Raw genomic sequence first — 72,089 nt, 5'->3', positions numbered from 1 at the left:
AGAGATATGGATACATTGGGGCTATACCGTGGAGGCAGAGCTAACAGTGATAGCCAGTGGACTGTACGTAGGCCATAAAGAAACCCGTCAAGATGGCACCTACAGAATGGCAAACAATGCTATGACTTCACCAAATTCTAGTTCCTCTTCTTCCTGGGCACCCAGCAAGACTACATTTCCCAGGCTCCCCTGCAGTTAAGTGGGGCCATGTGACCAAGACTGGGCTGATGAGATTTTGTCAGAAATAGCATCTGTTACTCCGAGGCCTCAGATCTCCCACACAACCCTCATGCCCCCGCTCCTCCTTTCTCTGCTGATCAGGGGCAGAGAGACCTAGGACTCTGAGGCTGAGGTGCTAAAAGAGTGCTTCCGAAACTATATGTAGTGAGGAGCTTTTCTTTTTAGTTCTAATCTATCATGGCCTGCTACTTTTATAAAATACAGTAAAAATAATCACTGAGAAAATTATATTTAAAAAAAGACAAAATATAAGCCCAATTCTATTTTTTATTATTAGATTCAATAGACCTAAAATTATTCTGTCAAACTGCTATAATTTCTGAACACTCTCAGTTCCATAATTATCTTGGCACAAAATGGTGACAAAGAGTTCATGAACCCGCACCGGCCTATGGACCACATTCTGAGTAGCACCTTGCTAGAAGACGGCAGAGCCAGGTAGAAGAAGCCTGGGTCCTGACTGGCCGCGTGGAGCGCAAGCATCCCCTCCCCCAACACTCCTTCCCCAGCCAACATACACTGGACTCTGACACGAGTAAGAAATAAACCTTTGTTGTCTCAGGCCACTGAGAGTTTGGAGTTGTTTGTTAAGACAGCTAGCACATCCCAACTAATACATAGGGTTTTGGTCTGAGCAGCTGGCCAGATGCTAATAATTGAGATGGGAAGACTGAAAAAAGTCTTTCTCTCTCTCTCTCTCTCCCTCTCCTTCCCTCCCTCCCTCCCTCTTCTTCCTTTTAAGCCAAACTGCCTGGAAGTATAATTTAACCTTACTAAATACTTTCTTAACTTCCTATAATTTGTTTTCCACCCTTATGGTACTCCTGAAATCGCTATGCTCAGGGTGATATACACTGAGCCCCAACCATGTACCAGTTCAAAAGTCACCTCCTCTGTAAACACTTTGCTGATTCCCTCAAGAAAGGTTAGTTGTGGGGCGCCTGGGTGGCGCAGTCGGTTAGGCGTCCGACTTCAGCCAGGTCACGATCTCGCGGTCTCTGGGTTCGAGCCCCGCGTCAGGCTCTGGGCTGATGGCTCGGAGCCTGGAGCCTGTTTCTGATTCTGTGTCTCCCTCTCTCTCTGCCCCTCCCCCGTTCATGCTCTGTCTCTCTCTGTCCCAAAAATAAATAAAAAACGTTGAAAAAAAAAATTAAAAAAAAAAAAAAAGAAAGGTTAGTTGTCATTTCTGTGTGAATCCTATCCACCTACACACCGCTGAGCCTTATGAGTCCTTGAGGATGTATTCCCTCTCTTTATACCACCCCAACCCCTAACACCTAACTGGGGCTTGTCCGGGATCCTTCCTAATAAGTGTTGCTAACAGACTCAGCCACTATGCACTTCCTTATGAAGCCCAGGTTTAACGCGTAGTAACCTCCAGGTAAAGTTCTCAATTTTAGCCAGAATCCTTCAAGCACTTCAGTGCTTTTCCTATGGAGAGCTATCAGGGGAAAGGTAGCAAAGAATATTTTGTCAGTTCCTTCTTTCGCTTGTTACACTATTGTTGTATTTAAAAAGATACCATCCTGGGGCACCTAGGTGGCTCAGTCAGTTAAGCAGCTGACTTCAGCTCAGGTCATGATCTCGTGGTTCGTGGGTTCGAGTGTCAGGCAGGCTCTCTGCTGTCAGCGCGGAGCCCTCTTGTGATCCTCTGTCCCCGTCTCTCTCTGCCCCTCTCCGCTTGCGCTCTCTCTCTCTCATTTCTCTCTCTCAAAATAAATAAATAAACTTAAAAAAAAGGTATCATCCTTCAAAGGAGTGTAAAACAAGATCATGTTAATTGACCTCAAGCACAGTCAGCAACCAGACTGAAATTCTTTTTTTAAAAAAGGCGAATCTTCAAGGCTGCTGTTTGTTCACTCAGCAAATCTTCATTAAGCATCTACTCTATGCTGGCACGGAGTTAGATGCTGAGGATACAGCAAGAAGCAAAATAGGTAACATCCCTGCTTCTGTTAGCTTCCTAGGGCTCTGTAACAAAGCACTGCACACATGGTGTGGCTTACAACAAACATTTTTTTCTCTCACAGTTCTAGAGCCTTTAAGTCTGAAATCACAGTGTTGGTAGGGCCACACGTGCTCAGAAACCATAGGGGAGAATCCTTCCTTGCCTTTTCCTAACTTCTGGTGCTATGCTGGCACTCAGCTTGCAGCTGGACCTCTGATCTCTGCCTCCATCCTTGCATGGCATTCTCCCTGTGTGCCTCTGTTTCTGTGTCTCTTCTTTTTATATAAAAAGACACCCGTCATGTTGGGGCAGTGACCCACCCTACTCCAGTATGGCCTCTTTTTAACTAATCATACCAATAACAACCCTATTTCCAAATAAGGTTATATTCTGAGGCACCAGAAGTTTACAACTTCAACATATCTTTTTGAGGGGACACAATTCAACCTACAACACTGTTTTTGTGTTTTGGGTTTTTCTTTTTTAGTTTGTTTATTTTGAGAGAGAGAGAGAGAGAGATCATGCACGCAAGCAGAGGAAGGGCAGGGAAAGAGGGAGAAAAAGAGTATCTGCACTAATAGTGGGGAGCCTGCGTGGGGCTTGAACTCTCGAACCGTGAGATCATGACCTGAGCCGAAACCAAGAGTTGGTTGCTTAACGGACTGAGCCACGTGGGTGCCCCTAAAACACTGCGTTTATAGAGTTTATAGCTTAGGAAGGAGCCATAACTCGACATGAAAATGCCATTTGTGGTAAATGCTCTAATGGTAACAAGAACCGGGAAGACATTATAACAAGAAAACCTAAGCTAAGGTAGTAGTCAGGAGGAGATAGTCAGGAAAGAAGGAGGGAGTCAGGAAAAGTTTCTCTGGGGAGGAGAAACTTGAAGTGAGGCCTGAAGAATTTTCAAGCTGGGAGCATTCCTGGGCATGGAATGACAAATAGGGAGCCCCAGGCTGAGGAGAAATTTGACGAGGGACACATAAAAGACCCTCCAAAAAGGACAGCTAGAGAAAACTTGAGACGAAATAAAATCTCTCTCGTTTCATTCACTTCAGTAATCTGAATGGCCCCAACAGGTTGTGTGCATAGGAAATTCAGTTACTACACTGAGTCTATGAAAGAAGGAAGATCTGTCCTATCATCAGGTTCCCCGACTATTTTAGTGATTGTTTTGCTTAGTCTTTTCAAGACCGTGTTGAGTGAGCCAAATTTCACTTACCGTCTTCTCCCTTTGGGAGCTGGCTGAGGCCGCCGGGCGTTTTGTCTGACCAGGCAAATGTGATAGAGTCACTTCCAGTTTGAAATGTTTGAGAGAAACATATCACATTTACAAGATTTCTGGATTAGCGAACATCGATTTGAGTGTACGATTTCAGTCAGTTGCTGCTGGAATCATTGTGAGTTTTCAGCCAAACACTGTTTAGTGAGCAAACCTCTGAAAGTATGCTTTTATACTTTCCACTCACCCCCCAGAAAGTCTCCAAAACCCAGCTATCCTAAAGGGAGTTAAGACTTCCTGAAGCAGTAGACAAAGAATTGAGTGTTAGCTTCTTGGCCAGGTTTGGATTACCTCCGAAGGCAACTGGGCCATCGTACGTGGCATATATTTTTAGAGTTAGATGGGGAGAAGGGGAGGGCCTGTTGTCCCGGGAAAGGCTGTGCTGTGGCTGGGTGTGGTAGGAAGTCACCCTCCCTCTTTGGGGACAAAGTGTCCCACCCTAAGCCGGATTGTGACATATCACAGCTCAGCCTCCCAATTTCACCCACTGGCCTCTTTCCCATATCATCCAAGGTCAGAGAGACCCAAACCAACAGAGGTGACTCCACAGCCCACAGGAAGCTGAAGCTGTGAGAATAAGGATGTGCCACCCCGTGCACGTCCCCAAGGAACTGTCTGTGCACCGGGCCAGGGCTGCTTCCGGGCCAGCGGCCAGGTCTACCACTGAGGGCCAGGTGGTGTTGGAGTTGACCCATTACCCCTCCTCCATCACATTTTCCAGGAAGGGGTGGGTAGGGACTGGTGGTAGGTGGGGACATTGTCGGCAATGAATGTTGGTGTTTTTTGAGTGGGAGCCAAAGCATTGTGTGTTTCTGGGGGTCTGGCAGACTGCCTCCATTGAGGGAGACACACATGACAAGATCGCCACCTCGGCCTCTAGCAGATTTGTTTGAACTTTGCAGGGTAAGACGGACACTGGGGTGAGTTCCATCATGAGGGTCAAGCCTTTCTCCCCCTTCAATCTTCAAGCAAATGAAGGAAAGGGGCTGAATGATGGGCTTGATGAAGTGGGAAGGTGCTGTTTACTACCAGCCCTGTCAATTATTTCCAGGGGTTAGATATTGACACCGAGTTCTTCTCCTTCTATTGCCCTGTACATGAGTCTAGATCTTAGCTGAAGCAAGTGGGCATTAACAGTGGTCCAGGGCCCCCTGAGTGTCTCAGTTGGTTAAGCGTCCAACTTCGGCTCAGGTCGTGATCTCGCAGTTCATGGGTTCAAGCCCCACGTCGGGCTCTCTGCTGACAGCTCAGAGGCTGGAGCCTGCTTCGGATTCTGTGTCTCCCTCTCTCTCTGCCCCTCCCCTGCACTCGCTTGCTCTCTCTCTCTCTCTCTCTCTCTCTCTCTCTCTCAAAATAAGTAAACATCAAAAAAAATATTTTTTAAATAATGGTCATCCAGCCCACAGCCAGGGTAGCATAATCAAGCTGTGTTGAGTTCCTAATTGTTTGTCAAACCACTTTCCCACTGTGATTAGTCTTCTTTCTCACATAGACTTCAGTAGCCTAAGAATAACTCAGGAGAACAAAAGCAGGAGAAGAATGTCAAAGTCCAGAATGGCCAGCTTCTAGCAACTCTCCAGGATCTTTTCTTTTTTATTTTTTTTTTAAGTTTATTTATTTATTTTGAGAGAGAGAGAGAGAGAGAGAGCATGCATGCACATGCACCCAGTGGAGGAGGGGCAGAGAGAAGGAGAGGCTAAATCCCAAGTGGGTTCCACGCTGTCAGTGCAGAGCCCGATGCAGGACGCAAACTCAGGGACAGTGAGATAATGACCTGAGCCAAGACTAAGAGTCAGACGCTTAACCCACTAAGCCACCCAGGCGCCCCTCTAGGAAATTTTCTACCAGAAGTGGGTCTTGCCAGCACAGAATGTTCTTCAGGAGCTAGGTTGCTGTGGGATTTGGTTGGCCCCTTCTACACTCTGCCTGATCACAGCTTGTTTGCATTTGGAAGCTTCAATGCTGCAGGCTGTTGCCCACCTGATGTACATCACAGGGGCTACTACTGCCACCAGGCCTGGCATTTGTTACAAATTTGAGGCTTGTGGTCTTTGAAGCCAGACAATCATTTGGGAGACTGAATATTCATGGAGTGGAGGTGGGGTTTGGTGAGGGAGGCTGATGATGTAGTACAAGCCCCAGAGGAGACCGTGCCTGCTCTGAACTCCCGGTCTGAGCATAGCCTACAACCCTATCAGTCAGAATTTCAGAGAGTCCTTCAGAGGTTGCCAGATGTAACAAGTAAAAATACAGGACATCCCAGTATATTTGAATTACAAACAGGCAATGAACACGTTTTCAATATAAGTATGGCCCAAATATCACATGGGATATACTTACGCTTAAAAAAGTATTTGTTCTTTATCTGAAATTCAAATTGAACAGGGCACCCTTATTTTCTCTGAAAACCCTAACCCAGGTGCAGGATGCCTCCAGAAGCCTCTACTAAAGGCAGAAGTGAAAGGAAACTCTGTGAATGCTGGCTTTTTAAAAATTTGATAATTAGCCTTTAGAGGCTAAAATTAACCAGTTTAGAGGCTGTTGTCAGACTCCAGCAGTGTTTGCTTATGGGATGAACAACTTCATGCAGAGAACCTGAATGGCCAGTTATCACCAACGCAGCCAAAGGGACTGTCACAGAAAAAGAAATGTTGGGGTGCCTGGGTGGCTCAGTCGGTTAAGCGTCCGACTTCAGCTCAGGTCACGATCTCATGGTCTGTGAGTCCGTGAGTTCGAGCCCCGTGTCGGGCTCTGGGCTGATGGCTTAGAGCCTGGAGCCTGCTTCCGATTCTGTGTCTCCCTCTCTCTCTGCCCCTCCCCTGTTCATGCTCTATCTCTCTCTGTCTCAAAAATAAATAAACGTTAAAAAAAAAAATTTTTTTTTAAATTAAAAAAAAGAAAAAAGAAAGAAAAAGAAATGTTGTTTCCCTTGTAGAAAAGTTAAACCTTCAGGTATTTTAGCTTTATCTCAATGGCTGGCTGAGGCCTTGGCAAGGAAGTGCCTCAGCCCACGCCCTGGGGCACCTGGGCTTGTCTTCTCTTTTTTCTTTGCCCTCTTGGCCTCTGGCTGTGAGGAAGGCAAGCCCTTGGGTGTCTCTCCTCATTCCTCCATGTACAGTATTTCCCTAACCCTGGTTACCCGAGAATCTGAACCATTACTTGGCAGGAAAAGTAATTTAAGTTTTGTACCGAGGTGAAATTCACATAACATTAACCACTTTAAAGTGTATGACTCCACAACATTTAGTACCTTCACAATATTGTGCAACCGCCCACCTCCATCCTGTCCCAAAACATTTTCATCGCCCCGAAAGAAAACCCCGTCCCCATTAAGGAATCTCCAGCGACTCACTTCTGGTTTCTTCGAAAAACAGAGTGCTTCCCGCTGCGAGGCTGGAATAAGGGAATGAGAGAAAAGGAGGCAGCACAGCACGGCTGTTAGGAGCCTAATCACACACCTTTAACTGGTTTGTAAAATGGAAGATCTCATGGTTAAAGGGCCCCAGAAAGACAGGTGTGAGAGCAAGTGAGGCTGTGGTTGACAGGAGAGGGTGTGGTGCAGGGCAGGGCTTCCCAGGGAGAGTTTGGAGAAGTTGCCAGCCTGTGAAACAATGGGAAGGGAGCCTTCCGGCAAGAAAGGGTGGGAAAGGTATAAATCTGCTCACGGACCACATTCTTGGGGGATAGAGTAAGGGAAGGGGCACCACAAAGGTGTAGAAATGGGCCTGACTTTCCGGGTTCCGCGGGAGTAAATGACTCACTTTGGGGAGGTGCCGGGCCTTCCCTTGGACTGTCAGTACTTCGACGTTTCCTGATTTTCAGAAGTTGGTTCCTTCTTGAAGGAACCCTTGACTGTCTCCTCTCCAGAGGGACCAGCCCTCCCTATTATATATAAAATCTGGTGCAATGGCATTTTTGGAGACAGCTGCTACTTCCTGCAGTGACTTGAGGCAGCTTTATTATCCAGATGCTTCCAGTTTCCTTTATTCTTTTGCTGCCAACAGGGGTCCCCAGCTTACTGCAAAGTCAGAAGCTTCCTCGCTTTGAACAGAGCTGCAAGGGGAGCTCTTTGTTCAAGATTTAGCTCAGGTATTGAGCAAATGCCCCTTTTGTTAAGGGAGGCAAGAAAAAGAACCAACCGATCTCCCAAAAGGGAGATCTTCTGAGACAGTTCAAGCCACCAGGGTGCACAGAGTTGAACGTCCATCCACTCAGCAAACACCTGTCGAGTTCATGTTTGCATAAGGCACTGGAGGAGAGGAACGAACGCAAGGGAACGGTGTTGCGTTCTTAGGTGTTCGGTGTTGCATTCTGTGTACGAGGCACCGTTCTGAGTGCCTCACTGATATTCACTCACTGAAGTACAACAATCCTGTGATTATTGACATGAAAATGAGCTCCTCTCAGGGTGGGGGTTGTCCTCAGTGTGGTTCACCCTATGTCCAGGCCTTAGCCACCACCCCAGCCACCAAAAGGAATTCAAACCCCCTCCTCTCCCATCTGAGGTAATTACAGGACCCAAAGAAGTTGCAATAATGACAGCAGAGAAGTGGAGGGACAGAATACTCCCACCCTTGTGTGCATAGTTTGCCCTACAAATATCTTTACCCCGTCCCCTTGCCCCTGTGTCCGTGGAGTTGAAACAGTTGCCCACTCTGTACAGCCTATGGACACTTTGCTCAGGTATCAGAGAAGTAACAATATTCAAATAGATGCCCTAGATAACTGACCCAGGAGAATCTCTGGCCCACTCTGCAAGGTAACCAATCATTCATCCTGGGTTTGGGGAATGAGAGATGTAATTATACTTTGAAATTAAGAACTAAAGGAGGATTTAGTAGTAAATTGAGAATAGAGAGCTCAATTGAATTGGGCCACTTATTTCTAATAATTTATTAAACGTATAACAAGTTGAGGGGTGCCTGGGTGGCTCGCTCGGCTAGCATCCAACTTCGACTCAGGTCATGATCTCACAGTTTAGTTCCTGAGCTCGAGCCCCACGTCGAGCTCTGTGCTGACAGCAAAGAGTCTGGAGCCTACTTTGGATTCTGTGTCTCCCTCTCTCTCTGTCCCTCCCTCACTCGTGCTCTCTCTCTCTCTCTCTCAAAAATAAATAAACATTCACAAAATTTTTAATGTATATAACAAGTTGATTTTACACCCTTATACAATTTCTTTCATACTAACATCCATAAATTAGGAAAAACTCTTTATTGTGCCCAGTAGTGCAGATCAGGAAATATAGTCCCTATGTTTTGCCTTCCACACTGTATTTAAGCAGAATTGTGACTTCTCTAAACTACATTCCAACTGAAATTAAGTCTCACTTTCAAATGTACTCTTGAATGCTGCATACTCTTACCTTGTTTTCCTACCTCGGATCAGGGTGTAGATGCTGTGTGTGTGTGTGTGTGTGTGTGTGTGTGTGTGTGTATGAGAGAGAGACAGACAGAGAGAGAGAGAGATTGAAGTCTTTCAAGGAAGGGTTAAAGAATCTGTGCAAATCAGCTTCTTTCTCATGGTGGACACTTAGAATCACAGTGCTTAGAAGAAGTGGGATAATGAGGGAGTTGCTGGTTGTGGAATTGCTTCCCTGGGAAGCTTCAGGAAGGGTGAAGAGACTAATTGGCTGGTCTGGCAAACAATTCAAGATGAGTCCAAAAGGAGGAGCCAGCTGCTGTTAGGAAGTGAATGGAAATTCATCTTCCCACTGGCCCTTCAGTGGTGGGTACGCAGATGTGAAAAGCAGAGCGCTTAGGGAGAGAGCAAAGACCCTTCTCTAAATCACCTGCCAAGAGGAAAGCAAAGAGGATTTGTCATTGCCTCCGGGGAACAGCCTTTGCTGTCATTTCAAGATCACCTAAGGAGTTTGCCTACATTGCAAGCCTGTTAGCATGAGCTTAATGGCTTCAAGGGAGTCTCCAGGCAGCATAACTAGGGAAGGGTTATGAGTGAGGCTTTAGTGGCAGCAAAATAGATGGATGTAATTAGTTTAAAATACTGGACATGGGGGACGCCTGGGTGGCTCAGTCAGCTAAGCATCCAACTCTTGATTTCAGCTCAGGTCATGATCTCACGGTCAGTGAGTTCGAGCCCCACGTTGGGCTCTGTGTTGACAGTGTGGAGCCTGCTTGGGATCTCTCTCCCTCTCTCCCTGCCCCTCCCCCGCCTGTGCTCTCCCAAAATAAATAAATAAAAACTTTTTTAAAAATTAAAAAAAATACTGGACATGGGCACCCTCTAATGTGGGATGACCTAGGGTAGTTACACAGGTCGTGCACTACAGAACACTAGGGGGCACCGTTGACATGGAACCGGCATTCCCTAAAACACCCCACCCCACCCCAATCCTCCCTGCTGCAGCTCACAGCCTACACAATTCCCTGTGGCAGTCCTGCTCTTGACTGCTTGGAAGCTGAGTCTCTTATCCAATTTCATTCTACCTGCTCAAAGTGGCTCTTCTAGTTTCCAACCAGGAAGCATTTTCAGGGGGCTATGCTCTCCGTATCCTCATTTCCTCAAGGGACTGGTAGTGTATGTTTTTCCAACATATTCACCTCCAGCAAAGAAATCTCACAGATTCAGATTAACTTGATAGCGGATAGAAAATAAGGAAGAAGGCAATATAAGTTAACCAAAAAACATCTGAGTACTTATAATGACATGTAAAATCTTTATGCTTGAGTACATAAAGGGAATTAATTAGGACAGGGCTATAATTTTTTTTTTAAGTTTAAATAGTTTAAATGATATTGAGAATTTACTATGTTGCTTAACAAGAAGTCTTGTGGTAGGGCAGAAGCAAAGTTAGTTAATTTAACGCTTCAACAATGTCTAGAAAGACGGGTTTTTTACAACCATCCCATACCATTCTCACTTGGAAGGTCAGCTTTGTCCCTCTGGCTACCTTACCTCATAGTAACAAGATGGCATTCATGGTTCCAGACATTCTGCACAAACCCCACATCGTCTTTCGGACAGAGTCATTTCCTGTGTGTGTGCAGGTGTGTGTGTGCGTGTGTGTAGGTACATGTGTGTCTTTTATCAGAGCGGAAAAGCTTAGTCAGAAGCACTCCATATTAGAATACAAGTCAAGCTGCTAAAACAGAAAGTCTCAAAAATATGATGGTTTGAATAAGAGAGAAGCGTGTTTATCTCTCATGTACCAATCCCAATACGTGTAAGTCTGTCTTATTACTCTTGAAGTCACGCTGTGTCTTCAAGTTGAATCACCAATATCACCTCCCAGTCTGCGGGAAGTGGAAAGGAGAAAAAGTGAAGCACAGCAATCCCCTTTTAAACACACGATCTGGAAATGAGACTCAACACTTCTTCTCATATCCCCTTGGCCAAAACAGCCACATGGCCATACCCTGCAGCAAGGGAGGCTGAGCAGTATGGTTTTGTGGATGGGCATATGCCTAGCTCACACTGAAGGGGTGTTACTACTAAAAAGGAAAAATGAATAAGGGCAGGTAATCAATATTCTCTGCCCCATTCCCCTCATGGATTGCTGCTCATGTCTTATTGACCAGAATTACTTCACATGATCGGATCTAAAGCACTCACTGCATGAGAAGTGGAAACGCCGCGATTGGCTTCGACCAGGGTTTCTCAACCTCAGCACCGCTGACATTTTGGATTTGATGATTCATTATTGTAGAAAGCTATCCTAGGGTCTGCGAAATGTTTAGCAGAATCTCTGAGCTTTACCCACTAGATGTCAGAAGCACAACCGTCCCCCTATTATGACAACCAAGAGTGTCTCCAGACACTGCCAAATGACATTTACTTGAAAATCCCTGGCTTAGAGCAGGAATAGGATGCCTCTTCCTTGAGTCATATTTGAGCAAGATGGACACAAAATCAGAGCTATTCCAACTGGAGTGATGGAAGAAATAGCAACCGACAGTGCCTGTGATTGCCAGTAACACAACAAATGTCAAACAACATGTTACCAAATGGATGTCCTGTCAGATCATTTTAATTAAATAATTTATTTATACTACATATATATGTTTTAAGAGCATACATGGTGGCAAAGTGTTCCAGGTACATTCTTGGCTCTGGAAATACAGTAATAACAAAGCAAAGTATAAAATCCCTGCCTTTGTGGATCTTGAATTTTAGCACATAGCTACCTAATAGTTACAAGTCAGCTCTGGGGGCAGTATAGGGTAGTATGGCATTGGAATTAAACACTCCTGCACCCAAATTCTGATTTTGCCACTTATCAGATACGTGACCCTGGTCAGGTTACTTTCAGCCCCTTGAGTTTCACTTTAGAAGAAACTTATACTATCACCTCTTAACATTATTTGGAGGATTAGTTGAGATATACTTTGTAGCCCAGCACCTAACACAAGTCTTAGATGTGTGATAACAGAAGAGCACTGGACTGGGAGTCAGAAGTGTTTCATTCAACAAACATTTATTGAGCAGCTACTATGTGCCAAGCTCAGTTCTAGATACGGGGCATTCTGAGAGTCAGGTAGCTAAGACATACACTCTGTGCTTAAAGGGACCTCCAGGTTTAATACCTACTGGGATGATACGGTGGGGGTGGGGGTGGTAAGAGGATGAATATAACCTGTGTATAGGTCCCAGTTTAATCAGACCATTTTCTCTCTAGCACCTGGACCAATGCTTGGCACATAGGAGGTGCTCAATAAAATATTTATTAAATGAAGAAATGAATGAATGTCTCTATACAGTGAGAACAAAAATTCTGACTCACAGAAATGTTTTGTAGACTTACAAAGTCCAACGTAAATATCAGTGAAGTCAGGAACCTTGATAATCATTTGTCATTATCAAAGTAAATGACTTACATGCAAATTGAAAATGTGAAAGCCTTTTCAAGTACTTGGAAGCCATTTGACTTCTTAAATAGATTGAAATCATATTTATATTATTTTCCTAGTAAACCCTTTCCCCCAGTAACTGGAAAAGTAAACTTTAAACCAACTCGTATCCAAATCATGGCAAACATGGGCGAAATCCAAATGAATGGGATTTCACTACATAATTTATCTGGATTTAAAAGTTTTAAAAAATGATCATGTTAAATTCATTGACTTCATCTATAAAAATACATTCAAATGTGCTTAGAACTTGTTTTGGCTGGAGATGTGGAAACAGAGAGTAATAACAAATGACACTCTACAAATTCTAAAAATTATTGGTGACAAAATTGAGTCTGTTCTTCCAATTTGCTTATAATTATTTTACTCTGATTTTTATTATTTTTTCTTTAGAGAATCAAGCTGTTTCCACTTAGATTACCTCTAAGTCTTCAAATCTGGGTATATTTAATATAAATCAGGGGGCAATTCCAAAATTTGAGTGAACACAGAGGTCCAAATTAATGTCATGCTGTGGGGAAGGGCTGCAGGAACTGTTATCACATGCTTCATTTCTCTAAAACACTGTATTTAAATCTAGACAATTAAAAAGGTAAGGTGTTTGTTGGCTGGGGGCAGAGGTGGAAAAAGAAAAGATAAGTTTTACAGAGAACTAAAGTTGGCAGGAAGTTGCAAGATGAGATTCGGCTTGAAATATAAATTTATTTACCAAGAAGGAAACTATGAAAAGATCAAAGTACCCACGTCCCCTTGCACATTCCCCCAATTGATTCTGGGTATGACTTGCAAGATCAGGGTAGCCACTACCTATGCACTATATTAAAACTAGAGACACTTGAAATATTCCCCTTGCTAGTTTGCTTGAAATATGGGTCACTGCCCCAAGGTGCACGGAGGTACTCAGCTTACAGCTTTGGCCAATGAGCTACGCTTTTGCATGCATGGATAACTGCATTTCTTTTTATACCCTATAATCCATTTATATATATATTTTTCCACTAAAAGGATGTATTGAAATAAGAAGCATAAGTCATAATCACTAAAGGCATTTTTTACATATGCAAGACAAAGAATAGGCTAGAACAAGAATGAAAGACATAAAAATAAGGGAGTCTAATGGAGAACCTTCCTCATTAAGTTAACTCTAATATTGTCTGATTTGACCTCAGAGATTGAGGAATTTATTGTGAATCAAATTTTATTAGGGACAAAAGAATTCTTTGCCGTCAGAGCTTACTGTACCTAACAGACACCTTTGGGAGATGTGCCCAACCCACAGCCCAGCCCATGTGGCCTCAGCTTCTTCTTGGGTGTCTTCTCCATGGCTCTAGTTCTGCCGGTCTTCAGTGATGCCCTTCTTTCTTCCATGCCCTTCAGGCCTCAGGATGGTACTGGTTTCCTGCTGTTGTTAATCTCTTGGTGCTTCTCCATCACTTTGTGGTGTCCTTGACCTCCATAAAACCATTACTTACAGTCTGTTCATGTGCCATTTGTGTCTCTCAGGGACCCAGACAACCACACTCCTTGTATAAGTAGTTCCTATTGCTAAAAAAAGTACCACAAGGTTGGTGGTTTGAAAAAATGTATTATCTCACAGTTCTGGAGGTCAGAAGTCCAAAATGGGTTTGACTTGGCTAAAATCAAGATGTTGGCATGGCTTCATTCTTCTGGAGGCTCTGGGTAAGAATTTTCCTTGGTTCATGGCTCCTTCCTCCCTCTTCAAAGCCACAGTGTACCATCTTCAAATCTCTCTTTCTCTGACCTCTGCTTCTGTCATCCTCTTGGCTTCTCTGACTCTCCCTCTCCTGCCTCCCTCTTTCCCTTATAAGGCCCCCTGAGCGTAGACTGGGTCCACCCAAATAATCCAGGATAATCTCTCTATCTCAAGATCCTTCATTTACCAAATCCCTTTTGTAGTGTAATTTACTCACAGTTCCAGGGATTGGGACATGGATGTCTTTGGGGGGTGGGTGGGTATTACTCTGTCTACCACACCTTCTTTCAAGGCAAAGGATTCTTCTGTTTCCTTCCTGGACTCTCTGTTCTCCCATGCTCTATTTTACCCGCCTCCCTTGTGGCATTCCATTAAATTTTGTGTGTCCACTGCTAGGAATTTACCCAAGGGATACAGGAGTACTGATGCATAGGGGCACTTGTACCCCAATGTTTATAGCAGCACTCTCAACAATAGCCAAATTATGGAAAGAGCCCAAATGTCCATCAACTGATGAATGGATAAAAAAATTGTGGTTTATATACACAATGGAATACTACTTGGCAATGAGAAAGAATGAAATATGGCCCTTTGTAGCAACATGGATGGAACTGGAGAGTGTTATGCTAAGTGAAATAAGCCATACGGAGAAAGACAGATACCATATGGTTTCACTCTTATGTGGATCCTGAGAAACTTAACAGAAACCCATGGGGGAGGGGAAGGAAAAAAAAAAAAAAGAGGTTAGAGTGGGAGAGAGCCAAAGCATAAGAGGCTCTTAAAAACTGAGAACAAACTGAGGGTTGATGGAGGGTGGGAGGGAGGGGTGGGTGGGTGATGGGTATTGAGGAGGGCACCTTTTGGGATGAGCACTGGGTGTTGTATGGAAACCAATTTGACAATAAACTTCATATATTGGAAAAAAAAATTTTGTGTGTCCATTATCCCTTTCTGTCTCAACCTTGACAGGTCAGATAGCATGAGAAATTACCTAGTACCAAGAGTTCCATGGTTATAATGGATTTTTGTGTTGCCCCTCCCACATTGTGTTTACATTTTAACCAGATCTCTACTGCCCCAAAGAAGGGGATAATCATGGGGTTTCCAGGTATTCAATGAAAAGATTATACAGTTTGTGTTTTACAGCCCATTTGGCTGTCCTTCAAAGCCCAATATAAGGGGTGGTCTTGCCTGGAGATTATGAACTTTTGGAGGAATAAGATCTTATTATACAGTCAGTGGTTAAGCTTAGGCTTTGGATTATTGTACAATTAGCTCGGGTTCTGGATTCAAATCATTACCTGAGTTAAAATCCTTTTGCTGTCATTTATTACCTTGGTGATCTTGGGCATGTTACTTAACTTCTCCATTTTAGTGAAAGAACATGCTAAGATGCTGTAATAAAGACACCCAAACTATAGTGATTCAAACAAGACAAGTTTACTTCTTGTTCACATAATAATGCAAAGATAGATTTAGGGTCAGCATGTACATGGCTTTGTCCCATAAGCTCATCTACAGACCAGGTTCCTTCTATGTCGTTGCTCTTCTCTTCATCCTATGGTCCTTGTTTCCATGGTCAAAGCTGGCTCACTACTGTCCAAGCATGGGGACAAGGAAAAGAGGACAGAGAGAGCAAGAAGCTTCCTTTCAAGGATGGAACACTGAAATTGCAGCCCTCTTTTCTATTCACATCCAACTGGCCCAAATTAAGTAATGTGGCCACATCAAACTGCAAGGGAGGCTGAGAAATGTGGCCATTCTTGGGCACCCCTGGGTCTAGCCAAAATCCATCAGCTTCAATTACTTAAAGAAAAATAGAGAAGACAGAAATTAGGGAACAATTAGGAGTCTCTGCCCGTTGTCTACAGCTTAGTTTTCTCATCTAGAAAATGAGAGCACAGTTTTGATGATTAAATGTAATACGCAGAGAGAATTAGAACTGTGTGCAGCGCATGGTAAGTGTTCAATAAATGCTAGTTTACATTACAATACTACATGTCTCCTCTTCCCTTCCCTGCCTGGGTCCTAATGTCTGTACAAGGGAAAGGCAGACAGTGAATGATCCAAGGACTGTTGGAGGCTCATTCCATTGGGTGTTGTCCTGCTGGGTGTGGATGGACTGGCTAGTTAAAGGTGCAAGGGTAGGTGCACCATTTGGTATTCACAAGACAGCCTGGCCCTAAGGTACTGAATAATGTGTGCTGTGATGAATTAATCTCTTTATGAACATGGAGCAGGTTCAGCCTAAAGAGGAGAGTAAGGAAGGAGAGAAGCTGAAGCAACAATGATGAGAAGGACAGGAACACAGTGGAGGGGGCCAGCACCTTTGTGTGAATTTGAAAAAGACTCCTCTTCTTCAAGACATCTTACTGCCATCTGCCTCAATGCTGTCGTAATATGCAAATGTACGCTATGATATGAATGATACCCCCTAGAGTTGTTCAGCTACAACCTGTACAAGTCCTAGAAAAGCCATATAAAGATTCAAGGATGGGTGAATAACAGGAAGTAAGAAAGAAAAGCTACATTGGTAAGAAGTATGAGAACAGAGTTTATAAATAAAAGTGGTATTATGGACTGAATTGGGTCTCCCCAAACTCATATGCTGAAGTCCTAATACCCAATGTGATTGTACTTGGAGATAAGGTCTTTAGGGAAGTAATTAAGGCTAAGTGAAATCATAAGGGTAGGGCCCTAATCTAATATGGACTGGTGACCTTACTAGAAGAGGAAGAAATACCAAAGCGCTCTCTCTGCATGTGCCTAGGGAAGAATCACGTTAGGATATAGTGAGAAGGTAGCCATCTACAAGCCAAGAGAGGGGCCTCACCCAAACCAACCCTGAAGATATCTTGATCTTGAACTTCTAGCCTCCAAAACTGTGAGAAAATGTCTGCTGTTTAAGCCATCCAGTCTTTTGCACGGTAGCCCTAGCAGGCTAATACACGGGTGGGGCGGGGGGCAAGGGGAAGGAAAGGTTTATCACAGTAGAGAGAGGGCAGATATTAGAGGAAAAGGAAGGACAGAAGAGGAAAGGGGTTCAGTTCTTCATACCGCATCTGGGACTTCATGAAGGAGGGAGTTTCGCCGACTACAATGAAGTCCTCTGGTGGTTTGGTTAGTCCCTATAAGTGAGGCACTACTGCCACCTGGTGGCAACACACTTAATCCAGTCCTCATTCTCTCAAACTTCTTTTGAGCACCTGCTCTGTGCAAAGAAGGTTGCCAAGCAGAGGGAATAATATTAGTAAATGTTGATTAACACCTGCTATGTGCTGATCTCTGTCCTATGTGCTTTACACACACACACACACACACACACACACACACACACACAATTTAAGATTCACCACAACCCACCACAATAATATAGCAATATTATTATTGCTATTTTACAGAGGAGGAAACTGAGATACTAAGAAATTCAGTAAGTTGCCTAAGAGCCTACAGCTAATAAGTGAGAGAGTCAGATCTTAAACCAGGAAGTCTGGCTCCAGAACTCTTTACAGGCATCTTTCCTACTCTTATAGTTTCTTCCTAATAAGAAGTAAATAACCAGCTAAGGGAGTTGTGTAAAATACTAACAATTTGAAATGATAGCATACCATTTTTTTTTTTATGTTTTTGAGTCATGATCAAGAATCCTCAGGGTGCCTGGGTGGCTCAGTTGGTTAAGCCTCCGACTTCGGCTCAGGTCATGATCTCGCAGTTTGTGAGTTCGAGCCCCACGTCGGGCTCTGTGCTGACAGCTCGGAGCCTGGAGCCTGCTTCAGATTCTGTGTCTCCCTCTCTCTGGCCCTCCCCCTCTCACACTCTGTCTCACTCTCTCTCTCAAAAATAAATAAACATTAAAAAAAAAGAATCCTCCTCTTCAGCTAAAAGACTGACTGACTCATTATGCATCCACTGGGTTAGGGCACTGGCCCAGAATGTGAAAGTCCATATTCCACAGAAGCTATTTCAGCAGAAGGAGAGGGACGGGTGAAGAAATAGGTAGAAGAGGCAAACCAAGAGAGAGGAGAGAGAAAGAAACTATAGAGCTGTGCTATCCAATACAGCAACCACTGGTCCTTGTTTAAATTTTCATTTTAAAAATTAAATTAAATTAAAAATTTTAATGCTTCAATTGCACTAGCCATCAATTCATCTCAAGTGTCCAGTAGCCACTGTGGCTGATGCTGTCATAATGCACTGCATACAGAACATTTCCATCATCACAGAATGGTCCATCTGTACTGCTATAGATCCTTTATCCCGGAGAATGGAGTCTTCTCCATGGCTGATCTGGGCATAAGTTATCCAGAATCCACCTTGCAGCTGGCAGTCTGCAGGTCAGTGACAAAGTAGGAGGGCAAAAGTACAATAATCCCAGAGCAAAATGGATGGTACCTCCCTTGCCCTCTGGCCTGTCCTGGGGCAGGCTGAGAGTGAAGATGTTGAGGCTAAGTAGGACTTAGCTCCTTTTTTAGGTGAGCTGATGGGAAGCAAAGAGGCACCTTGTTCCTCCCTTCCGCTGGGTCCTGGAGCTGGCTGTAGGGTGCTGTTGCACATAACTCTCAGGGTCTCTTACTGGATGTCCTCTTAGCTGGTGGTTAGGGAAGGCAAGGACAACTTCACCACCCAGTTTCCATTTTACTCAGGGCCTTTGCTCTTAGCTGATGCTCCATTACATTGTCCAGGAGCTGCCTATCACCACACGCTGAGTTGTATGGGCCTCTCAACTCCCAATCCTATCCCTAGGAAGACCTGAATGTTGTTTAATAAAGCTCCTTTTTTGTGATAATACGTGAGCCTCTGTCTAACATTAATTTTTCTACTGTGACAAACTGGCAGAGATGGGTAATTTAGACAGGCAATAACCAGCTAGCAATATGAAATTTAATTTAGTTGGCTGCTCAAGAGAAGTCTACTAAAACACACACAGAATGGTACATAAATACACAGAATGGGGTAGCACTCGAGCTTCAATGTAACTATTGTGCACCCCATTCTGTACCACTGCCTTGTTCATTCTTTGATTCCTGTCCCTTTTCTTCAATCCCACTCTTCAGTCCCTCGATTATATTTTGTACCAGCTAAGTTCATTAGCCTCCATAAAGGTGTCCCCGCTCTAGGCTCAGTTCCCTCCAAAACACTCCTCAGCTAAATTCATTCAACAAATATTTATTCAGCATCTACTGCCCCCAAAGAATTATGGTCTAGTTCACATCGGTACAGTCAAATAGCTATAGATACATGGTAGAATACATCTACTGGTTAGTATTCTCTGGTCGCAAATGAGTGAAAATTCCATCTGGAGTAAGCTGAAAAAGGGAAGTCTAGCTCATCGAGTCCAAAGGGTGTATCTTGAATTTAGGTGGGGTTTGACCCAGAGGTTCAAACAATGTCTCCAGCAGGCTTTTTCACTCTCCTTCCTTTCTCCCTGTCTTCAGTTTGGCTTCATTCTCGGGCACAGTGTGAAGACAGAAGGCTGCCGGCAGCTCTGGACTTGCAATGGAATCATGTGTTTCTCTCCACCAGCTCCCGTCGTGTCCCAGGATTCACTTGGATTAGACCAACCTGGTTCACATGGTTGCCTCTGAATTGTGGCATTAAGGAAAGCCTCAGATCACACGGACCACCCCTAAAATGGGGGAGAGGTGCATCACAGAACTGGTAACAGAGAAGGTAGACTAGAAGCCGAGTAGATTAAAAAATAGCCCATGTCTCAATAAAATGATCAAAGCATATTAAGAACACAAAGAAATAGGTGCATAAATCTTTGACTTCCAAGTCATGGAAGGCTTCATAGTAGAGGGTAAACATGAATTGACTCTTAGGAAAAAAAAAAGCGCAGAAATTGCTGGTCAGGCAAGAGAAGGGGTGAGAATGGGAGGGAGGGGATGCCAGTGGCAAGAATGGCCTATGAGGTCACAAAAGAGAATGACCTAGGCATCCATATTTTGTTCCAGGCAAAAAGCTTGACTAAAAGCCAGGCTCTGCAGCTCTAGTGCCTGGTTGGAACCCAGTCTCAATTCTGAAACTTACTAGCTGTGTAATCTTGGCTGGTTACTTAACCTTAGGTTATTTTGTAACTTGTGTAATGTGGAACTTAACCAGGACAGTGCTCGTGCCTCAGTTTCCCCTTCTGTAAAATGGGAAAAGCAATCATACCTACTTCTCAGGGTCGTTGTCAGGATTAATAGAAATATGTAAAACAGTAAAGGTCATCTATGATAAGCCCACAGCTAACATCCTACTCAATGGTGAAAAGCTGGAAGCTTTTCATTTAAGATCAGGAATGAGACAAGGATGACCATTCTAACCACTTTTATTCAACATAGTATCAGAATTAAAATCTTTGAAACCTCTGTACTATCCAAGGCAAGCTACAAATTCAATACAATCCCCATCAAAATTCCAATTGTATTTTTCATAGAAACAGAACAAACTATTCTAAAATTTGCACGGAACCACACAAGACTCCACGTTAGCCAAAGCAATCTTCAGAGAGACGAACAAAACTGGGGGCATCATGCTCCCTGATTTCAAACTACATTACAAAGTATAGTAATCAAAATAGTATGGCACTGGCACAAAAACAGACACATAGATCAATGGAACAGAATGAAGACCTAGAAGTGAGCCCAAGTATATATGGTCAATTAATTTGTGGCAAAAGGAGCCAAGAATGTACTATGAGGAATGGACAATCTCTTCAATAAATGGTATTGGGAAAACTGAACAGCCACATGCAAAAGAAGGAAACTGGACCATCATCTTATACCATATACAAAAATAAACTCAAAATGGATTAGACTTAAATGTAGAACCTGAAACCATGAACTCCTAGAAGAAAGCATAGGCGATTAGCTCCTTGACTTCAGTCCTGGTGATGATTTTTTTAAATTGGACACCAAAAGCAAAGACAACAAAAGCAAAAATAAACAAGTAGGACTATACCAAACAAAAAAGCTCCTGCACAGCAAAGGAAACCATCACCAAGATGAAAAGGCAACCTGCCAGATGGGAGAAAATATTTGCAAATCATGTATCTGATAAGAGGTTAATATCCAAAATATATAAAGATGTATTCAACTCAATAGCAAAAAAAAAAATCTGACTAAAAAAATGGGCAAAGGATCTGAAAATACGTTTTTCCAAGGAAGACATCCTGATGGCCAGCAGACACATGAAAAGACGCTTAACATCACTAATCATCAGAGAAATGCAAATCAAAATCAAAATCAAATGCAAATCAAAACCACAATGAGATATTACCTTACACCTGTTAGAATGGCTATTATCAAAAAGACAAGACATAACAAGTGTTGGTGAGGATGTGAAGAAGAGGGAAGCCTTGTGCACCGCTGGTGGGAATATAAATATGATGCAGCCATTATGGAACACAGTCTGGAGGACCCTCAAAAAACTAAGACAGAACTACCATATAGTCATTCTCTTTTCCTCCCTGGCTGCTTGAAGCTCAGCCACCATCAAGAAGGACACAGTACCTATCTAGGCCAGGAAGTTCATGACCAACCAACTACTTCAGAGGAAACAAGTGCTCATTGATGTTCTTCACCCTGGAAAGGCAACAGTACTTAAGACAGAAGTTCAGGGAAAACTAGCCAGAACGAACAAGACCACACCAGATGCCGTCTTTGTATTTGGATTCAGAACCCATTTTGGTGGTGGCAAAACAACTGGCTTTGGCATGATTTATGGTTCCTTGGATGATGCACAGAAAAATGAACCCAAACATAGACTTGCAAGACATGGCCTGTGTGAGAAGAAAAAGACCTCCAGAAAACAGGGAAAGGACCATAAGAACAGAATGAAGAAGTCAGGGGACTGCAGAAGCCAATGTTGGTATGGGCAACAAGTGAGCCGGAGATTGGAAAACAGAAGGAATAAAGGTTCTGCAGTGACTTTATCTGTGGTGATGGTGCAGATTTTTCATGAGAGGATTAATAAGCCAAGAACTTAAAAATATATATGAGGCGCCTGGGTGGCTCAGTCGGTTAAGCACCCGACTTTGGCTCAGGTCATGATCTCATGGTTCAGATAGTAAGTTTGAGCCCCACATCAGGCTCTGTGCTGACAGCTCAGAGCCTGGAGCCTGCTTTGAATTCTGTGCCTCCTTCTCTCTCTGCCCCTCCCCTTCTCTCTCTCTCTCTCTCTCTCTCTCTCAAAAATAAATAAAAATTAAAAAAAAAAGAAAGAACTTAAAAAAAATAGAACTACCATATGATCCAGCAATTCCACTCTGGGTATTTATCTGAAGAAAATGAAAACACTACCTTGAAAAGATATATGTACCCCCATGTGCATTACAGCATTATTTATAATAGCCAGGATATGAAAACAACCTAAATGTCCATCAGTGGAAGAATGAAAAAGAAAATATGGTGTGTATGTCTGTGTGTGTGTGTATATGTATACATACAGTTATACACACATATATACACATATACCTACACTTACAAACACACACACACACACACACACACACACACGCACACACGGTTCAGCCATAAAAACAATCCTGCCATTTGCAACAACAGGAATGGACCTTGAGGGCATTATGATAAGTGAAATAAGTCAGGAAGAGAAAGATAAGTATATACCTACATACCATATGATCTCACTTATATATAGAATTAAAAACAAAACCAACCTGAGAGTTACAGAGAACAGATTGGTGGTTGCCAGAGGTTGGAGGCAGGGGGAGTGGACAAAATACATGAAGAGGGTCAAAAGGTACAAACTTCCAGTCATAAATAAGTAAGTCACGGAAATATAATGTGCAGCTTGGTGACTGCAGTTAATAATACTCTTGCATATTTTAAAGTTGCTAAAAGAGTACATCTTAAAAGTTCTCATCACAAGAAAATAAAATCTGTAGGTATGGTGACAGATGTTAACTAGACTTATTGTAGTGATCATTTTGCAATATACACAAATATCAAATCTTTATGCTGTATACCTCAAATTGTTGTAAAAAAGAAGTTTAAAAATTATGTTAATATGTCTAAAGCACTTAGAATAGGGCCTGACGTAGAGAAAATGCTAACATAAATTACTAAATAAAACAAAATGTGTTTATTGATGAATGCCGTGCCATACCTAGTTTAAAATGATGGCCTACAATTCAGTGCAACTACAGATTTGGTTAAGAAAACATCATAACAAAAGAACAACAAAACTTTACCTTTCTCATGATCATTTATACAGATAACATTAAACATCATATATAGTCCTACTCCTTCTCACACATAGATCGCCATCTATCCAGTCATACTGTTGGCAAGATGTTATCCAGTAGTTCCACTTTTTATAGGAAATGTAGTTTCTCTTTCCGGCTTTTGTTTCCTAAGGTCTAATATTGCAGACTTATTTTAGCAAAATGTTGCTCAATTTAGCCCACCCAGACTCGTGAGACAACCTGACCGAAACAACCAGGAAGGGAGAAATGGAACAGGATGTACATACAACCCACTACCTTGTGATCATTTTGTAAATGTCAGATTCTGAAATCGGGTCAATGGTCTTGTTATTCTCAGTCTCTGGATGACATTTTCTTAGTTAATTAATTAACGTGTACATGTTAGGGACTTTGGCCAGATATTCTCATTGAATTTCCTTCTTTGGAAACCCTCCAACCTCCACCCTTAAGAAACAATGACTTTTGAAATGGTCTAAGCAAAAGGAAATCTATCTCATTTGCAATGTTTCATGCAGTGGGGTGAAGAAAGGAAGTTAGAAAAAGGCCTGCGGTGAGATCAGGCTACAGTGCTGTGCTCAAAAAGGATGTGCTCTGGGGTCACACTCCCTGGTTGGAACCCACGGTCTGCTTTTTCCAAGCTAGTGACTTGAGCAAATTACTTATTTATCAGACCCTCGGTTTCTTCCTTTGTAAAATGGGGATGATAATAATGCCTACCTCGTGGTAGTAGCCAGCTCCAACAAGGCTCCCAATGTCCTCTACCTCCTGGTATTCATGTCTTTGTGTAGTTCCCTCCTATGGTATCAGGGTTGGTCTTGTGTGACCAATCAAATATGGCAGAGGTGATGGTACGTCACTTTTCAAGGCTCAGTGATGCTAGTTTAACCTGGAAAGGTAAGTTTCCAGTGGCTGTGATTTCTTCCGGTTCTAGGGGACAGAAAACCTCAATGAATCCCTGCCCTGATCACTAGGCCAGGGTGGAATGCACAGCCCCAGTGCACATAGGCATCACAGGTAAAATGTGATGGATTCGTCCTTTGGAAACACATCTGGGGGTTCAAGAAGTGTGAGCTATTTTTCTGAATTTGCATTTGGTATCTGACTATGCTCTTAACCATTAACGTCTTAGGAATTACTGTCCCTTTCAATTACCCATCCAAACTTTACACATTCACTCAGGAGAGGTTTCCAAAGCAGGATAGACAATGCATGCAGCAATCATTTGGGTACAGGCAGGAAATACTAAACCTCTAATTTTATTTATGAAAGGGGTCTGCTTCACAGATACGACTTGTGAGATGTAATCATAAACAACTGTATTTTGTTCTTCTACTGTCCCTTTAACTTTTCTCAGTGGGCTGGCATTATTTCTGTTGCCCCTGGCCAAACCCCTATGCAGGCTCATGACTTTTCTGAAGGCTCAGGTAATTGGAAGTGCTATGCTTAGGTTTCACAGATTGCAGCCTCAATGCAGAAGTTACCATGTAAGTATAAGTAAGCAAACGAAAATGGCAGAACTAATGCTTCTATTCCAAGATAAGGTAGGTTACCTCGATTTAACAAACAAAATGAAACAATGATGATCAAATCAAATCTGACAGGAAGGTAGCTCTATACGATGCAAAGCAAAATTATGAAGATGGTTATTTAAAATTAAGGATTTATATTCACCATCATTGACCATGACCCTTCCTCTCAATGTATTTTGTGCCATGAGATATTCATTAGTTACATTAGCACATGCAAAGAATTTATAAACAAGCAAAAAACCCCACATTTTTTGAGGGTGTGCCCCCCCAAATTTTTATTGATATTCGTTAGCAATTTAAAAAAATGAGACTTCTGCTTTATGTTTCCATGCATGCCTCACTGCTTCCAGAAAGATGCCCACAGACCTCTCCACTGAACTCCTACAGCATTTGTGGACTGGTCCACCTGAATACCCTTTAGTTATTCAGTCACCCACTCTGTTCTCTGGCGGTTTCATTTTATGGTCTTCATTTGCCCAATAAGGTAATGAACTTCCCAAGGACAAGCCAATATCCATGCTGCTTGCTACCCATGAAAGGTGTCTGGTAATATCTCAGAGTTGTATTTAAGCCTGCCTTGAGTACAGTTCCTTTTGGCCTAGAGTTGGGGAATTATAGGGCTTTCCTGCTCCAAGTGAACAATGGGTGAAGAGTGGGCAGAAGGAGGAAAAGGAAACATTTTTTTAAAATTCCAAAGAATCTGGAAGATTTGCTCTGTGTGATTCCTTAAAGAGCAGAAATAAAAGCCAAAGCTATCACAAAATAGCACTTAATTTCTAATTTTATGTTATTCTAGTTCAATGATTCCTCTCGGAAATAAAGAGGAAGCATTTGAGGACTGTGAAATTCCGGGAATCCAAGCTCTCTTTGACAAGCAATAATCTCAGCTTCCACTGTTCTTTCCTTCCCCCCCCCCCCACCCCTCCTTCCTTTGTCCCATCCTCCCTCCCCTCCTTCTTGGATTCCTTTCCCATCTACTGAGGACCCACCTACCACATTGTACTGAGCTGGGTGCTCTGAGAGAGTAAGGTATCCCCAGGGAAAGCTTGCCACCTTAACTGCTTTGGGAACAGAGAGAGGTTGAAAGAAACAAATGTGAACTGACTGGAAGGGCAAGAATATGTACAGTTGACTCTCCTTACTTGCTGTGGTTGTGTTCTATATAAAGTTGCAGTGAGCACTGAATTAGTGAAACCTGAACCACTGCTCCCAGGGGAAACACAGTGGGGTTCTGTGAACTTTTGGTGGCATTTCTCAATCAATACATAACTTGTTTTAATTTTTTTTTAATGTTTATTTTTGAGAGAGAGAGGGAGGGGGGGAGAGTGCAAGTAGGGGAGGGGCAGAGAGAGAGGGAGACACAGAATCTGAAGCAGGCTCCAGGCTCTGAGCTGTCAGCACAGAGCCCAATATGGGGCTCAAACCCATGAACCATGGGATCATGACCTGAGCTGAAGTTGGACGCCTAACTGACTGAGCTACCCAGGAGCGCCTTAATACATAACCTTGTTTTATGTGTGCTTCTGTCCAAAGATACCTTATCTAATACAGGGTTGATTCATTAACATCAAACTCATAGCCCCCAGCAATGTGAGTCATGCCTGAACGAAGCTTCTCTAACACATGTATGTTCTCCATGGGGCACATCATAGCGTTCCTGTGCTTAGGAAAACAAGACAGCACTTCAGCATTTGCTTGGAGGACATTTAGAACAGTGAAATGACCCCCCCCCCAAAAAAAAGCACAAAAATGTGAAAAACATGACACTAAACACCACAAAAAGGACACTTGTTTACAGTGTAAGCTGTAGGCAGAAACAAGAAGGCTCAGCTTTGCCTTGTTCAGCTTCAGCTGAGAATGTGAGCCTCAGGCAACTCAATTTTTTCACTGTTCTGCATGTGTCCACAAAGGACCATGAAAGGGCTTCAAGTACTGATTTGGGGTAACAACTAAATTTTAGTGAGTGGATGAACTCACAAATATGAAATCTGCAAATAATGAGGGTTAACTCTGTGTGTTGTGTGTGTGTGTGTGTGTGTGTGTAAAGTTCCTATTCAGAAAACTTCAGGACCAACAAGGGAAGGACAATACATTGGGAAGATATTTCTGGAGAAGGGGGCCAGCAAACAGGGGAGAGAGGAGTGAGCAGGGAATCAGTCCAGCACCTTGGCCTGGGGGAGAACAGTGGGGTGCACCCCTGGGAAAGAGTAGAGTCTGGCTGGAGAAGGGTCTGTGTTGGATGCCCGGAGGAGGCAGCACTTGGAAGGGAAGTGGAAAGCAGGGTGGGAGGTGAGGGGACGTGCATGGCTCAGCTGGAGAAGTACTAAGGCACACACCTGCCGGAGAACGTGAGAAGTCAACTATATGAGCCTCTTACTTGGGTTTGCTCAATTCCAAATACAAAGCACAAGAGCCCTTTTATAAGAAATGACAAAATACTAGTTAGTTCTTCAAACACAAATTTGTAAAGGAGAAGAATGTTTAGAAGGAAAGACTTTTAGGTAGGTCTTTGCTGCAAACGTATTTCACAAGCAAATAGCAATCACCCCTGCTCTGCAGGCAGACAAGAGAAACTGGGCTCAACGCCAACCAACCTGAGACAGAAATACTGTTTTTGAAATCAGTAATGACACTTGTCAAACCCCACACATGCTTTAAGCCATCAGAACAAAAGGTGTAAGTACCTACTTTGATGAAATACCACTGGCTACTTAGCAGGAAAAATGTAAGTAGAGCCGGAATCTCTGAGTCAGAAAAAACCCCAGTGCGGTTGAATCTTGCAATCAGGTGCACCTAGAAAAGAAACAGTAGGGACTGAGAAGAAAATAAAGTATGATTTAGATCAGCATTTCGGAAGAATTTTTTTAAGTTTATTTATTTATTTTTGAGAGGGGGAGAGAGTGAGCAAGAACACACACTGGAGAGAGAAGAGAGAGAGGGAGAGACAATCCCAAGCAGGCTCTGTGCTATCAGTGCAGAGCCCCGTGCAGGGCTTGAACTCATGTGAGGCTTGAACTCATGCGGGGCTTGAACCCAAGAACCATGAGATCATGACCAGAGCCGAAACCAAGAGCCAGCTTAACTGACAGAGCCACCCAGGCGTCCCTGTGAAGAAAATTTGTTTCTTGTAACTTGAAAACAGCCTCCCTTCCTGCTTGATGCACCTTTCCCTACTCCAGCTGGGAGCTTGTTGGGTTTGAGTCCATAATGAGAGAGCCTGGGTTGCTGCAATGAATGAGTTTTGGCTTGGTGCAGAGGTCCCAAAGGAATGGGACCTGGCATGGGTCAAAGCAGCACGTCCAAACCTGGCTGCAATATGTCCACCAAAAGACATGTTCTGGAATGTGCTATAGCAGCACCATTCACAGTAATGCAGAACTGAAAATTATCCTAATGTCCATCCACAGTAGGACAGATAAATATATCGTGGTCTACCCACACATGTAACACTACACAGCAATGAGGACACATAACCCAGAACTATACATAACAATATGGAAGAATCTTACAAATATAAGAGCTAAAGAATCCAGGCATGAGAGTACCTACTGTACATTTCTGTTTAAGTAAAGGAAATATAAATAACAAAACAGGTAGAAGTAATATGTTGTTAGCAATCAAGCAGTGATTACCTCTGGGGAGCGAGGCTTATAGAGAATAGGAGAGAATTTGAGGGGGCCATCTAGTGGGGTGGTGGTGATGCTCTGTATCTAATCTGGGTACTGATTGCACTGGTGTGTGTTCAGTTTATAAAGCTCAGTGAGCTATGCACTTATGATATGTGCATTTTTATGAGTAGATACTATGGTCCAATGAAAATGTTTGTAAAGGGTTTACCATTTACAAGAGGACAGTAAGTGCATTTTCTGTTGCAAGCAAACATATTGCCTGGTGACATCAGAGGACAAGAAAGAGTTCAAGAAGCAGCTTTTTCTTTGCTTCAAAGCCATCAAAGAGTAAAGCACTGAATAAAAGTATCCCTGGAACCTCATATGAAAGCCTCATTCATTTGTACGTTTATTCATCCATCCAAAAAACACGCTCAGAGATGGAAAATATACCATCTGGAAATTCAGGACACTCCATCGAGTGGGGAAAAAGGACAAATAAACTGATACTTATGCTGTATTGGGGATGACATTAGAGTATTAGAGGAGTACCGATTTGAGGATCCAGGGCCAGGACTCCAAGAGAAGGAGTCCTGATATGTTTGATAACTCTTGAACTGAATTTCCTCCAATCCCAAAAGTATCCTTTGAGTCTCTAAGGCAGTGGTTTAATTTAATATTCATACTGATCCCTGGGAGTATCTTATTAAGAAGCAGATTCTGAGCCAGCAAGCCAGGGCCAGGGCCTGAGATCTGTATTTCTGGTGAGGCTTTTAAGAGACACTGATACTGCTGGTCTTGGAACCCTACTTGGTGTGGGGGAAACAGAGAAGGTCATGTGACCAGCAGGCCCACCCAGCACAGCTTGACAATCTATCCTGTTCTGGCCAGTGCCTCCCGAGGGCACAAACAGAGAAGCAAATGGCAAATCTGTGTGAGAGGCTCTCCAGACCCAGCCTGCTTTCAACCAGGGATAGGGGTCGGGGAGGGGGAGAGAGGAGGTAGAAGGAGTCAGGGCAGGTGGAGAGGGTCGCTTATGCTATTTTACTAACTGGGAAGAACTTTGTCTTGTGCTCCCTTCATTTCTGGCCTCCCCAGCTGCCCTCACCTTTTCTTGTTACGACCAGACTACAGATGTGAATATCAAGTATAACATTCTTGAACACACAAAAACAGATTTCATAGAAAAATGCAGAAATGGGTCAGGGCTGCCTCAACCATTTTGTGAACTAAACATGAAAAAAAAAAGTAGCTAAAATAATTTCTTCCACTTTCTCACCCATTGGAAGGAGAACAGGAAGGGCATCACGTACACTTCTGTTCTGTCAGGAAAAGAGATTCTGCTAGACTCCTGTCCAGACGAGAGGGACGGGAGAGAGCTCCTGGGAGAGAACTCTTTCTAGGAGCCCTGGGGACTGGGTGGAGGTTAAGTCTTAAGGAAGAGCTCCAGAGAGCTGAGATCTTTCTTGCACAAGCTGCTCTGAGCTTGGCTGAAGTTTGGCGTGTGAAGGTGACCCTGAAGAGCTAGACATGATGGAAATAGGAAGTCATGTGTTAATACACCTATTGCGATTTCCCAAGTTTCCTAAATGTAAATATATTTCAAAAACAGGTGATCATCACTAATGTTGGGAACTCTCTTTAGAGGTCTCTTTTGGCTCTATCTGCTGATTTCCCATGTTTTGGTTGCTTCTCATTTTCCAGGTCTTCCTAAAAACTCTGGCTAACAAAATAAGGAAAAACACATATTAACATGACCAAAATGGACAAAATAAAAGCCAATAAAAATAATAGCAGCAAACATGTAACAAATGATCACTATGCCAAGTACAATGCTTAGCACTTCACATGCATTATTTCATTTCATCCTTCCAACAACCCCATGAGGCACAGGTATCTCAATTTTCCTGAAAAGATTGAGGATTCTAGGGATTAAGTAATTTTTCCAGGTGAGCAGTAGAGCTAAAATACTCCCTGTTCAAATGGCTCTGTAAATATATTTACTACTTCTTTTAATAAAATTTTACATTTCATCCTTAATAAAGTCTCCTTTTGTATATCATTCTTAGTGTTATCATTCTTTTATAGAAGCAATGGAAAAGTTCATGTTTTTATTTTTTTAATGTTTATTTATTTTTGAGAGAGAGAGAGAGAGCGTGAGTGGGGTAGGGGCAGAAAGAGAAGGAGACACAGAATCCAAAGCAGGCTCCAGGCTCTGAGCTGTCGGCACAGAGCCCAACGCAGGGCCGAAACCCATGAACCATGAGATCGTGACCTGAGCTAAAGTTGGATGCATAACTGACTGAGCCACCCACGTGGCCCAAGCTTCATGTTTTTAAACCTTCCCAATCCACCACTGGATATGAAGAAAACTTCTATTGTTTGTGAATTGCTAATTTTGTACACTGTATTTGGGGTCAGTGGTATCTTAGAAGGTAATTGCTACTGAATATCTATCTTTTGACTAATCTATTAATCAATTTGAGGAATTCATTTGTGGTTGCCTGTGACTACCACTTTTTGCACACATTGGTATAAACCCTGTGGGCTCCTGGTAATCGATAATAGAAGATGATGATATTGACATTCTTTTATTAAAACAAACTATCCTTTCTCCATGAGGAAGATCATTTGATCTTCAAATGTATGCAAATGTCAAAAAATGCAAATCTCAAAAAAATGTGTGCAAATGTCAACTATGTCACGGATTCTTAGGTCCTATGAAATTCAGACTTTTGCACGTGTAAAATATTGGATTTCATAGTTTTGGATGTTTTTATTTTATTTTGTTTTCCTTTGGCTTGCTTAAGCCAACACCAACCACACTTCTTAAATCTTCAATTTCTTCTTCTCTAGAAACCCGTTCACATCTATATCTAAGCATGTTAAAGAATCTCTTTCCCTAAAAAAAATAAAAAACACTCTCAATGCCACATTCTTCTCTATTCCTCTTTTGTCTTCCTTTCTCAACTTGGCCAAACGTCTTGACACGTTCTATCTCCCTGTTCTCTTTTACTGCTCAACCTACTGCTCTCCAGCATCCACCTTCCACGAAATTACAAACCTCAATAAAACCACCATCCTGCCTACTTCCACCCCGTTGCTGAATCCAAAGGAGGCTTTTTATTTTTTATTTTAATGGCCCTCCAGGCTGCATTTGACACTGCTGGTTGGCTCTTCCTAGTTTGTTTCATGAGTTCTTACTCTCCTTGACCCTTTTTAAAAATTTCAGCTTTATTGAGACATAATTGACAAATAAAACTGTAATATATTTAAAGTATACATTGTGGTGATTTGATATATGCATACATTGTGAAAGGATTCCCTCCTTCCTTTAGCCTTTTTTGTTAGAACCTGCTGTTCTCCCAGCTTTCAACCTGTTTTCACTGCTGTTCCCTTTACACACTCTACTTGGACTGAGCTCATTCACTGCCAGAGCTTCACCTGCCACATTCCCGGATGTTCTGATATCTGCCATAAACTTCCCCAGATCTATGGATTTAAATATCCAAGTGATTCACAGACATCTCCACTTTGACTCCTATACATTCTAAAACTCTGAGTGTCCAAAATTAAACTTAGATCATCCCGCCTAAATCTGTCCTCTTAATATGGTTGCTCACCTTAATGATTGCTCACACACTGAAGCCAAAAATCTGAGAAACACTTTAGGCTGCTTCTTAGTCTGTGAATCCACTTATCTCTTAAGTATTCCTTCTTTTCTCTCTTTACTTACTCTCTTTTGTTAGGCCCCCTGCATCCTCTTCCTGGACTGTTCTAATAGTTTCCTAACTCACCTGCCTCTGTTTTTGATAACTCATAGCCATTCTCTGAATAACCACCAGCGTTCTCTCCATGACATGAATCTGACCATGTCCCTCACTTGTTTAAAATTCTTCAATGCCCCGCCTCCCCCCCACCACCACCACCCCCACCCGCTCCATGAATTCAGGATTAAAGAACCAGCTATTTAAAGTCCTCTGAATCCTGTCCTCTCCCAGTTTTTCCAGCTTCAACTCTGAGGTCCCATCCCAAAGGAAATCATCCTTCAATCTTTCCTCACCTTCTGGAAGAGCCCCAGAGCCGAGCTAGATGTCCCAGCTCCAAATTCCAATCTTGTGGCCAGCACATACTCAACATCACAGAATTCTCTCATTACAGTATATTGAAATGACCTTCCTAAATTTCTAAAACGGGAATATTGGGTTATTCTGTTTTTGCTCTCCAGGGCTTGGAAATGTACCTAAGAAGCACTAAAGAAAATCCTGTTGAACTGATGCAATATTTAGCTCACGTGTATTGGGTTGCCAACACGGCAAGCCAGCAACCAAACAACTCTTAAAAAGGAACGCTTACAGGTAATTTGACATTGGTTATTTCTTCCGTACTAACTTTTAAAATGTTTGAAGGTGCACTTTTACCACAGTTGTTGTAAAGGTAATAAAAGAAAACGAAAAAACTTTTAAAATGTTTGAAGGTGCACTTTTATCACAGTTGTTGTGAAGGTAATAAGGAAAACGAAAAAAAGCCTCTTTGCGCCTCCCCGTCGGGGAATCGAACCCCGGTCTCCCGCGTGACAGGCGGGGATACTCACCACTATACTAACGAGGAACTGCACGAAAGCAGGCCTTCTGCTAGGCCTCTTATTGCTTCTGACCCTGCCCTATCTTTACTGCCCGCTACTACCAACAGGTCTGACATTCTTCAATTGCCATTGCAATTTCTACCGAAGTTGGACGAAACTAAAATGGAAGCATTCAATTGATCTCCCCGCTACACTTGGGATCATTTCCGTCGGCCCACCCCTCCACCGGCTGCTCCCACTTCCCTCCTCTTCCTCCTCCTCCCCTTTCAGGAATGTCCCCAGTCCTTTCAGCACCCCTCCACACACACTCCCAGGGAGCATAGCGCACGCCTCCTCGCTCTGCATCACGGAACTTGTAGTTCCAGCCACGGGGCAACCTACTCTTCTCTCACTTTGAGAAACTTCCCTTCCCGGCGGGCGCCACGAGTCCTTCAGCTTTTCTTTACCTCCCTCCCTCCTCTCGCTCTCAGTCGAGTAGTCTGGCAGCTGGGTTTTGGGGTGCAGATCGGCGTGCGGAGGGACTCCCCAGAGCCATGCCCGAGGTAGTGGATACGTGCTCCTTGGCCTCTCCGGCTTCGGTCTGCCGGACCAAGCACCTGCACCTACGCTGCAACGTCGACTTTACCCGCCGGGTGTTGACCGGCACCGCCGCGCTCACGGTGCAGTCTCAGGAGGACAATCTGCGCAGCCTGGTACGGTGGGACGAGCGCCCAGTGTCCGCCTCTCTCCGGCCGCCCGCGTCGCGTCCCTTTCCCCGCTGCCGCCCCTTCCCAGCGCCGCACCTCGGTCCGTCTGCAGCCCTCAACTCACATTCCACACCTCCCCTTCAGCCCTCACTCATTTCTCAGCCTCCCCTTCCTCAGCCCCCACTCACCCTATATCTCCTCCTCCCATACCCACTTATGTCTCTGCATCCCTCCGTCAGCCCCTGAATATACCTAAGTGTCTCTTCCTGCGCCCCTCTCCCCAGACTCTTCTTCCCAGTCCCTGGGCACATCCTAGCGCCCCATCCACGCCCTGCTCCTCACCCAGCGCTCAAGCTTCATTTTAGCACGAACCCTCCCTCCCCTGTAATCCTAGTTTCTGGCGCTAACCCCCTTGTGGCCTCCCCATTTCCTCGGCCTGCAGCCCAGAACTCCCTCCTCGGGCCCCAGATTTCTTCCAGTCCCCCAGCGCACCTTCCTCAGTCCACAGTCTCATCTAAGTCTCACACCCGATGTCCTGCGGATGCTGATCCTTTGCTCCCACGCACCTTATTTCAACCTGCACGTCTGCAGGACGGGACCCATCGACTTATCGTAGTCTTTCCTCAGCCTCCCTACCAGTGTTTCTCAAATCCCTTAGGATTTCCAGCTCCAGACCCGTCTATCCCTACTGCTTTGGTATTTCCAGTCTCTGCTAACTCTAGATGCAGCTCTTTTTCTCCAGGGTCATGGTCCTTCTACCTTTGACTCTTATTGCCCTTCTCTTCAAATAATTTAAGGACCGTTGGGCCATTCAGGCTTTCCAAGCGTATCTCAATGCAGTGCATTATAGTTGGTTCCAAGGAGCGAGTAATTATTGCGCTTCTTAGAAAGTAATGTACTTTCACAAGATCGCTAGCCACTTGAGTGATGAAAAGTTTGTTTAGATTTATGGAGCGTTATTAAATTATTTTATGTGTACAACATAACTTGTTTTCAGTGTTCTTACTCAAAGTGATAGTATTTGGATTGTACCTTTCACCTGAAGAATTTCATAGGTGAGCATTTTAGAAATAAGAGGGACAAGGGTTTAAAATGCCAGGCCCAGTGTATTTTGCATAGAGTATTGTGGCATCTACTAAAGCACAGCCTTAAGCAACCTGATCACCATATGTTGTAGGCTTGATGGTGGGAAATTAGTGGGGTCAATTAGTTGGGTATAATTATAAGTTTAGATAAGAATTGGTGGTTCTCATGACTCCTGTTTGTGTAATAGGCCTGTGTTTTGAGTTTATTAATATGAACTAATGTAGCAGGTAACCTACTCTTTGTCCTTTAACATCTTGCTAGACTGATTCTGATTTGAAAAGTAGGTGGACTCCTCTATATATTGATATTTAGTCACCAAAAATACTACAAGGAAGAAAATTAATATCACAGGCAAGAAGATATCTATTTCCTTGTAGGTTGTACTTTGTTCTGCCTGAAGTACCATGCTATCTTTTATTGCAGGCAGCTTTGCCCTGGTAGGATTGGCCACTTCAATGCAATCTCTCTTTTTATTAAAAGAAAGTAGATTTTGATAGTTTATCACTGCTTAATACGACCTTGCACTCTCACCTGTTCTGTAAAAATAAAGACTGAACTCTGATCCCTGAGGAAGCACAAGACAGGATGCTTCAATCTGGAAAAAGAATGTACATTCAATGTTCCAATCTAAAAACTTGCCCATTGTTTTCTTCATTCCCCAAATCTTGAGAGAAGTAAGGTTTTTAAATCAGGATGTCTGGCTGGCATGTCTGTTTAGTAAATTAGAGCCTAGAATTATAATGTTAGATGTTATGCAAGGAAGTCTAGTTGTATACAGTGACATCTGTTTGTAATTTGCTTATTTATCACAACAACTTGAGGCCAAGAGTTTGGTTTTATTTATTCAACATTAGCATCTTTCCTCCGCTAGATTACAGGCTCTTGAAGGTAGTTCTGTGTTTCATGGCTCTTTGGATCTCAGGTTCTTAGTATAGCACCTGGCAGGTAGAGGACGTGTTGTTAGTTTGATGAACTAATGGATGAATTCAATTAGAAAGCAGTGCCTAAAGTTTACATGGGCTGCACTAAAAATGTGCTAAGTGTATCTTGAAGGTGAGAGGACCTCATCCTCACCACCACCAATAGAGAGGACCCAGTGGCAGTGCTGGGTGAGGACATCAAGTGTCCTTTCTCACTTCATTCTCAGAGTCCTTGATGCTGGGAATGTTAAAGGAACCCTGCTAGGACTAAATCCCAGCTTTTCTGAAAATCCTTCTGAAGTTTTGGGTTATTTGCACTGAAGTTTAATACTCATTTGTGATAACTTCCAAGCATTTGTTTCTTGTATTAAAATTTTCAATTTCTTTAGGTGTTCTGTCAGTTGATGGCTCAAAGAGTTTTTAATGTCTTGACCAAGATCATTCACTAGTAAGTTTCAGAAGCCAGGATGTGAACACAGATCTTTCTGACTGCAAACCCTCCTGTCTTCACTAAGTAAATAGCTGAGCTGGGAATCAAATCAAGGTGTTGTTTTAGTTTTGGTTTTAACAATAACCCCATGCTTTTTTCGTTATAGCATCCTGCAAATAACAAGTAGAAAATGTAGAGACATAATACTGAGGCATAAAGCTTTTTAACTTAATTTTTTTTCATGTTTATTCATTTTTGAGAGAGAGAAAGAACATGTGCGTGAGCAGGGGAAGGGCAGAGAGAGAAAGAGACACAGAATCCAAAGCAGCCTCTGAACTGTTAGCAGAGAGCCTGCTGCGGGGCTCAAATCCACGAACTATGAGATCATGACCTGAGCCAAAGTCCGGTGCTTAACCAACTGAGCCACCCAGGTGCCCCATAAAGCTTTTTAATTTAGAGCCATGCTTTGTTGAAGAAAGAATTTGAGCTTGCTTTAAAAAAGCATATATAATATTATAAGATTAAAAATACTTTAAGAATTTAGAGGAAGAGAGGGGCACGTGGGTGGCTCAGTTAGTTAAGCATGAGACTTCAGCTCAGGTCATGATCTCGTGGTTTGTAGGTTTGGGCTCCCCATCGGGCTGTGTGCTGACAGCTCAGAGCCTGAAGCCTGCTTTGGATTCTGTGTCTCCCTCTCTCTCTGCCCCTTCCCCACTCAAACTCTGTCTCTCTCTCTCAAATAAACAAACATTAAAAAAATTTTTTTAAAGAATTTGGAGGAAGAGAGAATAAGGGTAGGGAAATCAAATGTATGGCACAAAGTCCTAAAAAAAGAGAAGTGGGTTGCGAGGTTTAACATGGAGCTTCCCAGCAGCCTGTGCAAAAAGGGAATTAGTTATATATTCCATGGCATCTAGCCAGCTGGTTTTGGGGGTGTTATTCAAAGAGGATACTGTGAGATATAGTAAATCAGTAACTTCCTACTGTTAGTAGGTCTGTTTCTTACAACTGCATGTGGGTATCTTGGTCTTATACACAGTTGGTGTTCAGTAAAACTTTATTGAAAAGTACTAATTCCAGCTTTTCAACTATCCAGTTTCCTCTTTGTCCCTATTACTATTTTTGATCAATTGCTTAATAACATTTATTAGTGAAATTTGAAGGGGAATTTCTTAATTTGAGAATGATAGCTGAGGTTAAGACTTGAGATATATAGCTTAACCACTGTGTTTTCTATTGTCTCTTGGCTCAGCACTTGCTTCATGCTGACATCAACTGATACATACTACTTTTCAGGTACTGTGCTGAACTCTGGGAATGCAAACCTAAGAAGGTTTCTGTCTTTTTAAGAGCCCTCAAGCTAGTAGAGAAAACATAGCAATATAATATGGTACAGTAAATGCTATAGGAGAGATTTGGACCAACTACTGTATTAAGTTCAGAGGATATGAAAAAGATTAAAAAAATAGTCATAACAGTAATCTGACTCTCTGACTGAATAGATTTGAAAAGTTTAGGCAATACAGACAATAGAATATGTTCCTCTGGGAAATGAGCCAGTTGAGTCATCCTTTTGGTTATGAAAGTCGTGTAAACATGAGTAGTTATATACATAGATATTCAAATTAAGTTTTTAAAATAAATCACTTAGCCAGAAATAGGTACTGGAATAGGAAGGCACAAAGGAGTAACCCTCTCATTCTTAATAAGATATAAATCTAATAAAACCAAATATTCTGAATATGCAAGTGCGAGAAGATAAGTCAGTTCTACTAATTTAGAGTAAGGGAGATGGTTGCGGTGCCCCCAGAAGAAAGTAACCCAAAAGGAATAATTCCCTATTAGCAGGAAAACAGGTGGCTCCCCTAACAAATATGGCTGCTTTAAAAAAAGATCAAACCAGAATGGAGATTTTTTCCAACCAAGTATCATTGACTCTAGAGAGGTAGGAATCAAATTAATGACTGCCCTTGTGACTTTTCCTGAATTTATAATTCAGTTAACCAACTTGAAAGAGAAGCAGCTGGTCCTCTAACTCCCCATGCTACTGCAGCCAGATTTCAGTAAAAAGATGCCAGAAGTAGGGAGATCAGACCACAGGTGGTTCTAAGGCAGGGTCTGGCCTACAGTGGTTGTAGAAGGACAGAGAAGAAAGTATGAGGATGGCATGAAAGAAAAATTTGTTAACTGGCTATGGGGGATTGGGAAGCGGGATCAATTGTGGATTATTTGAATGTCTCAAACCTTAGGTGCCTTGAGGATTCTGTTAACAGAACAGAAATAAAGGGAGAGAACTGATTTCAGGGACATCCAGGTAGCTTCATTTTTGGAATTTTGAGAAGCCCACTGAATATGAGGCAATATTTCCCATGGAAATGTCAAGCAGGCAACTAAGAAACCCAGCAGCAGTCCTGGGGAAGAGGTAACAACTGTAGAAACAGACTGTAGTCATCAGCACAGAGGTATTGGTTGATGATACAGGATGAGTGAGAATGAGAGAGTGACGAATATGGTAAGAAAATCTAGGGATCCAAGCTAGAACATTGGGACATATCCATTTTTAGGAGCTAGAAAAGAGGTGGAGGAAATGGCATTAGACAAGGAGGAAAACCATTCATGTTTAAACTCAAAGAAGCCAAGGAAAGGACATCGAACAGATGAGGTGGCCCATAAGGGCTATGAGTGGATGGGGGTCCAGATTACAGAGCAGAAAAGACCTCTCCATCAGGAGGTGTGCCCTGCCCTCTCAGTAGCAGAGGATGGAGAAGCCAGACTGAAGAGGGAGAAAGGAAAAAAGGAGGAGAGATTGATGAGGAAGAGGAAGTAGCAGCCATAGGTTGCCCATAGAGTTTAAGAATGGAAGGAGACAGGGGTGCCTGGGTGGCTCGGTGGATTAAGTGTCTGACTCACAATTTCAGCTCAGGTCATGATCTCAGGGTCTGTGAGTTTGAGCCCCATGTCAGCCTGTGTGCTGACAACACGGAGCCTGCTTAGGATTCTGTCTCTCTCTCTCTCTTCCCCTGCTCATGCTCTCGCCTGTGGGTGTGCATGCTCTTTGCCGATCTCTCTCTCAAAATAAATAAACTTTAAAAAAAGAAAGGAAGGAGACAAATAAATAGGTATCAAGGCAGATTGATCAAGTGAAGTTTAAAAAGTAACATTGGGAGACTTGTTCAGGTTGTTTGGAAACAGTCTTGTGGCATAGGAAGGTTGAAGATTCTAGAGCAAGAGAGAGAGATGATGAAAGGTATGGTCTCTAGGGCTCGGATGGAGGATCATGGGGATGGAAAGCACTCAGACACCTGCTGCCACTCCCTTCCTGCCCCACGCAGTTGTCCTTGATGGGCCATGGCAAGTAGACACCCTCTCCCAGTCCTTGGTAGGTCATGTGGTAGGAGCTGACCACCACCCCCCCCCCCCCCCCCCGCCCAGGTTGAGCTTTTTCAAGGTACATAATGGCAGTATACAGCCTGCGTATTTGCCCAGCAAGTGCCAGGGGTTCTTTTAATATTGGGATAGATGCAAGTACATAGGAGTTAGAATTTCAGGAAGAAATACATGGTGAGATACATCAAGGAGTGGTGATGAAAGAAACTTTTAAGTTCAAGGTGAATTTTTTTCATAACAGGGAAGTTAAGTTTTAGGAGATAGGAACAAAGGCATTTTAAATTAGATTTGACTTCCACTTAAAACCTCAAATTTGTGGGACTATCCCAGAATTACCTAATGATATATATGCAAACTTTAGAACCAAAAATTTTTCAGGAAGCTTAGAGCCCCAAGAGACGAGACCTACACTAACTTTTGACTTCTTTAATTCTTGTAATTTCACTCTGTATTTTACTCTCTATGAGCAACTAGTTCTACTCTGTGATCATTATAGTTAACCCATAACTAATATTAGTTTTCTCTGGTGTATATAAAACAATTTTCTTATCACTTAAAAACACTAATTTAATTCTAGATTTTGGATACAAAGGACCTCACGATAGAAAAAGTGGTCATCAATGGACAAGATGTTAAATATGCTCTTGGAGAAAGACAAAGTTACAGAGGATCACCAATGGAAATCTCTCTTCCTATTGCTCTGAGCAAGTATGAATATTATTATCTTTCTCTTTTACATAGCTAAATAATAGAGAAAAAGCATTTTTAATGTAAACAATTTTCCTATTTCTAGTTTGAATATAGGTAGTAACTGGTGCTCTTACTGATCTCCTCAGATTGAAGTTTATGGTAAAAATTATATGTTCTTAAGATACTAAAGAAATTCATTGTACAAAATCCTGAAGAATAGGAGTTTTGATAACTGTTACTTCTTTACTGATCATTTTACTAATACCTAGAGTGATGATGGGAGCATGCCATCTTAAGGAGGCATTTCAGGATCACCTGGGAAACTTTTACAAGCTGCACATTTTTCACCTTTTCCCCAGAGGCCAGCCACTTTTACTAATGGAATAATGACAATGACAAACATAGAACCGTTTCTGTATACCAGTCTTGAGATAATGCTTTAAATACGTTTATCTAACTTACCAAATTTACATAATTTATCTAATCCTTACAATAACCGTTGTGGTGTGATTTCCATTTTACAAATGAGGAGAGGGAACCTCAGGGAAATAAAATAACTTATTCAAGAAAGTGGCAGCCACAGTTGTCATATCAGGGGTGTATCCCACTCCTTGATAAATTGGGAAGGGGAGAAAGGGTGGAAAAACCATTGGCCTAAAATAAGAGTGATCTACCCTCACCTTCCAGTGGCCAGTATTTTCATGCCTCCTCTTCCTGTTTAAGAAAAAGAAACAACCACATGTAACTTGTCAGGTAGATATCATTGACCTCTTTCTGCAGATAAAGAACTATGGCAGAGGGTGGTCGAATAACTTGCCCAAGTTCCTGAACCAGTAGGTTGTAGACTCAGGATTCATAGGCATGGCTGCCGGTCTCCACAACTCTTGCTATTTCCTCATTATGAGTGCTGCTCAAACTGTCTGAGGTAAAGGGCCAGTTCTTGGTATTTCCAATCTGTCACAGGCTGATTCTTTTATAAAATGCAATAAAAATGAATTGCTAGGAAGAAGAGATTAAAAGCAAGCACACATTTTTGATTACTAGATTCAGCAGATGTAAAAATGACTACAAGTTTCTAAATGCTTCTTCTCAGTGTCGACCTGTCCTGGTAAGTTTGTAGGCCAGTACAACTCTGTGTCGTGCTGTGGCATCCACTGCGGGAGTAGTCACGGTTCCAAAATTATTTCTTCCACTTTCCCGTTATCATAAAAGATTACATGATACCACCACAAGCACAAGTGTGTGACAATCAGTAGTGTACTCCATGAATATTAGTTCCTGTTCCTGTTACATCTTCGTAAGCAGTTAGCATGTTGGAGTGAAAAGGACCCGGAAGCTGGCATTCAGGTAAGAACGTGAGAGGCAAACTTGACCTACTTAGGAGGCAACATTCCTAGAGCTTAGGCTCCATCAGTCACGAGACCTTGTAAAATATTATTTATAGTATATACTCTGTGTATTATGAACCCAAACTTTAGTTAGATTGAATTATATGCTACTAATGTATTTGTTTGTTGCATACAGAAATCAAGAAGTCGTTATAGAAATTTCTTTTGAGACATCTCCAAAGTCTTCTGCTCTTCAGTGGCTCACTCCTGAACAAACTTCTGGGAAGGAACACCCATATCTCTTTAGTCAGTGCCAGGTAAAAGAGATCTGGAATGATTCATTATACATAGAATTCCCAGCACATTCAGTTCAATGAAGCAAAGTGGACAGTGGTCTCAGGTCTCACCTAAGATAGCATTTTAATGTATGTTATAACAACAATATGTATTTTCATTGATATCTCTCATTATTAACACATTCAGATACTACTTTTAAAAAGAAACTCCCTTCGGTTTGAAATCATGTCCCTTTGAAGTAGACTATCTAGGTCATATTTATATTTTTGTCCCCAGCACCTGGCATAGAACTTGCATTCTTGAGTGGGCACTCAAGAAATGGTTATAAAATAGAAAGGAAAAAATTAATAAGGCAAAAGTGATATGTACTGGTTATGAAAGTGTTAATTATAAATGGAAAGTGAAAGATCAGATTTTTCAGTCTTCTGCAGACATCATTGCCCAGAAGTAATCACCACTGAGTTAGGTTTGCATCTATTCCAGATCTTTCTTACACATTTACAACTGTATAGGTTTTGTAAATATATTAAAATACTGTTAAAATGACACGACTTAAACTATTTCTCTTTAAAAACTAAGAATGTAGATGGAACTGGAAGGTATTATGCTGAGTGAAATAAGTCAGTCAGACAAGGACAGATATCATATGTTTTCACTCATATGTGGATCTTGAGAAACTTAACAGAAGACCATGGGGGGGAGGGAAGGGGAAAAAAATAGTTACAAACAGAGAGGGAGGTTAGTCAAACCATAAGAGACCCTTAAATACAGAGAACAAACTGAGGGTTGATGGGGAGGGCTGGGGAGAGGGAAAAATGGGTGATGGGCATTGAGGAGGGCATTTGTTGGGATTCCACAAAAACCAAGAGAATCTACCCTGAAAACCAAGAGCACACCTTACACACTGTATGTTAGCCAATTTGACAATAAATTATATTAAAATAAAAATAAATAAAATAAAAACTAAGAATAAAGAATCCTATAATTAGAGACAATCTGTCACAAGGATAATACATATCAAACTATCTTCTAAAAAGAAAAAAACCTAATTCTGTTAGTAATCAAATAATTTACAATTAAAGGAACTCACTTTGTTAAACACTTACTGTATTTTCCAGCACTGTGTTAGGTACTTTGCATACTTAATCCTCTCAGTATTCCTCTGGGATAGATACTATGTTAGGCTCAAATTTGAATACAAGTCTATTAAAAGAGAAGCCATAGTGGAACACAAAATAGACATGTTTCCTTTCTATTGGCAATTGGAATACCTTTTTAATCCAAGAAACCCTTAGTTCAGTAATCTGAAAGAGATACAGTTTTCTAGGCACGAGTGTACAGGTTGTGTGCTCTCTTTAGAAACATCTGATTTTCAGTCAGTACTTCTTTTAGAATGTCCATAATCTAAAGTTGGCAACATGTGCAAGATTTGAGAGTCACAAGAATGCGAATTTTCAATATGGTATTCCACTTCTCATTGGCAACAATGTTTGAAATACAGGAAAGAGATTGCAGTTAAATTAAGAAATGACTGCGGTTAATGGGGAAGCTGGACATGATTTTGTTCGACAAGTTTGCTACGGTTGCCCTCCGCACGTGTGCCTGGGTGTGGGCTTTTCCAGTGAGACACTTGTCAAAACCACTTTGGTGCTGCTGAGCCACCAACTAGAGATCGTTAAGGAACTCCAAAGACATGGTCTTAGAGGCCTGTTTTCGGAGAATCAGGTGGTTCTTCTGGTCTTACTTAATCCAGGTAGAAGTCATTTAGGATCCCATGTCCTTGGAGAATCTATTAGATAGGAAGTGAAAAGGGCTAGAGTTTGGGGGTTGTAAGGAAGCGTGCAGTGGCAGCAAGTATGTCTAGGATCTGTAACAAGTTCAGACGGAGATGTTAGTGTCCGTGCTCCTTTAAGCTCAGGGGACTGTCTCAAGGAGGCTGGGGCTGCTTTGCTCACTGGCAGTCAGTCCAGAGTTATTTGTCGGCCAGGGTACAAAATCATGGGTACTCTGGCCATTCTTCTTGATGGAACCGGCACTCGTGACAAATGGATGGGGAAGCAGAAAAACACTGCATCTCATGCGAATGAATCTGTCTAGATGGTATTGAGGAAGACTGTTCTTTCTCCTTTTCATCTTCGTTTTTACTTGTCAAGACTCTAGCGACATTCCCCAAGCTGTTTTCCTCAGAACACAGATGTCCTATGAGATGTTAATAACTGACCAGAGAAAAATGGTTCCCCGTCAAAAACAATTGTAAGAATTCAAACAGGTTTCTTTATTGTAGGTCTTTTCAGAGTCTTCAGGAGGCTATGTTCCAAATGACTCATTAAGACAGGGATGTAGAATGCATGGTTTGCCATTTTATTTCACCAACGAGCCTTTTTTTCTCAGGGTCCCTAACAGCTTCTCACTGGGCACTACTGTTACTCTAAGTAGAGAGTAGGAAACAATGTTTAAGGTTGCTTCCTGCTTCAACTGAAATGTGACGATTGACCATACATTAAAATGGAAAATCAAACTTTTTTGTCCACAAGTCTGTTTTTGCTACTTCAATAGATCTGAGCAAGTGTGAGACATACTTTTAAAAAGAACGTGTCTAAGGACAGTGCTGCAATTTTAACGATTTCTTAATGACTTGATTTATAAGAAAGGAGAATAGCTTTCTCTTTCTTCCCCCCCGCCCAGGCCATCCACTGCAGAGCAATTCTTCCTTGCCAGGACACTCCTTCTGTGAAATCAACCTATAGTGCTGAGGTAAGTATCACAAATTATTAACTAAATTAAATGAGTCATGTAACTAAATGTGGTAGAAATGATAAGCAGAGAAAATAGTTGGATTTTTATAGTTAGCAATACTTTACTTAATTAAATTCTATATGAAATATGTACCAAACAAGCTGGGGCCCTCATTTTGCATCTCTCAAGATTTTATTTTTAAATAATCTCTACATCCAACATGGGGCTTAAATTTACAGCCCCGAGATTCAGTGTCTCATGCTCTACCGACTGAGCCAACCAGGTGCCCCTGCATCTCTCTTTTAAATAAGTTATTTTTCTTTTATTTTTTTAATGTGTATTTATTTTTGAGAGCGAGAGAGGGAAGGGCAGAGAGACAGGGGAACACCGAGTCTGAAGCAGGCTCCAGGCTCTGAGCTGTCAGCAGAGCCCAACGTGGGGCTCAGACCCATGAACCCATGAACCGTGAGATCATCACCTGAGATGAAGTCGGACACTTAACCGACAGAGCCACTTAGGTGCCCCTGCATCTCTCTTTTAAAGGTAGTTTTGAACATAAGTGTAATAAAAGGAATGGGTACTATTTTGATTGTAAAAGAAATTCAGAATAAAGGACCTCAAAGCAAGAACTTGGGGACAATGTCTTTTAACTTTTAAAAATTAACATTTGCAGGATTAAAGGTTCTAGAAATGTGCTCTGTAGCCACATAAACTTCTGTCTAGGTATCCTAACAGGCATATATTGCAGATTTACTGAATACGTTTCCGTCTTGTTCTTGTCATAGGTACTGCTAATCGTTTTTCAGAAAGGACTATGATAATAAATACATACTAAATAAATAATAAGCACTAAATAATATTAAGTACATACATACATTCATACATACGTACTAGCTCCCAGGCCAGACCTATTTGGACCAAGCAAATAGAATTGAGGACCAACCTGTCTTTACGGGGCCTTCTTGATTCTGAGATCATCCCACAACCAGACCACACCTACTGTGTATAGGGCTATAGAACACTATATACTTGGAGGCAAAGAATCTCAGCTTCTAGACTCTCCTCTACCACTTAATAACTGCATGACCCGAGGCAAGTCTTATGACCTCACGACCTCAGTTGTCTCATCTGTATAACACATCACTGCCTAAATAGAGAGAGGAAGCAGAACGAAATTATTTCCCAAATGCTTTTCAGTGCTAGAATTATGGTTGTTGTAGCACTGGTTCTGGAGCTCCTGATTCTGTATCTGCCCCAGAGATAGCTTTAAATACTGGGCCATGCAAGAAGAATATGAAAGTCTAGAACTTGGAATGGATGTTTCCTCGATCGTTAATACTGAGGGGATAGTCCTTGATTCCAGCAGTCCAGGCAGTTAGTAAGTAGCACAGCTAGAATTTTAAACTAGTTTCTACCTAATGCTTGTAATATGGATGGATGAATGGATAGATAGATACTTCACATTTGTTTTCAAAGAAGCCAGTTTTATGTATTGCTAGCTTTATTTATAAACCTGATATGTACAAACTTACCTGGCCAACAGTCTATTGCATAGTTAAGAAGGGGAGAATACATTATTTTACATACAAAGTTGAAGATACATAGCATCTTTTATTTATAACTGGAAATGACTTCTCTTCTTGATTAGGTGTCTGTTCCTAAAGAATTGGTGGCACTTATGAGTGCCATTCGTGATGGAGAAGCACCTGACCCAGAAGACCCAAGCAGGAAAATCTATAGATTCAGCCAAAAAGTAAGTTCTTAGCGTCTAAAGTTTTGGTTTAATTGGTGGTGAACTACGAATAGCTTTTACCCATCCAGAGAGAAAATTACATTTGAAATATTTCAGAATTTAGGAAGCAGCTTCTTTTTTCTTCATTTCTTTTTCTTTTGTGCCTATAAAATGTTGTGTTCTACTTACAGAGTTGTACTAAAGAAAGGGGTTGCTGGATAAGCAAAGTGAGGAGCATGGCCTGATCCCATTTTCTCTTATCCCAGTTAGTAGCAGAATTTCTGTTATTTTAAGTTACACTTTTGCCCGCCTTGGTACCACGGTACAGGCATGTGGTTATTTAGTGTTTATAAATGGAAGGGCTATATTAGACCAAAAAAAAGAAAAAAGAAAAAAGAAAAAAACCAACAACACTGTGTTACAATCCTTAAAATTAAAATTCCTGTGTAACCTGTGTAATTTAAGCTGGTAATTTGACTTGCATCTTTGACCTTTGATGAATTGTGTGTGTGCTTATACATAGTACTTTTAGGTTTTTTTTAATGTTTATTTATTTTTGAGAGAGACAGAGACAGAGCACGAGCAGGGGAGGGGCAGAGAGAGAGGGAGACACAGAATCCAAAGCAGGCTCCAGGCTCTGAGCTGTCAGCACAGAACCCAACGCGGGACTTGAACCCATGAGCAATGAGATCATGACCTGAGCCAAAGTCTCACACTTAACCAACTGAGCCACCCAGGCGGCCCTGTGCATGTTTGTTTTTGTTTTTTTTTTCAACGTTTTTTTTTTTTGGGGACAGAGAGAGACAGAGCATGAACGGGGGAGGGGCAGAGAGAGAGGGAGACACAGAATCGGAAACAGGCAGAGAGAGAGGGAGACACAGAATCGGAAACAGGCTCCAGGCTCCGAGCCATCAGCCCAGAGCCTGACGCGGGGCTCCAACTCACGGACCGCGAGATCGTGACCTAGCTGAAGTCGGACGCTTAACCGACTGCGCCACCCAGGCGCCCCATTGTTATTGTTTTTGTTTTTAATTGACCTCCTTCACAGTACATGTAATTGAGCCACAGCGGACAGTTTTGCTCCTACACCAGCATCTGAGATTCCAGGCTCCCAAACCTTCATTCAGCATCCTCTTACTGCTGGATTCTTTTATATGTCTCTCAAATATACCAGGAGCGGTTTTTAAAAAGAAAGTAAAATATTGTTTTAGATCAAGGAAAACACTGAAAAACTTAAGAGAAAAAGCACAGTTCCTTCTTACAGATTACTTTTTGAGAAATGCTTGAAATAGACCTTGTACAATCATGATTTTCACATTTCAGAATCTGTCCTTCCTAGTAAACTGAAAGAGAAATAGATGTTTTGAAATGTTTTACATCACAATTTTGAACTATTTGACTCCCTAAAAATGAGAACTGTGAAATTTGAAAAGGAATTTATTTACTTTTAAATATGAATTGTCTTGCTCTATAACATTTTTAAGCACTAATTTGAGCACGTGTGTGGGTTGTTTTTTATTGTTTTTCGTTTTTTTTTTTTTTACTCCCTTTAGGTTCCGATCCCCTGCTACCTGATCGCTTTAGTTGTTGGAGCTTTAGAAAGCAGGTGAGCTTTCGAACAAATCTTGAGGTTTATGAAAAGGTTAAACTTTAGGCATCTTGAATCTCTGGCAGGATTATTAACTAATAGCTCATTTGTGCATTTCTCAAGATACCAAGCTGACAGCTCTGGAAAAATCAAATCTAATTATAAAATGTAAATAGCAACTAATTTTAAATTAAAGTCTTTACCAGTTGCCCTTCAGATTTTCCAAGTATTATAGAATGAGCATGCTCTTACCTTTTTTTTTTTTTTAATTTTTTAATGTTCATTTATTTTTGAGAGAGACAGAGACAGAGATAGAGCATGAGCAGGGGAAGGGCAGAGAGAGAGAAAGACACAGAATCCAAAGCAGGCTCCAGGCTCTGAGCTGTCAGCACAGAGCCCGACGCGGGGCTCAAACTCACGGACCACGAGATCATGACCTGAGCCAAAGTCGGACGCTCAACTGACTGAGCCACCCCGGTGCCCCCCACTTTTTTTAAAATGTGACTACTAGGCAATCTAAAATTAAATAGGCAGCTTATAGTTGTGGCTCCCTTTAAATGTATTAGACAATGCAAGTTACATTTCTACTCAGTGTGGTCTAGAAACCAATAGCTTTGGCATCACCTGGGAGTTGGTTAGAAATGCAAATTCTTGGGCCCTATCCAGACCTACTAAATCAAAGTTTGCAGATGAACAAGCTTCCCAGATCATCAGTAGGCACATTATGCAAGTTTGAGAAGCAACAACCTAGAATCCACTGCCTCTCTGGGACGGGACACCTAGGCAAAAATCTTGTTGTTCGGGGTTTGGTGCTACATAAAATTTTTAAGATGAAATGTAGATAAAAAAAATATTTTTGAGTTCTAGCCCTATATAAGTGATATATGTAGTTCCATTTGTTTCTTCCTTTTTAAAAAAAAAATTTTTTTTAATGTTTATTTTTTGAGAGAGAGAGAGACAGAGACAGAGGTACAGAGTGAATGGGGGAGGGGCAGAGAGAGAGGGAGACACAGAATCCGAAACAAGCTCCAGTTCCGAGCTGTCAACACAGAGCCTGACGTGGGGCTTGAACTCATGGACCATGAAATCGTGACCTGAGCCGAAGTCAGAAGCTTAACTGACCGAGTCACCCAGGTGTCCTTCTTTTTTTTTAAATTGTGGTTTAAAAAACCCCACAAAATTTACTATCTTAATCATTTTTACATGTACAGCTCAGTAATCAGTAGTGTTCAGTATATCCACATTATTGTGAAACAGATTTTCAAAACTGTTTGATTTTGCAAAACTGAGACTCTATACCCTTTAGAAAACAACTCCCATTTCTAAATCCCTCCACACCCTGGTAACCACCATGCTACTCTGTTTCTATGAATTTGACTACTTTAGATACCTCATGAGTGGAATCCTAGAGTATTCATTCTTTTGTAACTGGCTTGTTTTATTAGGCATAATGTCCTCAAGTTTCAGTCATGTTGCAGCATGTGACATGATTTCCTTGTTTTTCTACTTGTTTCTTCTTATATGAGTGTTCAACCTGTAAATGCATAACAAAGTTTACATCTGCCCCTGTTCTGGAATAACCTCTTACTGAGCCATGATTGGGTTTCTATAGCTGTGAGATTGTGGGAGGAAACTAGGTCCCCAAAGTTCTTACCAGAGCCAATCAAGGCACTTTATGTCTCAGTTTTCATTTGGCTTAGCCTGTGCCTCCTTCTAGAGCTGCATATACAACAGCAGGTTTGTATCTCAGAGAAGCCATTTAACCTCACCTCCTCCCCATAAGCACATGGTAAATCACACTAGTACTGCAAGGATTTGTGTATAGTACTTCAGCTCTTTCCTAGAACCAGGGAGGTAAGTTGTCTTGAATTTCACTTATTAAGCTTTTTAATTTTGCAGGAAGATTGGCCCAAGAACACTGGTTTGGTCTGAGAAAGAGCAAGTGGAAAAGTCTGCTTATGAATTTTCTGAGGTTGGTCATCTAGTTCCCCTTTTTAATAATCGTGATAGACAGTAGATTTAAGGTTTTAAGGATGAAATGTTATGGTGTTAAGTGATGTAGTAAGAGAATCAAATACACCTTATTTTATGTGAATTTGTAGTTGCTACATTTTTTGTGCCAATATCATTTAAAATGAGCATCATTAACTCATAACCTTCATAGAAAGCAATATACACATTTAAGAAATCCATCATTGTGATGAATGACTAAGACATACAAATATATATGCATTAATTTTCCAGACTGAATCTATGCTTAAAATTGCAGAAGATCTGGGAGGACCGTATGTTTGGGGGCAGTATGACCTGTTAGTCCTGCCACCATCCTTCCCTTACGGTGGCATGGAAAATCCTTGCCTCACTTTTGTAACTCCTACTCTGCTGGTAAGTATAAATATTTCTTCCTTTGAAACCGAGTTCTCCCCAAACATAAAGCTAGACACGAAGAGCCTTAGACTCCTAATAATATGTTTTTTAAAAACATATTTTCTCTTATTTATGTAACTCCTCTTCCTTCCTGATTTTATTGCTTATTATGGTTATTTTCATCTTATTTTTCAAAAGAAAATAATTTGTCCCTTAGGGAGAAAAGAATATTATGTCCAAGGTGTGCGGGGACGTTGGGGGAGGGAAGGCTGTATAACAATAATCTGTTGATGAATGATGCAGCCAGACAGAGAAACTAGACCATTTACACTTGGTGTAGAGGTACTGGTACAACAAAATAAACAAAAGCTTACTTGACCATGCATAGGGAAGGATTGGACCTACAGTGTATAGCTATAGCTCATATGCCTTTGTAAGCTGCTCTAAATCACTACAGATTTTTCTTAAATACACTGTGGGCAATAAGGAGAGAATAAGGTACATGAGGGAAATTAGGGCAGATATCAAAAATGGAAGTAGGAGACATGTTTCCCGAAAGTTAATCACAGATAAGTATACTGGCCTTCCTGGTCCTGGAAAAATTCCTGAGATGAGGGAGAGAAAGCATGACGCTATTTTTTTAGTCCTGCACTTTTTGTTTAATTTTCTCCGTACATACCCTTTGGAGTGCCATAGTAGAAATACAGTGGACTACTGATACCACAATACATCCTGATGCAGGCGGCCTTCTAAATATAGTCTGTAATTTGAATACTAAGATAACTTTCTTCTTTTTTAGGCAGGAGACAAGTCACTCTCCAATGTAAGTTAAAATTTGTTATCAGGGTCTTACCCTCAAGAACTATTAAGTCAACTGATTTTTCTAAAATACCCATTGTATTGTTACATTGAAGATATGGCTATAAAAGATAATTTGGGGGTTGTTGTTACATTAACAGTTAGATTTAATAGATTTCATAACTTTATGGTCTGATCTTCATACGTTTATGAAATACGTCTTAATGGAGTGATATCTCCACTTAATATTTTCTAAATAGTTTTTTGTTTCTAATTTATTATTATTTTTTTAACGTTTATTCATTTTTGAGAGACGGAGATAGTGCGCAAGCAGGGGAGGGGCAGAGAGAGAGAGAGGGAGACACAGAATCCAAAGCAGGCTCCGGGCTCTGAGCTGTCAGTACAGAGCCTGCCATGGGGCTTGAACCCATGAGCTGTGAGATCATGACCTGAGCCAAAGTTGGACGCTTAACCGACTGAGCCACCCAAGCATCCCTGTTTCTAATTTTTTAAACTGTACTTTTGTCCTTGGCCAAAGTATGATTCATATGCTGAACTAACTCCCTGAATATCTCAGCTGATGCTAAAAAAAAAAAAAAAAAATTGAACATGGAATTAAAAGACCTAGAGTGTCTACTGGAGTTTAGATTAAAGTGATCCATTTCACTCCTAACCCCTTCCACTATTTACTATGAATCATTTCCATTTTAGGTTATTGCACATGAAATATCTCATAGTTGGACAGGAAATCTAGTGACCAACAAAACTTGGGACCACTTTTGGTAAGATTTTTTTATTATTTCTTTTTTTTTTTTTTTTTTTTTTAATTTAGAGAGAGAAAGATGCGGTGGGGGTGGGGGGCAGAGAAAGAGGGAGCGAGAATCCCAAGCAGACTCCATACTGTCAGCGCAGAGCCTGACATGAGGCTCCAACTCACGAACTGTGAGGTCGTGACCTAAGCCGAAACCAAGAGTCAGATGCTTAACCGACTGAGTCACTCAGGCACCCCTATTATTTCTTTATTGGTCCTTGTTATTAATTTCTTCCCTTACTTCCTGGCCCTCTGAATTGTTTTGTGGAAACATCTTGTTCTTTGTTATCATCTCTTTGATAGACAGTTAAAAAAAAAATTCTGCAACACTTGTCACAATGTTAGGGAGAGTGGAGTATTCAGCTTAAGCTTGTTATTTAATTCCTGGTATGGTCATATTTTAATACACACGTGAAACAAGAACCAAGGCTTAATTTTCCCCTAGGCTATCTGCTGGGCTGGGCTTCCCATTGTTCTGAATGGAATGCAGAATAGCCACTCAGGCAATCTGCTTTGACTGTAGTGTTTGTGCTTTACAATGCTTTACTCCGGAAAAGCCAAAAGGAAATTTTTGTTCATTAAAATGCTCTTTCCTTTCGACTGTGTCACTGTTTTTATTTTATTTACAACAAAAAAATTTTTTCAGGTTAAACGAAGGACATACTGTGTACTTGGAACGCCACATTTGTGGACGACTGTTTGGTGAAAAGTTCAGACATTTTCATGCTCTGGGAGGATGGGGAGAACTACAGAATTCAGTAAGTGAGTCATGATGTGAAAAGCATTCATCCAAGGTTGTACAGGCATTCAAGTATAGTTTGTAAACTAACTTTACTAGGGAGCAACAAGAAAGCCATTTTTACAGGTGTGGAAAATCAAGCAGATCTGGTATAATATTCCATTGATACATGCTAATCATTATGCTGTGTAAGGTCATGTTCATGACCAGTAGGACCTCATTGGGTCTTTACAATTAATGTAGTCAGTTACTTAGTTTGAATTTTATTTGGTATATTTATGTCATTTTTCAGTGCTCCCTCCTAAAGGTTGAATTTGCTGACCAGGAATTGAAACATCTTTCTAGTTTTTTATAAGAATAAAACCCACTATTGGGCAGGAAATGTTATGGAACATGACACAAGTAGCCATTCCATTAATAGACTTCCAGAAATTTATGCTAACATACCCTACAACTTCTAGTCTCTCAGTTTAAGTTCTAGACTGTCCTACTAAAGTTATGCCTCTGGGCTTGCGTGGTGGTAACCAGTCTTCATATTTGAACATTCATCGAATTCTGTGTCTTGCAGATAAAGACGTTTGGAGATACACATCCTTACACCAAACTTGTGGTTGATCTGACGAATGTGGACCCTGATGTAGCATATTCTTCAGTTCCCTATGAGAAGGGCTTTGCTTTACTCTTTTACCTTGAACAACTTCTTGGGGGCCCAGGCAAGTAGTTGGCACTTTCTGATTTTTTTTTTTTTTTGAGAGCAATTAAATTTTATTTAAAATTAAATAAAATTGTGGTGCTTGTCTTTAAAGAAAACACATCAGTATTTTAAAAATTATGAAAATAGTATGTACTTATTGAAAAAAAATTATGTGGTACAGAAGTTTGTAAGAGTAACAAGTGAGAGTCCCTCAGCCCCTTTCCACTCCCTAGCTAACCACTGTTAGACATCCTTCCATGTCAGAACATACAAATCTGTCTTAATGTTCTTTAATGCCACCATACTCGTTCATTATACAAATGTGCTGAGTTTATGTAACCTTCCCCTATCAGTGGGTGTTGAGGTATTCTCCTTTGCTCATGGACTTTGAAGGCCCTTCTTCACCCATACGCATTCTGCCAGTCCCAAATTATTCTTCTCCTTTCGGGTCACGCCGAGGCCATTGCTTTTAGAATTTGTGTTGTGGGTTCTTTCTATGTTTCTTTCTCTTTTTTTAATATTTATTTATTTTTGAGAGAGAGAGAGAGAGAGAGCGCACGCGCATGAGAGCATGAGCAGGGGAGGGGCAGAGAGAGAGGGAGAGACAGACTCTGAAGCAGGGTCTAGGCTCCAACCCCATGCGGGGCTCAAACTCACAAACTGTGAGATCATGACCTGAGCTGAGGTCAGACACTTAACCGACTGAGCCACCCAGGTGCCCCCTATGTTTCTTCATTGTATCTTCCTCTTAATTGTAATTAGGATTTCTCTTCTCCCTTCCACTAAATTACATTTATTTTTCAAGGCCCAGCTTAAGTCCTACCTCCTTTTTTGAACATTCTTTCACCACTGGAGCCCTTACTGGTTTTGCTATTCTCTGAAAATTCTCTGTTCTCTATGGTTAATAGTACTACACTAAGGACCCCCCAAAATATTAAATAGTTACCTTTCCATTAATCAACTTCTCTTTTTCTCTTTTCTTTTTATTTTTTAACTCTTAGAGGTTTTCCTAGGATTTCTAAAAGCTTATGTTGAGAAGTTTTCCTATAAGAGCATAACCACTGATGACTGGAAGGATTTCCTGTATTCCCACTTTAAAGATAAGGTTGGCTTTTAAAAACTTTCTTATTTTTCATGCCCAATATATCTTCATCTAATGGCTATTTGATAGGCTGATTTGAATTACTTAATAGTAGTACTGGTCTAGAATTTAAGATTCAACCTTTCATTGTATTTTTTCCTATTTAAAATGTGATCTCAACAACATGAACTAATGTGTATATATTTCAGAGAGATCTGCAATAGCATGTTTCAGAAATGCATTATAATTTTCTTATTTTAGTTATGTCAGTATAGACAAAATTACAGATTTGAGGACCTATAAGTCTGTTTTAGATTCTTTTTGTTTCCAATGGAAAAGCCTATTCTGTAGCAAACTGGGTGCCCTTCCTGTTCGCAGGTTGATATTCTCAATCAAGTTGATTGGAATGCCTGGCTGTACTCTCCTGGAATGCCTCCTGTAAAACCCAAGTCAGTACTTACCTGTTAATGCTTTCCTTCTCATTCTCCTAAATCCTCAAGCTCCTCCAAGATACCGGGGAGGGTTTTATGACTTCCTTAAGCTGTAACTAGTTAGCGAGTAGACTTCATAGGTGTTTGAACCTTAACCCTGAGGTCAAAAGAATCATTTCCGTGATATAAATCAATGAATTGCAAGTAATTATGGAATGCCTCCTTTTAGCTGAAGGTTGGTGATACAGAGAAGAGTGCGATATTTCCCTTTCCTTCAAAACCTTTGTAATGAGAAATAACTTGTATAAGTATTATGTTGATCGTTACAACAGTGTTATAAGTTGTCATCCCATTTCCAGAGAAGACACATTAGGCTTAGCTAGGTAAAATGTCTTCCCTAAGTTTGCACAGTAGGTAGTAAGAGTTGAGATTCAAACCCTGGCAGTCTTTACTCCCCAGTATACTGTTGTTGTTCTTGTTGTTTGTTGTTTTCTAAGTTTGTTTATTTAGGGAGAGAGTGCACATGAGTGGGGGAGGAACAGAGAAAATCCTGACCCAGGGCTCGAGCCCACAAACCGTGAGACCATGACCTGAGCCAAAGTCAGACACTGAGCCATCCAGGTGCCACTCCGGGATGCTGCCTTTTAAACTAAATACCCTCCTGAGGTCAGAGACCTGAACTGAGGTTGTTCACTACTATTAGCCCTTCCCGCCACATGGCGTAGTCTTGACCCGGGTAATTACAGTCTCAGCTCAAGAACCACTTGCTCAAAGGAACATTCCTTGACCTCTGTGACCAGGTCAAGTCCCCGTATAGGGTTTTCTGGTGCCGTGTATGGCCTCTTCATTGTTGTTACCACAGTATTCGTTTTAAATTGGTTTGTGTGATTACCAAAGTCTTTCTCCTTCCCTACACAGAAGCACCATGCAAGCAAGGCTCATGTCTGGTTTTGCTCACTACTGTTCTTAGGACCTTGCCATAAGTAAGGGTTGCTTCTCCTCCTGCCATAAGTAAGGGCTAATTCTTACAAGGTTCTTTTTGTGACACAGAGAAGGAAGTTTCAGGGCACAAGAAAGAGATAAGCAGAGGTTTTGTACTGCCCTTTTGTTCCTTAGAAATCAGTGCTAAGAAATATTCTAGCTGAAGGTGATTTACTGCCTGAGCAGTTTACTGCCTCTGATCCCCTTTGGTTTTGGGGACAAACAAGAGGCTTTCCCTGCAGTCCACACCCTGACTACTTTATGGAGATTGACTGGCAGCTGCTTCAAAGGAGTTCCCTGCTTTAACCCATTTGTAATCTCCCCTAGGGCACAAACTCTCTTTGAGCAGGTTCAATGGTAACTTCTAATCAAAACTTATTTAATTTAGACCCTCAGGGGCAAGTTCCCTACTGTTCTCTCTTGGAAACATTTCACAGCAAGCAAGCATGATTTATGGACAAATAGGGATATTTTGCAAGAATTTTGCACACATTTTACAGTCTCTTCCATCGTTGCAAAACGTGTGGTTTATCTTCTAAGTTGAGAACTCACAAATTTTAATGCAGTTTGCTTTGCTTTACAATCAGAGTTTATTTCCACTTTCTTCTGAGAAGAAATAAAATCATCACATTGTTTTGGAGTCTCCCAAGGGTCTCCTGGGACACCGTTATTTCCCCGGTGTCTAGAACAGTGCCTGTCACGTAGGCACTCGCAGATTTGTGGGATGATTAGATAGCTGGAACAACAGAATGTAAAATCCACGAAAGCAGCATGTTGTCACATTGTCATGAACACCTAGAACTGTGCCTGCCATACAGCAAACACTAGATCTGCCCAACTGAGTCCCAGTTCCTTCAGCACACGCTACGGAAGCATCTGTCTTTGCGGAGATGTTGGGGTGTTCTCTCTGAAGGATAGTCAGGTGCTTCACTAATTTGGTATCCACGTGGATTTCCAGGTTCTTAGATGATGCCAGAATATTTAAGTCAGGTAGAAGATTTCCTGTTTCCATCACTCTGGTGTTCCTGATCTTTATTTAAAAAGAACTTTGAAAGTTAAGTGCGTTCTGTAGTTTCAACGTTGCATTTATGGAAAAGCATGTACATCTTTATGAAATTTAATCTCCAGTATTTTTTCATCTTTGCAGCTATGATATGACTCTGACAAATGCTTGCATTGCCTTAAGTCAGCGGTGGATGGCGGTGAGTACTGATGTGTGATTTTTGGCTCCTTGTTGAAATGTACAAATATGTCTCTACTCCTCAGGGACTTTACTTATAAACTCATGTATTTGGAAAGGTTATTCATAAATCAAGTCTGGGGGTGCCTGGCTGGCTCAGTCAGTGGAGTATGTGACCCTTGATCTCGGGGTTGTGAGTTTGAGCCCCAAGTTGGGTGGAGAGATTGCTTACATAAATCAAATCTTAAACAACAACAGAAAATAAGTCAAGTTTGTCCCAAGTGATACCAGCCCTCAATGTGTAAAGTTAAGTTTGGGGTGGGGGGGGAGCAAATAGATGTTTGGTACTAGTTCTCATTTTTCTTGCTCCTTTTTCAAGTCTTAAAAAAGGTATGCAAAAATATTTGCATTTTCTCTGTCTTCTTTTCCTCATAAATCACTTGTAAGATACTGTTTCAAATATAGCGCTTACCCATACCAGGTAGGTCTAAACTGGTCTCAGGTGAGTGCTAATGCCAGCTGTTAGGGAAGAACCGAGGCACGTTTGCTCTGTCGATCGGTGTTGTTCACATCTATGAAGCCTCCTAAAGAAGAGCCTCTCTGTGTATATACTGAAACATAACCCTTAGAGAAACCTGAGTGAAGATGTACCCTGGACAGCGCTTTAATGAAAAATATCAGAAAATGTAGGAGCAATCCTTGTAGGGGAAGAAAAGTACTTTTCCCTCTGCCCTCTGAGTTCTTAGCTGAGAGTCCTGTAATAAAACGCAGATTACCAAGAGAAAAACAAATTTATTAACATGTATATCTCATGCATACATGGGAGAGGCCCATGGAAAAATGACTAGCTCAGATGTGCCTCATTCAGGACTAAACACCATTTCAGTGGGGAAAATAAATGATTTTTAGGAAAGATAAATGGGCCCTCAGGAGAACAGATGGAAGGTATGACAGTGTGTGACAAAGTTTGTCTGGCTGTGGTGTCAACTTTTAGTTTCCTTTTCTGTGATAGGAGTCAGTCTTGCCTGATTGATGAAACAGTTGAGCTCCTTTTGGAAGGTCTGTCTTTAGGCAGATGAGCATAGTGCAGAGAAAACCTCTCCTTGCCCTTCCTATTTTTCAAGAGCCTACAACTGAAATAATCAATATACTAAAGTGGCATATTTGGGAGTAGTGTGTTTTGCTACCCTTCATCCTGTTATCTGCAACAGATTTAGATGTTGCCTTTTGACACTTGTTTCTAAAGTTTAGTTATAAGTAACTGATGCTAAGCAGTAAGTGATGAGCAGCATGAAAAAGATACAGGGGCACCTGGGTGGCTCAGTCGGGTAAGCCTCTGACTGCTGATTTTGGCTCGTGTCATGATCCCAGGGTTGTGGGATGGAGCCCTGTGTCAGGCTCCACTGAGCCGGAGCCTGCTTAAGATTCTTTCTTTCTCTGTGTCCCTGTCCCCCCCCACCAACCGCTTGCGTATGCACAGAAACAAATGAAGTCACAAGAGGTCACCAGAAAGAGCCAGTACCTCCACCTGGGGTGGGGGACAGTGGATTGGGGTTAGCTGCAGCATGGAGGACAGCTTTGTCCAGAAGAGGGTATTTCAGCTAGGACTGGATATGGTTTGGGCATAGATGAGGTAGAGGAGGACATTCTGGGTGGAAGGGACAAAGTCCAAACAAAGTTTTTTTTTAAGCAGCAACAAAACGTGGAACCTACGCAGATAGGTGAGTTCTGCCTGGTTAGAGCTTAGAGCCTATTCATCTGGTTCATCTCCCAGCCCTCCTCTTCCCTTCTGACATGGGGCCATAGCCACAATGACTTCCGTTAAGTTCCATTGGGTTTCATTAAGATAGTGTTTTTCCATTCCTTCCTGCCTTCTATAATGCTGCCCTCTCTGCTTCCTCCCACCCCTCACTCTCTCCTCATCCCAGGCTAAGTAAGGCTTTCCTTCTTTTTCTCCCATAGGATCCTAAACAGCCTTATCACACCATTTCTGTCTTTGTGTGTGTGTGTGTGTGTGTGTGTGTGTGTGTGTGTGCGTGCGCGCGTGCACACGTGTGTGCTATCATTAAAGTACTCTTATCAGATTGGAATGACTCAGTTAGCCAGTTCAGTGAGCCAGTTAATTGAAAAAATTGGCTAAAGCATGGTGTCATAAAAACTAATCATAAGGAAGACATTTTATTTTAAAACATAAATTACTCAGATTTTTACTATGGGGCCAAAGCTGTGTATCAACTGCATAAACTAAATTCATGATGCACCTGTAACTTCCAATTTTAGTTTCTTTTATTTTTTATCTATTTATTTTTTAAATGTTTATTTATTTTTGAGAGAGACACAGTGGGAGCAGGAGAGGGGCAGAGAGAGAGGGAGACATAGAATCCGAAGCAGGCTCTGAGCTGTCAGCCCACAGCCTGACGCAGGGCTTGAACTCACAAACTGTGAGACCATGATCTTAGCCGAAGTGAGACACTTACCCAACTCAGCCGCCCAGGTGCCCCAATTTTGGTTTCTTTTAAAGTGGGAATAGAATTTAAATACACTTGCAAAGCAATTGGTAGCTCCTTCTAGATTTTTCTGTTGTTATTCCCATCTGTTTGCAAAGATCTTATCTACAAATTCTGTAGCAACATTTTTTGTACAGCACTTTTTAAGTTAAAGTTGACTTAGTTTGTCCAGAGCAATAAACTTAATATTTATAGAGACTTCTTCTTTTTTTTTTGGCACTCCTCTTTCATCAGTATACCTATTATTTAACAGGATTTCCTGCTTACAACTACAATTGACATAAACACATTTGGAAACAAGTTTATGTAGTTAACACATAAATCAACAGGTGGGAGAAGAAAAGCACAGGTTTTGAAGGGGTGGCCCACCCACTCAGAGCAAAGGGCGCACCCTGGACACGAGTCCACACATTTTACAGAGAGGGTAGAAAGTATCGGTTAATCCAATGAGTGGTTTTAGTGGAGCTCATTTTTTTGTTGTTGTTTTTGAGAGAGAGAGAGAGAGAGAGAGAGAGCATGAGCAGAGGAGGTGCAGAGAGAGGGAGGGACTGAAGATCTGAAGCGGGCTCTGGGCTGACAGCAGTGAGCCTAATGTGGGGCTCGAACTCACGAACGACAAGATCACAACCTGAGCCAGAGTCAAATGCTCAACCAACTGAGCCACCCAACTGCCCCAGTGAAGCTCATTTTTAAAAAGCTTTTACTGTAAATGTATTTTCTTACAGTATTGCTTTTATCTGTTTCTTTCACCAGGCGATAAGCTCCTTGAGAGCAGAAATTGTTTTTATTCATCTCTATATCCCCAGTGCCATCCCCATTTATCCACTGTTGGATAAATACATGAATTAGTAGAGGGAAAACAAGGTTGGAAAGATGTATTAGTTTCCTATTATAGAGAATCTTGATGGTCAAACTAAGGAATGTAAAACAATCTGTAAACAGCAGTGGATCCTTAAAGGTTTTTGAATAGCAAATGAAATGATCAGAGTTGCTTATTAGGACCATTAATCAAGCTGTGTAATATATAGGATCAATTAATATGGAAAAGTGAGAGTTAGTAAGAAAGCCAGCTAGTAGGTCAGATAAGATGGTAGTTCAGACCAAAAGGCTTGTGGGGTTTGAACTGGAACAGTGCAGGAGGAAATAAAAGATTTGAAACGTTTTTGAGGTTTAATTTTAAATAGCTGGTTAAGATCTTGAAAACATTAAATGTGGAGAATAAGAAAGAGGAATAGAAAGTTCCAGGTTTTGAGGGAACCCTCTTAGAGCCAGAAGAAGGAAGAAAAACAAATCAGAAGTAAGGCGAATCAGAACAATGGAACAAGAAACCAAGGGAAGGGGCACCTGGGTGGCTCAGGCAGCTAAGCGACCAACTCTTGAGTTCAGCCTGGGTCATGATCTCACAATTGTGAGATAGAGCCCTGCATGGGGCCCAGGGCTGATGGTGTGGAGCCTGCTTGGGATCCTCTCTGTCCCTTTCTCTCCTCCAACCCCTCTTGTGTGCATGCACACACATACACACTCTCTCAAATAAATAAATAAACAAATAAACTTAAACCAAGGGAAAAGATACTGTAATTTAAAATAAAATATAAACATCTTTCTGAAGATTCTGGTAACATCATGACCAAGTTAGAACATTACTAACCCTTTAGATCTAGTTCACGATTTTTTTGAGGGGGTAGAAAGTGTCTAGGCAGCTCCTTACCCAGCAGGGTAGTTGTGCACATATGTACGTCCACTGTCAATACTTTGCCTGGAATACTTCCTGCGTTCAGTGTTGTAACAAAAAGGACCAGAGGTGTTGAGTTATGATTGGAAAAGTGGTTTAATCATGTATGCTAAATAATTTAGAAAGGTCTAATTATTCCTATGCAGGGAGGGAAATCTGGTGGCACATCTTGCCACAGATGATGCTTTAGTTCTTCTGTCTGTGTCTTAAATTTATGTTTTGTGTAGTTCACAAACATGGCCTGGAGAAAAGTATGAGGGATCCATGCTTGGATGGATCTTTGACAGCAATGTGATATATTAAGACCTCTGGGTTTTGTTTTGTTTTTAATGTTTATTTATTTTTTGAGAGAGAGAAAGAGAAACAGAAAGAGGGAGACACAGAATCCAAAGCAGACGCCAGACTCTGAGCTGTCAGCACAGAGCCCAACGCGGGGCTTGAACTCACAGACTACAAGATCATGACCTGAGATGAAGTTGGTCACTTAACCAACTGAGCCACCCAGGCACCCAGGACCTCTGTGTTCATTTGAAAAATGTATGCCAGCCCACCTACTAAAACTGCTCCTGCTCTTGATTTCTGCTTAGATATTCCTTTAGGCTCAGCAGCCAACACGGATGATTATAAGTAGTTCACTATCAATAGGAGTGGGTCGTGTCAGAGACAGACTGAGGACATTGTAATCACTAGTTCTCCCTTTGCCTTGTTTTATTGTTCAATTGTTTTTCTTAAATATTAAAAAAAAATGCAAAAGAAAAAATGTGTATCACCTATCGGAAGGTATAAAAAGGTGTACCCACCACTAACATAAGAAAGAAAACCTCAGTGGTACTTTTGGAGCAACACTCCCCATCTCATTCCCCTCTCTATCCACGTTGCCTTCCCAGCAAGGTAACCATTACCTTGAATTTTGGTTTATCATTCCATTGCTTTTAATGTTTTTACCACTTACGACATAACCTTAATAAATATTTTAAATTTTCATGTTTTTGAGCAGAGCATGAGATCTGTAAGTTTTGATAACCAAAGTGAGGTTCCAAAGAGAGATAGTAAAGGGGGTTCTGAACAGGGAGGAAGATGTAAAATAATGTTTCTTTACAAGGATATATTTATGCATTAAATTTCCTGGAAGGATATACGAGGAACTATTCATATTGGTCACTGGGGAGTAGGACCTAGAGACGTGGCAAAAACAAAGGAATTTTTCATTCAGTCCTATCTGATTTTTTTAAACATTGCATATGTTTCTTTTAAAGTTAAAAGAAACCCTAGTTTATGTGGAAGATAGTATGGAGGTTCCTCAAAAAGTTAAAAATAGAAATACCCTATGATCCAGTAATCACACTACTGGGTATTTACCCAATAAATACAAAAACACTAATTCTAAGGGATACATGTACCCCTGTGTTTATAGCAGCATTAATTTACAATAGCCAAATTATGGAAGCAGCCCAAGTGTTCATCAATAGATTAATGGATAAAGATGATGTGCACGTACACACACACACACACACACACACACACACACACACACAGAGGAATATTATTCAGCCATAAAAAAGAAAGAAATCTTTCCATTTGCATTGACATGGATGGAGCTAGAGAGTATAATGCTAGGTAAAATCTGTTAGAGAAAGACAAATACCATATGCTTTCACTCAATGTGGAATGCAAGAAACAAAACAAATGGGCAAAGGAAAAAAGACAGAAACAAACCAAGAAACAGACTCTTAACTATACAGAACAAACTGATGGTTACCAGAGGGGAGGTGGATAGGAGGATGGGTTAAATAGGTGATGGGGACTAAGGAGTCCATTTGTCATGATGAGCGCTGGGTAATAACGTGGAATTGTTGAATCTCTATATTGTGTACCTGAAACTAATATAACAGTGTAGGTTAACTATACTAGAATTAAAATAAAATAATAATAATAATAATAATAATAATAATAATAAAGAAACCCTAGTTGAAAGGAATTCAAAACTACTTAAAGATTTTTTAAACAATTACTTTGATAATCTTCATTTAATATCTCTTAATCATATCTTCAAAGATTTTTGGCAGTGAATCCTAAATTAAAAAGTACAGACTCATTTTTCTTTTTCTTAGATGATTTCCAAGATTAAGTGGGGAAAACAGAATGTGTGGGGTTGGAGGGAAACATCGGTTTGTGGCCTTACCAATTAATTAGTGTAATATTTAAAAGAATATGCAATTTGATCCTTTACCCAAATTTTACAATTAGCCTGTAAATTAGTTGACATGCTGTTTGTAATATTTCTTTACTTTGACAATCTGTACATCTTGAATGGTACAAAGGATGTAAAAATTTTTTTCCTATTAATAGTCTAATTTCTCTTAAGTAATATAAATTTTAGGAGTCATGTTAGCTCTTTAAGTTAAAGTAACATCATCTCAAAATTATGAAAGTAGCCAAGGCTTAAATTTATTTTTTACCATCTTGTACATCCTTATATTTCTGTCTTTTTCTTAATTTTTATTTTTATGTTAGGTGAACCAATAAATATTATTAACTTGTACATTTTATACAAAATAACCAGGAAACATTTTTTTTAGGCCAAAGAAGATGATTTAAATTCATTCACCGCAGCAGACCTGAAGGACCTCTCTAGTCATCAGCTGAACGAATTCTTAGCACAGATGCTCCAGAAAGTAAGTACTAGCTCAAAACATGAGACATTACAATGGACATAATAAAAGCACAGCATTTAGGTCAAACCCAACTTGGAAAAAAATGTTAATGTGAAAACCAATGGGAAAAAAAATTTATAAAATTCATTTGTTTCTTTAAAGACATTTGTTGAATGCTTATTATGTTTAGTGTTATTATAAATATGAAAATATTCAAGAAAGAAAGAAACCATATCCACAAAAGCTTATAATCTAGTAGGAAAGGTCACACATACAAAATTTGGCAATTAAAGGAGACATATTTTAGGTATCATTTGAGAAAAACTTAGTCAGTAAAGAAGGACTCCCTTCTAAATGGCATCATCAAGGAAAGGTTTTGTGGGAGTGGAGCTAGCTTTGAGGAGAGCAGCATCATAATGCAGAGGTGGAAATTCAAGTCCGAGGGAGTAGCAAGCCACCGTGTTGCAGAAGTTAATGAAGATCATTCTAGAAAGCCTGGTATAGGATGTGATGAATCTTGAATGCTAAGCTAAGAATCAGATTTTGTAGGTAGGAAGGGATCTAACATTTTTAACAGGAAAGGATGGATTATAAAACAAGTCTGCTGGTGGATCAACATGAGGAACACGGGTGGTGGAGTCATCTGGGAGACAGTACCAGGGGGCACTGGTAGGAAAGGAGGGGGCAGGGGTGAAGGGTGAAAGGCATGGGTTTGTGCCTGGCTGGATTTGGCGGTTAACAGGAATGAGTCCAAGCAGATCTTAAGGTTGCAAACCAAGGTAATAAAAAGAATATGTAAAACAGAAAGAGGAGGCTGCATTTTGAGAGGGAGGGAATGACTGGGTCTTGGCTTTCACATTAAAATGCTCTGTTGGGCCTGAGGACCTTGAGAGGGATAAAGAAGACTGGACGGAGTTTCCTAAGGAATCAACACAAAGGGAGGAATGGATTTTAGGCAACAGGGGCTTGGTGAGAATCAATTTTTTAGGGCATAAAGTTGCCATTTTTCATAAATGTCTTTAGCGCTGCCTTGGGGCCAGGGAAAGGGAGGAACTGACGAGACGTTTCCAGAAAAGGCATGGCAAAAATGGGGGAAGATTGGGGGTCCAGGAGGGGACCTTAACCAGTGGACCTACCAGGGCGGACTTGGAGGTTAGCTGAGACCAGTTTGGGAAGGGTCTGGCACTCAGAGCAGAGATGCTTCCGGAGCAAGCATGGGGTGGGTTTTGTAAGATGAGTCGTGGCAGCAGAGGAGAGTCACCACCCACCTAGCAGCACCTCAGCCTCCCTGCTTGTCCAAACTGAACTTGTCTTCCTTCTTTCCTCACCAGACTTGCTCCCCATTTTAGCTTAAGGTTAAGCCAGGCACAGGAGGTTCATGAACTCTTGAAATTGTATAGAGACATTTGTGTTTGTATGGTAAATGTATCTCTTTTTCCTAAGAAAAGGGTCCATATTACTCATCAGGTTCTCAAAGGACCTGTAATAGAGAAGTTTTAAAAGCTATTTTGTAGGCATATAGATCATTTAAAAGGGATTTCAGAGGAAATATGCAAAGATAAAGCTCAGGGTAATCTGTGAGGAAACAAAGAACTGTGGTTTAATACAGAGAATGGGATAAATTTAAGACAGATAAAGTATAAGGAAAAACTTGAGGGACTCTGGAAAGAGTTAGAAAGCTAGATTTTATATATACCAGAAGGTCTGAGGAGAGAAATTCTCATTTAATTCTCTAGGTACCTCACAAATTAAACTATCCCTTCGCTCCTAGTAGAACATCCTTATCCAGAATGAGTTGGCACAAAATTTATTGTAGTGTGCATTTGTTTTCATTTTATCTAACTTATTTCTATATTTGAAAATATTTAGGATTTTAATCTGGCTAAGAATTTCCCCCCAGCTCCTTTCTTCCAAGGAATCCTGTTGAAATGATACGTCATACTTCTTTATTTTGCTCTTAGGCACCTCTTCCATTGGGGCATATAAAGCGAATGCAAGAGGTGTACAAGTTGAATGCCGTTAACAATTCTGAAATACGATTCAGGTACATCATTTTAACTTGTCTCTGTGGAAGAAAGTAGAAACTAGTTTAAAATGTGGAGAAAGGGAAAGCAGAGTCGGAGCCATACATGAGTTTTAAGAAATCCTATGAAATCTTCTGCACTTGTATAAATAATCATAGGAATACTTGCAGTATCTGTAAGATGAGAGTATTAATCTTTTTCTTAGAATTTGTTCTAAGCTTCTCTTGACCTTAAAACAAAAAGGAGAATTAGGAATCCAGAGGTAAATAGTTCTTCCACAACTAGCCAAATTGACTCTGATAAGGGAATAGTTAGAAATCTCTGATTCTGGGGGCGCCTGAGTGGCTCAGTCTGTTGGGCGTCCGACTTCGGCTCGGGTCACGATCTCGCGGTCTGTGAGTTCGAGCCCCCCGTCAGGCTCCGGGCTGATGGCTCAGAGCCTGGAGCCTGTTTCCGATTCTGTGTCTCCCTCTCTCTCTGCCCCTCCCCTGTTCATGCTCTGTCTCTCTCTGTCTCAAAAATAAATAAACGTTAAAAAAAAAATTTTTTTTTTTTTAAAAAGAAATCTCTGATTCTGTTATGTGGCTAATCTTTCTTAATTCTGATTTGTAGTGTGAGTCTTAAACCAAAGTTTAATTTCCTTTAGAAACTGCACAGATAAGGTACATGAACACCAACGTAAGCTAGCCTTTTAAAATGTCTGGTCTTTGTCAAGAACAAACTCCTCTTCCTTCTCTTCTCCAGTTGTTGAATTGTATATAAAAGGATTTGAAAAAAAAGTAGGATTTGAGATTCTCAGAATAAAGACATAATATAAAGAGGTGTGCAGTAGAATTATAATGGGATTACTTATCACTATGAAAGTAATCTTCAGATGTGACTGTATATCCCGCCCCTTCCTCCTCATTTCCTACCCCACGCCCCCTAAAAATCTTCCTTTCAGATGGTTACGGCTCTGCATTCAATCGAAATGGGAGGAAGCAGTTCCTTTGGCTCTAAAAATGGCAACTGAGCAAGGACGAATGAAATTTACGCGGCCCTTATTCAAGTAAGAACCCACTCAAATGGTGCTTTGAATTTAGATCAGGAATGGGGAAGAACAATCTTAAGTTTTTCCTGTTGTTAAAATACTTTGCAAAATTCCGTCTAAAAATAATTTTTAAATTTGTTAAAGATTACAGGTATAATTTTGGAATAGGAATGAACACTTCTAAAATATTTAGAATTTGAGGTAATTGGATTAGCTGTTTTAGAAACATTATATATCAATTACCTATTATGGACCAGATAGGCTTAGACACTGGTGAAAAGGAAGTAAATAGAAAGCAATCTTATGTGCACCAAACGGTCTTTAAAAGCAAGTAGGAGATAATTGGTGGGTAGGCGTGGATAGGCATGGACAAGAGAAAGAGTCTGAAGTTAATTCAAACGCAATAAGAAATGAACAGATAAAGCCAAACCTTTTTGATTCAAATGTCCCAATGAAGTGGAAGAATAGGTTGCTTGACATATAATAAAGCAATGCGCGGTAGAGGGGAAAAGTTGTATCTTGGCTAAAAGCTAGAATTTAAGAATACCTTAATGAAGTTATTTTGACTGTGGGTTTGGCAGGAATTCTGAAAAATATATAACCATGACATAGACAGTCATAATTAATCTTTTCATTAATTTCACAATAATAAAATTATACCTGCCACATAAAACATTACTTGCCAAAGTAATAAGTCATTATCCAACTTTCTTGGTTTTTTCCTGCTCCCACAGAGACCTTGCTGCCTTTGACAAATACCACGATCAAGCCGTCCGTACCTACCAGGAGCACAGAGCTAGCATGCACCCCGTGACGGCCATGCTGGTGGGGAAAGATTTAAAAGTGGATTGAGTACCTACCAATGATGATTTCAGACATTTTTCTTTTTTAAATTGCAGTCACAAAGAAATGGAAAAACTTCAGCTCACATTGTAACTAAAATGTTGTTTTTGTTTTCGGTTTTTATTATCTTGTCAGTGATTTTCATAAATAAAGCTGAGCTACCTTTTTTTTCCTCCCTGCCAGTGGCATGTTCTTTGTAAAATGCATTTTAACAAAGTTTGGTCTTTTAATTTATAAATGTAAAATTTGTAATTACATATTTTCCCCAGCACGATCACAAAAAGTGTCAACATATTATTTACATGACATTTTAAGTTCCTTAATATGAAGCTGCTACACACCAAACATTCAACATGATTAGGGTTTTGCTTTTTAAAGGTTTTATTTTTTTAAGTTTGTTTATTTTGAGGGAGAGCAAGCGCAAATGGGGGAGGGGCAGAGAGAGAAAAAGAAAATCCCAAGCAAGCTCTGCACGCTCAGCACAGAGCCTGATGCAGGGCTTGAACTCACGAACCGTGAGATCATGGCCTGAGCTGAAATCAAGAGTTCGATGCTTAACCTACTGAGCCACCCTAGCACCCCAGGTTTTGCTTTTTAAATAACATGAACACTCAGTTGGATTTGCTCCCCTACCTGCCCAGTGAACATAGTATAAATGCCCTTTCCAAACTGTATAAACTCTATAGGGAGCATTGTTCCCCCCACCCTGCATCCACCTGCTGATCCACTGGACATGTCCTGCTGTCCTGTCTGTCAGGGTCAAATGACCACTCCGAACACCAGTATTTTCCATCAGCCTTTCAGAGTCTCTCCTGTCTGTTCAACCTTACTCCTTTCCTTAGTGGTCACCAAACATTCTTCATCCTTGTAGAGCACAAAGCCCATAGAAAGAACACAATTATAGTATATACTGTACATATGATACACACTGAAAATGATACGACTTGAACCAAATGTAACAAAGCATCCCATGAGTGTAATGTACCCTGGGGCGCCTCAGCACACGGTTTGGGAACCACAGCTGTATTAGTTAGGATTCTTTGTAAGTGACAACGACTCATGACTAGAAGTCAGAAAAGGAAAAGGAGGATTATTTTAAGGATACAGGGCAGGGGCAGGTTGTCAGAACCTGTGGACAAACAGAAGGGCACTGACACCCAGAATTGCCAAGCAAGCAATACTCTTTCTTGTCTCTCATTTCTGCTTCTCTCCTCCAAACTGTAGAGTCTGGCTACCCTCCAGCTTTGCTGTTGTAAAATAGTTCTTGTCACATGGAAAGACTGTCTCAATTTCAAATTCCGAGAGGTGAGACTCTGACCCAGTTTGGGTCCACCCATGGCCAGATAAACTTTAGCAAGAGGAGTGATGTCTCAGAGTATAAATGTGGGTGGAGGTGTATCATTAAATATACAGAAATAATCCTGAGATTCTCCCTACTCTCTCTCTCTAGCAGTTCCCTGCTTCTGGACACATCTACACCGCAGTGATTCTGTTTCTCAAGGCTCTGCTTTAACGTGTCTTCCGTACCAGAAAGTCCATAGGACAGAGTTCAGCTCACATCCCTGGTATATAATCAGCTTCTGAATGATTAGACTTTAGCAAATCTATGGACCCAAATGATGCTTTTGAAGCCTTCTCCTGCCCCGTAAGCTTTCCCACACTCTAAGTTAAGGTCACGTTTCAGTTACCATTGATGAACGAACCTGGAAGGGAATTGGGACAAGGGACACTTCAATTGAAGGGTGGTGGTGAAGGATGAGATGAAGAAGGTAGAGGGCGCTAGAGACAAACATCACAGCTTTACCTGGGCCAGAGCTCAGTGGAGTCCACATTTACACACTTCAGCTAATAAGCATATGTTGAATATATTTGTGCTAGGCTGGATATACACATAATTTCTGGGTGAACAAAGATAATTTCTATACACTGCTAAAGAAGAGATATGCTAAAGCAACCCGGGGAAAGGCCGCTTAACCCATCCAAAGGGTTTAGGAGATGCTTCCTGGGGAAGAGAAGGCCTATACTGAGTCTTCAGGGATAAGAAATATCTAACTTAGCAAAGAAAGTTGGAAATGTGTTCCAGATGGATAAAAAATGACCCAAAGGTCATTGGGAAGTGAAAATAGCTTGACTCTGCTCCATGTTGTCTAGGGCAAGGGTTGAAATCTCCAAATGGCTGGGGGTAACTCAATTCGTTGGGTGGTATCATCCAGATGCTTCCTCCCTCACATGTCTGAAGTCTGACTCAGGATTAGTCACAAGCTGGGCTCAGCTGAGCCTGGCAACTGGAGTGCCCAAGTGGTTTGTGTTTTCTCACCACACAGTGGATGGCTGGACTTCTTGGTAGTCTTCTTTGTAAGTACATCCATCACCAGAGTAGCGCCATGAAGCCAGAGAATGTCCCTTATTTCATTCCCAGCACCTGGCATTTTGCTTGGGATAGAACAGGTATTCAAAAATATTTGTTGGCTGAGTGAATGGAGGAGGGTAGAAGGTTAGGTGTTTCACCTCTAAGGGCCTCAGTTTTCTCAGAGACGTAAAAGGTAAGGTCTTCCTCTGAAAACTAGAGGAGATGGATGTTGAGAAGTGGGTGAATGTTTTAGAAACCTGCTGAGGGGGAGGGGCAAGTAGAATGACAGTGCCATGATGTACATCATCACAGAACTTTCTATAGCAGAGCCTTCCACCAGGGTGAACACAGATAGCAGTTTGTTATGATGACCCAGGGGGTGAATTTAACTCAGGGAAGGCATAGGTTTAGGGTGATAAAGGGATTTCAAAGTGCTGAAGAAAGAGTGGCCCAGGTGAGCAACCAGGACACCAGCTTCCTAGGAAAGAAAATGAGGAAGCTGGTGGGAAATGGAGGAAAGGAGGAGCCAACCAGAGGTCAGGTCCAAGGGCAAAGATGACTAAAGTAAGGGGGGGAGCTGGAAGGCTAAAGGGGCATGGTCAGAAGACAGGGTACTGGAATTTAAGATTTCTTATGTGCATCAAATTCAGATGGTGACAACAAGAACCATATGATCCTCTCAATAGATGCAGAGAAAGCATTTGACAAAATACAACATCTTTTCTTGGTAAAAACCCTCAAGAAAGTAGGGATAGAAAGATCATACCTCAAGATCATAAAAGCCATGTACAAAAGACCCAATGCTAATATCATCCTCAATGGGGAAAAACTGAGAGCTTTCTCCCTAAGGTCAGGAACAAGACAGGGATGTCCACTCTCTCCACTGTTATTCAACATAGTATTGGAAGTCTTGGTCTCAGCAATCAGACAACACAAAGAAATAAAAGGCATCCAAATTGGCCATGAGGAGGTCAAACTTTCACTCTTCGCAGATGACATGATACTGTATATGGAAAACCCAAGAGATTCCACCAAAAAACTGCTAGAATTGATTCATGAATTCAGCAAAGCTGCAGGATATAAAATCAATGCACAGAAATCGGTCGCATTCCTATACACCAACAGTGAAGTGACAGAAAGAGAAATCAAGGAATTGATCCCATTTACAATTGCACCAAAAACCATAAAATACCTAGGAATAAATCTAACTAAAGAGGCGAAAAATCTATACACTGAGAACTATAGAAAGCTTATGAAAGAAATGGAAGAAGACACAAAAAAATGGAAAAAGATTCCATGCTCCTGGATAGGAAGAACAAATATTGTTAAAATGTCAATACTACCCAAAGCAATCTACATATGCAATACAATCCCTATCAAAATAACACCAGCATTCTTCACAGAGCTAGAACAAACAATCCTAAAATTTGTATAGAACCAGAAAAGACCCTGAATAGCCAAAGCAATCTTGAAAAAGAAAACCAAAGCAGGAGGCATCACAATCCAGACTTGAAGCTACACCACAAAGCTGTAATCATCAAGACAGTATGGTACTGGCACAAAAACAGACACCTAGATCAGAGGAACAGAATAGAGAACCCAGAAATGGACCCACAAACGTATGGCCAACTAATCTTTGACAAAGCAGGAAAGAATATCCGATGGAATAAAGACAGTCTCTTCAGCAAGTGGTGCTGGGAAAACTGGACAGCGATATGCAGAAGAATGAACCTGGACCAGTTTCTTACACCATACACAAAAATAAACTCAAAATGGATGAAAGACCTACATGTAAGACGGGAGGCCATCAAAATCCTCAAGGAGAAAGCAGGCAAAAACCTCTCTGATCTTGGCTGCAGCAACTTCTTACTCAACACGTCTCCAGAGGCAAGGGAAACAAAAGCAAAAATGAACTATTGGGACCTCACCAAAATAAAAAGCTTCTGCACAGCAAAGGAAGCAATCAGCAAAACAAAAAGGCAACCGATGGAATGGGAGAAGATATT

At 41.3% G+C, this 72,089-nt stretch overlaps 1 protein-coding gene, 1 non-coding gene and 1 pseudogene across 2 annotated transcripts; 2 read left to right on the top strand and 1 right to left on the bottom strand.

Annotated features, from left to right (window-relative positions):
* Positions 1-20,647: 20,647 nt before the first annotated feature.
* Positions 20,648-21,919, top strand: LOC132695284 (small ribosomal subunit protein eS24 pseudogene; annotated as a pseudogene).
* An 11,016-nt stretch (positions 21,920-32,935) lies between these two features.
* On the bottom strand, positions 32,936-33,007 carry TRNAD-GUC (transfer RNA aspartic acid (anticodon GUC)). The gene has a single exon. It is a non-coding gene; the product is annotated as a tRNA-Asp (tRNA).
* Positions 33,008-33,405: 398 nt separating this feature from the next.
* Positions 33,406-67,910, top strand: LTA4H (leukotriene A4 hydrolase). Its single transcript, XM_060656705.2, has 19 exons — positions 33,406-33,673; positions 40,068-40,198; positions 41,705-41,825; positions 44,491-44,559; positions 46,190-46,294; positions 47,827-47,879; positions 49,761-49,833; positions 50,106-50,246; positions 51,028-51,051; positions 51,738-51,808; positions 52,484-52,595; positions 53,145-53,289; positions 54,272-54,375; positions 54,730-54,800; positions 56,911-56,965; positions 63,762-63,857; positions 65,798-65,880; positions 66,804-66,908; positions 67,625-67,910. The coding sequence occupies exons 1-19, from the start codon at positions 33,515-33,517 to the stop codon at positions 67,740-67,742; spliced, it is 1,836 nt and encodes a 611-aa protein (XP_060512688.1). The 5' UTR covers positions 33,406-33,514; the 3' UTR covers positions 67,743-67,910.
* Positions 67,911-72,089: the final 4,179 nt, after the last annotated feature.

Source organism: Panthera onca, chromosome B4, assembly GCF_046562875.1.
Source record: "Panthera onca isolate mPanOnc1 chromosome B4, mPanOnc1 haplotype 2, whole genome shotgun sequence".
NCBI classification, from domain to species: Eukaryota; Metazoa; Chordata; class Mammalia; order Carnivora; family Felidae; genus Panthera; species Panthera onca.
This window is presented reverse-complemented; position numbering and strand designations above follow the sequence as displayed.

Excerpts from the sequence above, each read along its gene's own strand:
- LTA4H (XM_060656705.2), top strand. The coding sequence starts at position 33,515 with ATGCCCGAGGTAGTGGATACGTGCTCCTTGGCCTCTCCGGCTTCGGTC. Across the intron at positions 46,295-47,826 it reads TCTATAGATTCAGCCAAAAA|GTTCCGATCCCCTGCTACCT; the intron begins GTAAGTTCTTAG and ends TACTCCCTTTAG. Across the intron at positions 47,880-49,760 it reads GTTGGAGCTTTAGAAAGCAG|GAAGATTGGCCCAAGAACAC; the intron begins GTGAGCTTTCGA and ends TTAATTTTGCAG.